General features: G+C 46.0%; 1 protein-coding gene and 1 long non-coding RNA gene across 4 annotated transcripts; one reads left to right on the top strand and one right to left on the bottom strand.

Moving 5' to 3' along the window:
* Positions 1–17486: 17486 nt before the first annotated feature.
* On the top strand, positions 17487–31572 carry LOC147979687 (uncharacterized). Of its 3 annotated transcripts, none has more exons than XR_015618923.1 (4): positions 17487–17858; positions 19105–19176; positions 30016–30089; positions 31318–31572. It is a non-coding gene; the product is annotated as an uncharacterized LOC147979687 (long non-coding RNA). The 3 variants fall into 3 exon arrangements; XR_015618922.1 differs by lacking the exons at positions 30016–30089; positions 31318–31572 and adding exons at positions 22488–22561; positions 23790–24044; XR_015618921.1 differs by lacking the exons at positions 30016–30089; positions 31318–31572 and adding an exon at positions 23790–24044 and having other exon boundaries at positions 17490–17858.
* Positions 31573–46751: 15179 nt separating this feature from the next.
* Positions 46752–50203, bottom strand: LOC125546829 (histone-lysine N-methyltransferase). The gene is made up of 7 exons (XM_048710947.2): positions 50043–50203; positions 49864–49925; positions 49659–49742; positions 49211–49265; positions 47428–47563; positions 47225–47275; positions 46752–47134 (listed from the first exon to the last, which is right to left on the bottom strand). Exons 1-7 carry the CDS (start codon positions 50116–50118, stop codon positions 47035–47037), a joined length of 564 nt encoding a protein of 187 aa, XP_048566904.2. The 5' UTR covers positions 50119–50203; the 3' UTR covers positions 46752–47034.
* Between the last annotated feature and the right edge of the window lie 21886 nt (positions 50204–72089).

Genomic DNA, 72089 nt, shown 5'->3' with positions numbered 1-72089 from the left:
TGGGCCATAAATAATGTTGCCATGTTTCTAAGGTCCGAACAAGAGCATATAATTCTTTATCATAAGTAGAATAGTTCAGACTAGGCCCACTCAATTTTTCAGAAAAGTATGCAACAGGTTTTCCATCTTGTAATAACACACCTCCTAATCCAATTCCACTAGCATCACATTCAAGCTCAAAAGTCTTATTGAAATTAGGAAGTTGGAGTAAAGGAGCATGTGTCAACTTATCTTTCAATACTGTGAAGGCTTCTTCCTGTGCGGTACCCCAAACAAAAGGTACATCCTTCTTTGTAAGCTCGTTGAGAGGTGCAGCAATGGTGCTGAAATCTCTCACAAAACGCCTATAAAAACCAGCGAGGCCAAGGAAACTCCTCACTTGTGTGACCGTTTTGGGCTGCGGCCAACTCTCAATAGCTTCAATCTTGGCTTTATCAACTTCAATTCCCTGTGGAGTAACAACATAGCCAAGAAAAGATACTCGGTCGGTGCAAAAGGTGCACTTTCCAAGGTTACCAAACAAACGTGCATCACGTAGAGCAATAAAAACAGCACATAAATGTTCCAAATGTTCCTCCAAAGATTTGCTATAAATCAATATGTCATCAAAGTAAACTACCACAAATCGTCCAATGAAAACACGTAAAACTTCGTTCATTAACCTCATGAAAGTACTAGGTGCATTAGTTAACCCAAAAGGCATGACTAACCACTCATATAATCCAAACTTAGTTTTAAATGCTGTTTTCCATTCATCTCCCAATTTCATACGAATTTGATGGTAACCACTACGCAAATCAACTTTGGAGAATATTGTAGAGCCACTCAATTCATCAAGCATATCATCTAGCCTAGGAATAGGATGACGATAACGAATAGTAATATTATTAATGCCTCTACAATCAACGCACATACGCGACGTACCATCCTTTTTCGGCACTAAAATGATAGGAACAGCACAAGGACTAAGGGATTCGCGTATATAACCTTTGTCGAGTAGTTCTTGTACTTGACACATAATCTCCTTCGTCTCCTCTGGATTGGTACGGTGTGGTGCCCGGTTGGGTAATGATGCACCGGGAATTAAGTCAATTTGATGCTCAATCCCGCGAATAGGTGGTAATCCCGGTGGCACGTCTTGTGGAAAGACGTCGGCGAACTCCTGCAAAATGTTAGTGACAGCAGGAGGCAAAGAGGAAGGCACGTCCTCGTATGAAAATAATGCCTCTTTGCACACAAAAGCATAGCAAACAGATTTGCTAAAATCTAGATCATCAATATCAGATTTGGTGGCAAGTAAACATGCACTTTTCAATTTAATTTCAGAAGCAACACTAGATTGTTTATTATTATTAGGCTGCATTTGTTGCTCAAATTCTTTTGCCACAATCTGATTTTCACTCTTAGTTTTCTCCTGTTTTGCTTTATTAGCTCTATTAATATCATCTTTCAAAATGGAATCAGGAGTCATAGGAAGCAAAGTAATATTTTTATCCTTATGAACAAGAGTATACTGATTGTTTCTACCATGGTGAATAGAATTTTTATCAAATTGCCATGGTCTACCAAGTAATAAGGAACATGCTTGCATCGGTACCACATCACAATCAACATAATCAGCATATGTAGAGATACTAAAATGCACACGAACAGTACGTGTTACCTTAACCTTGCCGCTGTTGTTGAACCATTGGATGTAGTAAGGATGTGGATGTGGTCTTGTGGTGAGAGATAGCTTCTCCACCATCTCGATGCTAGCCAAGTTGTTGCAACTCCCTCCATCTATGATCACGCGAACAGAACGTTCCTTCACAACTCCCTTTGTATGGAACAAATTATGCCTCTGATTTTGCTCAGCTTGTGTAACCTGCACACTCAAAACACGTTGAGCAACTAAACATTCATACCTGTCAGCATCTTCAGGAGCCATGTATTGCGTCTCATGATCAGAATCGTCTCCACCGTGTTCGTCACGTGTAATAAGAGCCAATGTCTCCTCATCATAGTCACTAGCGGACTCATACCCACCATCCTCAGTAACAATCATCACACGCTTAGATGGGCATTCTCTTGCATAATGACCTCCACCCTTGCAACGTCGACAAATAATATCATGTGTTTGCCCTGTTGATGCCATGGATGAAGAAGAGCTCTTTGCAGGCCCAGAAGGTGTGCTCTTGGCAGATAGTGGTGATTGTGCCTGCTTTATTGTATCACGGTTGGAGGTGGTAGCCGACGGAGGCGCCGGTGAAGCAGAACGTGTGGAAGTAGATGATGCACGTGGTGTCCATGAAGAAGGTCGACCTGCAGAAAAGTTAGTCCGCGCCAATGCCTGTCGATCCTGCACTTCACGTTCAGCTTTACAAGCAAGATGGAATAAACGAGTGATATTAGTATACTCCTTATACTCTAGAATCGTCTGAATCTCTCTATTTAATCCACCCATAAAACGTGCAAGCATAGCTTCATTCTCCTCAACAATACCACATCTAATCATGCCAGTTTGTAATTCCTGATAATATTCTTCTACAGAATTTTTTCCCTGTCTTAAGCGCTGCAATTTTTGAAGTAATTCACGTTGATAATATGGTGGAACCCAACGAGTACGCATAGCAGTTTTCAAAGCAGCCCAAGTAGCAGGAATGGGATATAATCTACAATGCTCAGACCACCAAACACATGCAAAACTAGTGAATGCACAAACAGCAGCAGGAACACGTCTCTCCTCGGGATATTGTAAACATGTAAATCGTTGTTCAGTTTCTAACTCCCAAGTAAGATATATATCAGGAACATATCTACCCTCAAATGGTGGAATATTCAATTTTAGTTTAGGGAGATGGTCATGATCTCGTACCTGAGGGTGAGCCCTACCATTGCCATTATTTGCATGTGGACGACCTGATGGTTGTTGTGCTGGTGGTGGCACGTAGTTCTGATTTTGATCAACCTCATCCTCGTAATCGCTAGCAAAATCATCCTCCTCCGCATCAGCAGCAGGAGCCACAGAAGTAGCAACAGCAGCACCAACAGTTTGGCCAGGTGCAAGAGGGAGACGGCTCGCTCGGCGGAGGGCTGTTTCACGATGTGCAGGTAGTCGTCGTTGTTGTTGTTGTAGAGGTGCGTTAGGTGCAGCCGGTGGTGGTGGTGGAAGACGCGCGAGCAATTCATTAAACCTGTTATCGAGCTTTGTTTCGAACGTCTTCTCCATGTCATCTATCTTCTCCATGGCCTCTTCAAATCTGTTTAGCACATCCTGCACCTGTCCATTCATCATTTGCTGAAATTTATCATGCAACTCCTGATTCGTCATGTTCTCCCAGTCAGTCTCGTCGGCTTGTGATCCTGCCATGGTTAGCAACAATAGAAAACACACAAGAATATGATCCTACAGAATACTAACAAGAGGTGGTGGTGGCGGGTGTCACAAATCCGTCAAGCAAATCTCAAATTCTTACCAGTTCTTACCCAGCAGCAGGCGGTGATCGGCAACCGTTGTAGTCAAAACTCTCAAAAGCTTGGATAGAGCGATTGCCAGGGAGAGTCAAACGCACGACGTAGAGGTATGTGGAGCTGGGAAGGCTTATAGTATGGTAGCAAAAAGGGTCAGCAATAATCAATTCAGAGATGCAAAGTTGAATAAACGCTCAACGACGGTACTGTGCTGGTCCTAGGCTAGACCGTGCTAGAGACGCGAGCCTAGAACACTAACAACATCACGGCGCTGCACGTAAATAAGGGAAAAGCACACTCTGGAACTTTTTTTTTCGCTTTTTTTTTGCGCTCCTTTTTTTTTGCGCTCTTTTTTTTTGCGAAAAATCACTATAATGGCGAGTGTCTCAAAACTCTTCCCTCGTCAAACTGATAGGATGGGCACGAAATTTTTTTTTTCCACTTTTTTTTTCGGAAATCAGGGCAGCGACGACGAAAAAGTGCGACAAAAAATCACTATGATGGCACGTGGCTCAAAAGACTCAGAAAAGCCTAAAAGTAGGATAGGGAAAAAATATTTTTGCCCGTGAAAATTTTGGCCTAAAAACTGCCCGGGCGTCTCCAGACTCTTTTTTTTTTCGAGACCTACGCAGGCAAGGAAACACGAATCGGAATTGAGATTGATCTCAAAAACAAACCTAATATGAGAAGAACTCGGATTGGTGGTGGATATATGGTTGTGGTATATGGCAGCGGTGGTGGTATATGGTAGCGGTGGTGGTATATGGATAGAGATTGATGGTGGTATATGGATACGGATTAGTAGTGGTATATGGATAAGGATTCAGAGCGGTGGCGGATAAGCAAAAGTGGTAGATGGGCGATGATGATGGTGTGGCGGCGGCGTGACAACTTATGACCAGAACTCGAAACTCTAAAAGACTAGACTCTAAGACCAGCAACTTGACACGACGATGCAACCGCAAATTCAACAAAGCAAAAACCCTAAAAAGATTATGCAAAGGCTCAGATTGGTTCGGATATGATGAACTAACCCTAATTTTTTTTGTGTGGCTTTTTCGTGGACTGTAGGTATGAAGAACAGACTCGATCTAATCTACGAAAAACTGTAAAATCTCACCGAGCAACCTGGAAATCTGATACCACTTGATAGAGGCAAAGGTGTCCCGATGTTTCGATGAGATGGTGGCTATCGTTTTCTGTGGGAGTCGACCTTGACGATCCGACTACGAACGTGCGAGACGTCGCGCCTTAGCAATCGCTAAACCAACTTCCGAGGGGTTATTGACCACGCCGGAGCACGATCAACCTGACCACGAGGGCCTGTTTCCTGCGAGCAAACGAAGAACAAGCAAGAAACTGAGATTGCAATCTGGATATTGCGAATATAAGATGAAAGCTTTATTGATCAAGGTGGGGTTCTGTGACGTCTTGGTCTGGTCGTTGGACACAAACGAAGTACGCGAAGTTGCAGCTATGGCGAACTTTTAGTCTAAACAAAACCCAAAATCTAAACGACGCCCTAAGGGCTGTATATATGGAGGAAGAGAGGGGAATTTCGTGGCCCTTGAGGGTGGGGTCCGAATCCAACCCTAACTCTTGTTTCCCCACACATACGGACTCTAAAAATAGCCTATACTTAAGTATTTCGAAATTACATGGGCCTGGCCCATTAATAAGGTGACGCAGCACCTAGAATAGCCTATGGACGAATATTATGAAGTGGCATCTTGTATATTTCGTCCATGGCTTCATGCACTCCTTATGGCGGCTTCAAAGTCCTGAAATCATCAGTTGTAACTCCGTTCTTGATCCCCTTGCGCATGCCATCAACTTCATGCGTGTTCTTGCTCCAATGTTCATCCTTCTCCAAGCTAGGCCCTTCATTTGAAAGCAAAACAAATGTATCCAATTTAGGCAGCATCATAATCTCATGAACATTAGAATCATTACCAAGAAACGAAAGTACCTGGTAATTTAATTGGCGTGCGCGAGCTCTAGTAATTGGTCCAGTATATGTAACAGTAGGGGCTGTGGGTGTAACAATGGTATTGATGTCCTCATCAGGGAAGCTTCAAGGTGGCCACGAGGTAGGGAGGCGCGCGTACCCCCCTGGGCGTGCCCCCCACCCTCGTGGGCCCCTCGTGGCTCCCGTGACTGAGTTCTTTCGCATATATATGTCCATATACCCTAAAAACATCGGGGAGCAGAATAGATCGGGAGTTCCGCCGCCGCAAGCCTCTGTAGCCACAAAAAACCAATCGGGACCCTGTTCCAGCACCCTGCCGGAGGGGGAATCCCTCATCGGTGGCCATCTTCATCATCCCGGCGCTCTCCATGACGAGGAGGGAGTAGTTCACCCTCGGGGCTAAGGGTATGTACCAGTAGCTATGTGTTTGATCTCTCTCTCTCGTGTTCTTGAGGTGGTACGATCTTGATGTATCGCGAGCTTTGCTATTATAGTTGGACCTTATGATGTTTCTCCCCCTCTACTCTCTTGTTATGGATTGAGTTTTCCCTTTGAAGTTATCTTATCGGATTGAGTCTTTAAGGATTTGAGAACACTTGATGTATGTCTTGCATGTGCTTATCTATGGTGACAATGGGATATCACGTGATCCACTTGATGTATGTTTTGGTGATCAACTTGCGAGTTCCGTGAACTTATGCATAGGGGTTGGCACACGTTTTTGTCTTGACTCTCTGGTAGAAACTTTAGGGCACTCTTTGAAGTTCTTTGTGTTGGTTGAATAGATGAATCTGAGGTTGTGTGATGCATATCTTATAATCATACCCACGGATACTTGAGGTGACATTGGAGTATCTAAGTGACATTAGGGTTTTGGTTGATTTGTATCTTAAGGTGTTATTCTAGTACGAACTCTATGATAGATCGAACGGAAAGAATAGCTTCATGTTATTTTACTACGGACTCTTGAATGGATCGATCAGAAAGGATAACTTTGAGGTGGTTTCATACCCTACCATAATCTCTTCGTTTGTTCTCCGCTATTAGTGACTTTGGAGTGACTCTTTATTGCATGTTGAGGGATAGTTATATGATCCAATTATGTTATTATTGTTGAGAGAACTTGCACTCGTGAAAGTATGAACCCTAGGCCTTGTTTCCTAGCACTGCAATACCGTTTACGCTCACTTTTATCATTAGTTACCTTGCTGTTTTTATATTTTCAGATTACAAATACTCATATCTATCATCCATATTGCACTTGTATCACCATCTCTTCGCCGAACTAGTGCACCTATACAATTTACCATTGTATTGGGTGTGTTGGGGACACAAGAGACTCTTTGTTATTTGGTTGCAGGGTTGTTTGAGAGAGACCATCTTCAACCTATGCCTCCCACGGATTGATAAACCTTAGGTCATCCACTTGAGGGAAGTTTGCTACTGTCCTACAAACCTCTGCACTTGGAGGCCCAACAACGTCTACAAGAAGAAGGTTGCGTAGTAGACATCAAGCAGCTATGTACTCCGCTTCACATGTAGATCCTGCCACAACGCTCTGCTTGGAACTGCACCAACTGACAGCTCCACCATTCAATATAAATACGTATCTGGTTTGTGACTTAGAGTCATCCGGATATGTGTCAAAGCTTGAATCGACGTAACTATTTATGACAAGCTCTTTGTTACCTCTATAAACAAGAAACATATCCTTAGTACTTTTCAGGTATTTCAGGATGTTCTTGACCGCTGTCTAGTGATCCACTCCTGGATTACTTTGGTACCTCCCTGCTAAACTTATAGCAAGGCACACATCAGGTCTGGTACACAGCATTGCATACATGATAGAACCTATGGCTGAGGCATATGTAATGACTTTCATTTTCTCTCTGTCTTCTGCAGTGGTCGGGCATTGAGGCTGAATCAACTTCACACCTTGTAACACAAGCAAGAACCCTTTCTTTGACTGATCCATTTTTGAACTTCTTCAAAAGTTTATCAAGGTATGTGCTTTGTGAAAGTCCAATTAAGCACCTTGATCTATCACTGTAGATCTTGATGCCCAATATATAAGCAGCTTCACCAACGTCTTTCATTGAAAAATTCTTATTCAAGTATCCTTTTATGCTATCCAGAAATTCTATATTATTTCCAATCAACAATATCTCATCTACATATAATATTAGAAATGCTACAGAGCTCCCACTCACTTTCTTGTAAATACAGGCTTCTCCAAAAGTCTGTATAAAACCATATGCTTTGATCACGCTATCAAAGCGTATATTCCAACTCCGAGAGGCTTGCACCAGTCCATAAATGGATCGTTGGAGCTTGCACACTTTGTTAGAACCTTTAGGGATCGACAAAACCTGTTGGTTGCATCATATACAACTCTTCCTTAAGATATCCATTAAGGAATGTAGTTTTGACATCCATTTGCCAAATTTCATAATCTTAAAATGCGGCAATTGCTAACATGGTTCAGACAGACTTAAGCATCACTGCAGGCGAGAAGGTCTCATCGTAGTCAACTCCTTGAACTTGTCAAAAACCTTTCGCAACAAGTCGAGCTTTGTAGACAGTAACATTATCGTCAGCGTCAGTCTTCTTCTTAAAGATCCATTTATTCTCTATAGCTTGCCGATCATCGGGCAAGTCAACCAAAGTCCACACTTTGTTCTCATACATGGATCTCATCTCAGATTTCATGGCCTCAAGCCATTTCATGGAATTCGGGCTCATCATCGCTTCCTCATAGTTCATAGGTTCGTCGTGGTCAAGTAACATGACCTCCAGAATAGGATTACCATACCACTCTGGTGCGGATCGTACTCTGGTTGACCTACGAGCTTCAGTAGTAACTTGATCTGAAGTTTCATGATCATCATCATTAAATTCCTCACTGATTGGTGTAGAAATCAATGGAACTAATTTCTTTGATGAACTACTTTCCAATTCGGGAGCAGGTACAATTACCTCATCAAGTTCTACTTTTCTCCCACTCACTTCTTTCGAGAGAAACTCCTTCTCTAGAAAGGATCCATTCTTAGCAACGAATATCTTGCCTTTGGATCTGTGATGGAAGGTGTACACAACAGTCTCCTTTGGGTATCCTATGAAGACACATTTCTCCAATTTGGATTTGAGCTTATCAGGTTGAAGTTTTTTCACATAAGCATCGCAGCCCCAAACTTTAAGAAACGACAGCTTAGGTTTCTTGCCAAACCACTGTTCATATGGTGTCGTCTCAATGGATTTTGATGGTGCCCTATTTAACGTGAATGCAGTCGTCTCTAAAGCATAACCCTAAAATGATAGCGGTAAATCAATAAGAGACATCATAGATCGCACCATATCTAATAAAGTACGGCTACAATGTTCGGACACACCATTACGCTGTGGTGTTCCAGGTGGCGTGAGTTGTGAAACTATTCCACATTGTTTCAAATGAACACCAAACTCATAAATCAAATATTCACCTCCATGATCAGATCGTAGAAACTTTATTTTCTTGCTACAATGATTTTCCACTTCACTTTGAAATTCTTTGAACTTTTCAAATGTTTCAGACTTATGTTTCATTAAGTAGATATACCAATATCTGCTCAAATCATCTGTGAAGGTCAGAAAATAATGATACCCGCCGCGAGACACAACACTCATCGGACCGCATACATCAGTACGTATTATTTCCAATAAATCAGTCGCTCGCTCCATTGTTCCGGAGAATGGAGTTTTATTCATCTTGCCCATGAGGCATGGTTCGCAAGCATCAAGTGATTCATAATCAAGTGATTCGAAAAGCCCATCAGCATGGAGTTTCTTCATGCACTTTACACTAATATGACCTAAATGGCAGTGCCACAAATAAGTTGCACTATCATTATTAACCTTGCATCTTTTGGCTTCAATATTATGAATATGTGTATCACTACAATCGAGATTCAACAAAAATAGACCACTCATCAAGGGTGCATGACCATAAAAGATATTACTCACATAAATAGAACAACCATTATTCTCCGATTTAAATGAATAACCGTCTCGCATCAAACAAGATCCAGATATAATGTTCATGCTCAACGCTAGCACCAAATAACAATTATTTAGGTCTAAAACTAATCCTGACGGTAGATGTAGAGGTAGCGTGCCGACGACGATCACATCGACTTTGGAACCATTTCCCAAGCGCATCGTCACCTCGTCCTTAGTTAATCTTCGTTTAACCGGAAGCCCCTGTTTTGAGTTGCAAATATGAGCAACAGAACCAGTATAAAATACCCAGGCGCTACTACAAGCATTAGTAAGGTACACATCAATAACATGTATATCAAATGTACCTTTCACTTTGCCATCCTTCTTATCCGCCAAATACTTGGGGCAGTTTCGCTTCCAGTGACCAGTCCCTTTGAAGTAGAAGCACTCAGTCTCAAGCTTAAGTCCAGACTTGGGCTTCTTCACTTGAGCAGCAACTTGCTTGCTGTTTTTCTTGACGTTTCCCTTCTTCCCTTTGCCCTTTTTCTTGAAACTAGTGGTCTTGTTAACCATCAACACTTGATGCTCCTTCTTGATTTCTACCTCCGCAGCCTTTAGCATCGCGAAGAGCTCGGGAATTGTCTTACCCATCCCTTGCATATTATAGTTTATCACGAAGCTTTTGTAGCTTGGTGGCAGTGATTGAAGAACTCTGTCAATGACACTATCATCAGGAAGATTAACTCCCAGTTGAGTCAAGTGGTTGTGGTACCCAGACATTCTGAGTATATGTTCACTGACAGAACTATTCTCCTCCATTTTGCAGCTATAGAACTTATTGGATACTTCATATCTCTCAATTCGGGCATTTGCTTGAAATATTAACTTCAACTCCTAGAACATCTCATATGCTCCATGACGTTCAAAATGTCTTTGAAGTCTCGATTCTAAGCCGTAAGCATGGCACACTGAACTATCGAGTAGTCATCAGCTTTGCTCTGCCAGACGTTCACAATGTCCGGAGTTGCTCCTGTAGCGGGTCTTGCACCTAGCGGTGCTTCCAGGACGTAATTCTTCTGTTCAGCAATGAGGATAATCCTCAAGTTACAGACCCAGTCCGTGTAGTTGCTACCATCATCTTTCAACTTAGCTTTCTCTAGGAACGCATTAAAATTCAAGGGAACGGTAGCACGGGCCATTGATCTACAACAACATAGACATGCAAATACTATCAGGTACTAAGTTCATGATAAATTAAAGTTCAGTTAATCATATTACTTAAGAACTCCCACTTAGATAGACATCCCTCTAGTCATCTAAATGATCACGTGATCCATATCAACTAAACCATGTCTGATCATCACGTGAGATGGAGTAGTTTCAATGGTGAACATCACTATGTTGATCATATCTACTATATGATTCACGTTCGACCTTTCGGTCTTAGTGTTCCGAGGCCATATTTGCATATGCTAGGCTCGTCAAGTTTAACCCGGGTATTCTGCACGTGCAAAACTGGCTTGCACCCATTGTATGTGAACGTAGAGCTTATCACACTCGATCATCACGTGGTGTCTCGGCACGATGAACTATAGCAACGATGCATACTCAGGGAGAACACTTGTACCTTGAAATTTAGTGAGGGGTCATCTTATAATGCTACCGCCGTACTAAGCAAAATAAGATGCATAAAGGATAAATATCTCATGCAATCAAAATATGTGACATGATATGGTCATCATCATCTTGTGCCTTTGATCTCCATCTCCAAAGCACCATCATGATCTCCATCGTCACCGGCTTGACACCTTGATCTCCATCGTAGAATCGTTGTCATCTCGCCAACTATTGCTTCCATGACTACCGCTACCGATTAGTGATAAAGTAAAGCAATTACATGGCGATTGCATTTCATACAATAAAGCGACAACCATAAGGCTCCTGCCAGTTGCCGATAACTTTTACAAAACATGATCATCTCATACAACCATTTATCTCTCATCACGTCTTGACAATATGACATCACAACATGCCTTGCAAAAACAAGTTAGACGTCCTCTACTTTGTTGTTGCAAGTTTTACGTGGCTGCTACGGGCTTCTAGCAAGAACCGTTCTTACCTACGCATCAAAACCACAACGATTTTTCATCAAGTGTGTTGTTTTATCCTTCAACAAGGATCAGCCGTAGTCAAACTCGATTCAACTAAAGTTGGAGAAACAGACACCCGCCAGCCACCTGTGTGCAAAGCACGTCGGTAGAACCAGTCTCATGAATGCGGTCATGTAATGTCAGTCCGGGCCGCTTCATCCAACAATACCTCCGAATCAAAGTAAGACGTTGGTGGTAAACAGTATGACTATTATTGCCCACAACTCTTTGTGTTCTACTCGTGCATGTAACATCTACGCATAGACCAGGCTCGGATGCCACTGTTGGGGAACATAGTATTTCAAAAAAATTCCTACGATCACGCAAGATCTATCTAGGAGATGCATAGCAACGAGACGGGAGAGTGTGTCCACGTACCCTCGTAGATCGACAGCGGAAGCGTTTAGTAACGCGGTTGATGTAGTCGAACGTCTTCACGATCCAACCAATCTGAGTACCAAAAGTACGGCACCTCCGTGTTCTGCACACGTTCAGCATGATGACGTCCCTCGAGATCTTGATCCAGTTGAGGACGAGGGAGAGTTCCGTCAGCACGACGGCATGGCGACAGTGATGATGAAGTTACCGCCGCAGGGCTTCACCTAAGCACTACGACGATATGACCGAGCTGGTAAACTATGGAGGGGGCACCGCACACGGCTAAGAGATGTTTATTGTGCCTTTGGGGTGCCCCCCCCCCCCCCGCCTCCGTATATAAAGGGGGGAGGAGGAGGTGCCCGGCCTAAGGGGGTGCGCCATAAGGGGGGTCCTACTTGGAATCCTAGTCCATGTAGGATTGCCCCCCTTCCTTCCACCGGAGATGGAAAAGGGGAAGGGAGAGAGAGGGAGAAGGAAAGAGGGGGGCCGGCCCCCTCCCCTAGTCCAATTCAGTTTGGTTAAGGGGGGCACCCCTCTCATGTGGCCTTTCTCCTCTCCTCCAATAAGGCCCAATAAGCCCAATACTTCTCCCGGGGGGTTCCGGTAACCTCCCGGTACTCCGGAAAAATGCCCGAACCACTCGGAACCATTCCGATGTCCAAATGCAACCTTCCAATATATGAATCTTTACCTATCGACCATTTAGAGACTCCTCATCATGTCTGTGATCTCATCCGGGACTCCTAACAAACTTCGGTCATCAAATCACATAACTCATAATACAAATCGTCATCGAACGTTAAGCGTGCGGACCCTACGGGTTTGAGAACTATGTATACATGACCGAGACACATCTCTGGTCAATAACCAATAGCGGAACCTGAATGCTCATATTGGCTCCTACATATTCTACGAAGATCTTTATCGGTCAAACCGCATAAGACCATATGTCATTCCCTTTGTCATCGGTATGTTACTTGCCCAGGATTCGATCATCGGTATCATCATACCTAGTTCAATCTTGTTAACGGCAAGTCTCTTTACTCGTTCTGTAATGCATCATCCCGCAACTAACTCATTAGTCACATTGCTTGCAAGGCTTATAGTGATCTGCATTACCGAGAGGGCCCAGAGATACCTCTCCGATACACAGTGAAAAATCCTAATCTTGATCTATGCCAACTCAACAAACACCATCGAAGACACCTGTAGAGCATCTTTATAATCACCCAGTTACGTTGTGACGTTTGATAGCACACAAAGTGTTCCTCCGGTATTCGGGAGTTGCATAATCTCATAGTCAGAGGAACATGTATAAGTCATGAAGAAAGCAATAGCAATAAAACTAAACGATCATAATGCTAAGCTAATGGATGGGTCTTGTCCGTCACATCATTCTCTAATGATGTGATCCCGTTCATCAAATGACAACACGTGTCTATGGTTAGGAAACTTAATCATCTTTGATTAACGAGCTAGTCAAGTAGAGGCATACTAGGGACACTATGTTTGTCTATGTATTCACAAATGTACTAAGTTTTCCGTTAATACAATTCTAGCATGAATAATAAACATTTATCATGATACAAGGAAATATAAATAACAACTTTGTTATTGCATCTATGGCATATTTCTTTCAGGATGAACCCTAGCAGTCCGTTGTTTCCGCCGCCATTGCCAAAATCCTAGTGATGCAAACCAAACGAAATCAAATCAAATGGTTCTAGAGATAGGGCAGAGAGAGAGAGAGATTTACATGTTACCTAACCACCAGAACCCACCGAAATCTGAGGGCAACGAACGACGACAGAAAGGTGATCAAGAGAGGAATAGAGAGAGCGAGGGAAGAGAGAGAGGGACCGGCGACACACACACACACACGGAGAGAGAGAACAAGGTGAGGCGAGGGAGCCGTTGCCCTTGGTTTTGACCCCCACTGCCTCCTAAGAATTCATGGGCTTTGTCCAATACGCAAAGAAAGTAAATATTATCAGAAACAAATCAATTTTTTACTTTAATAAAAGCAATACAATATTTGTACTTTACTAAAATAAATAAAGGATCCAAAATAATAATAGTACTTTAATAACAAAATACTAAATACTCAAAACAATATTTTAAATTTAATAAAAACAATTAAAATACTAAATGTATTTTTAAAAATATCAGTATTTCTATTTAAAATAATATAAATTTAATAAAAGTAAACTACAATATAGTGTAAAAATGATCACTGCCTAACAATTTAAAAGGGAAAAAATTGAAGTCTCAAAGTATAATATAAGAATGTTCACATTGACAAAATAATATGATGTTGTTCCATGTTAATAAATTAAGAATAATAACTATAAATAAAAGTAATTCCAAACATTATACCCCACATCATATAGTGTTGACGCGGCAAGACATGCCACAACTAACATAATAGTGCTGGTGTTTCATGTTATACCATGCCAGCACTATATTACGCCTTGTATAAACTGTCGGTCCTATATACGTGTGACGTTCAACTATTTTCCAACGCCATCAACATGTCCCTAGTAATGTCGTGCCAAATAAGTCAATGCCAGCACTATTTGGAAAAAGTAGTGCCGACGTTGATTGAAAATGGCGTGCCTCCAACGAAAGTTTTGGCTAGCCATTTTTTCACTAGTGTCCCCCGGCCCCCCGCCATAGTTGCCGCATCCGTCTTCCGGCCGCCTCCTCGTTGTCCAACCCGGCCGCCCAAACCCCGACCACCCCTCCCCGCCATAGCCGCCTGGGCCTTGTTTTTACCAGCATTTGTGGCTTTTGTCACTGCCTCTGGTACCAGGGAATCTACAGCCAGCGACGATGCCCATCGACGCCAACCCCTTTCGCCTGGCACTACAAGGTCGTCTGCCACCGGCGGTCAACACTTCTACAGGCCTGCTACCTGTGTGGGGAGGACGAGGTGCTCTTCACTGACCTCTTGTCCACCACATCCACAAGGTGTTTGACACTTTGCTTGCAAGGTACTATGGATAGTAGGAACGAGTTCTTTTTCAACAATTTCATTTGTTCTCTAAACGATTCATCGTCGGATGACCAAGAGATTGTGGTGGCTGAGTTGGTCGTCAATGACCACATTTCTAGGCAGCGGCCTCGGTTCAGGGGGATCAATCTCGGGCCATGCTCCGGCCTTGAACTGCAATAGGGAGAGGGGTCACACCCTGCTCTATGTCGATTACTTTGAGGATTCCCCGCTCTTCAAACCGCATCTATTCCGCCACCGATGGCGAGACATGTGTTTAATCGTATTTGGGAGGGAGTGGTAGCATATGACCCATACTTTCAGTGCAAGGGGGATGCCCTTGGCAAGGTTAGCTTCTCCTCTTATCAGAAATCTACTGCGGCTATTCGTATGCTAGCATATGGAATTCCGGGTGATCTTGTGGATGAGTACGTACGTATGAGTGAGTCCACATGTGTAACACCCCCAGTGTCATGCTACAATGACCTCACACTAATGGTGCCATGTCATCAAGTTTAACCATGCCAAATTGCCACTTAATAAAAATCAAAGCCAATTTCAACTTAAAATAAAGTCAAATAAATTATTTCTTCAAACAGTAAAATAAAAATGTCCACAATATTCTATAAATTCCCCTAATCATAGTCATGTTGAACCCAACATTATTTGACCTAACAATTAATCCGTAGAAATTTATAAAGTGGTCCAACAACAAATAAAGTAGCCTTTTCAAAATAAGAAAATATTTATTTAAGCCCAACCGACCTCAAACTTTGTGGACAACTCCTGAGTATTGACTTGTATTTGTGTGATAAATTTTGTAACTAAATAAATTCATTTGATAGCGAAAGAAAATAGAATGCAGAATAGAAAAAAGAAGAAGAAAAAGAAAAGAAAGAAACTACTGCTGGACTGGGACATGAGTGCACAGTGCACATCCGGCCCAGCCCAACCGCGCCTCTCCTTCCTCCTGTTCACAGGAGACCGTGGCGGGTAATTCCTAAACGGCGCCCGTTGCGCCCGTTTCTTCTATTTCGACAAACGGGCGCACACCCTCTCTCCGCGATGGGCCGGTCCCTTTTCATGTTTTTTCGTTTTCCGAACTTGCTGCAAAAAAAGGGCATGACGGGGAATCGAACCCGCGCCGTGGGGTTCTTTACAGAACGCGCTAACCAAAACAGGCAAGCCACCTTCTGTGATTATCTAATTCCTCTTTCCTCGTTACTTCTTAAGTGTTTTTCTTTTTCTTTTTTTCTGTTGTTCTTTCTGTTGTTCTTTCTTTTTTCCTTTTTCTGTCTTTTTCAAAATCGACGAACTTTTTTTCAATTTTATGAACTTTCTTTCGAATTCGATGAAGTTTTCTTCAAAATTGATGAACTTTTTTCATATTCGGTGAACTTTTTGCAAAATCGATGAACTTTTCTCACCAAATTCCATGAACATTTTCCACAATCGATGAACTTTTTTTGAAAACCAATGAACTTTTTAAAACTCAATGAACTATTTTCGATATCCAAAATATGTTCAGATTTTTTGAAATTCAGTTTTCTTCAAAATTGATGAACTTTTTTCATATTCGGTGAACTTTTTGCAAAATCGATGAACTTTTCTCACCAAATTCCATGAACTTTTTCCACAATCGATGAACTTTTTTTCAAATTCAATGAATTTTTTTTTGAAAACCAGTGAACTTATTAAAACTCGATGAACTATTTTCGAATTGGATGAACTATTTTCAATATCCAAAATATGTTCAGATTTTTCGAAATTCATTTGACTTTTCAGAAAATGTTTTTCCAAAATCCAAATTTTGTTCATGTTTTCTAATTTTGTTCACGTTTCAAAAATTGTTCTGAATTCCAATTTTTTGTTAACCGTATTGAAGAAATATGTTCACCATACATTGAAAAAATGTTCAGTTTGTATAAAAAATGTTCATCATGTATAGAAATTTTGTTCAGCATGCATTCAAAAGGAGTTCATCGTATTTAAAAAAAGTTCTACGTGTATTTGAATATTGTTCACCATACATTGAAAAAATGTTCAGGGTGTATAAAAAATGTTCATCGTGTAGAGAAATTTTGTTCAGCATGTATTCAAAAAAAAGTTCAGTGTATTTTAAAAAAATGTTCTGTGTTTCTTTGAATAATGTTCACCCTATACTAAGAAAATGTTCAATGTGTATTCAGAACTATTTTTGAATACGCGGACTTTTTTGCATGCTCAAAAACTCCATCTGTAATATTTGAACATATTTTCAATAATTGAAATGTATAAATGCCAGAGTATTGTGCAATAAATAGCGCGTCTATTTTCTGTTTATTTAAACGTTCGCGGTGTGAATATCCGGTAGCAGTTAGCTAGTGTAGTGGCTAGCATCACCGTGTGGAAGCGGGAGGGCGCGAGGTCGAATCCCGGTCGGGATGTATTTTTGGCTGTCATTTCTCGCGTTGCTTTGTTGCGTGATCGTGGGCCGGCCCATCCAACCGCTGCTGCGGGCGCCAGATCCCTTGCGCGGCGCTGAAGGCGCCCTATAGGAGGTCCCAGCGTGGCGCTCATCCAGCCGCCATGGCTACGCGTCGTCCATCGCGCGGCTACCCTAGGTGGATAAGAACATCCCCAATAGCCTCCTTTTCCCTCTGGAACCCTAGACCTTCATTTGCACTCCCTCTCGCTCGCCCCATTCATCTTCATCGAAGCTACCATAGTCGTCACCATGGACGACCTCCTCCACATGGCCACCGAGCTCCTAGTCGCCTGATATCATGTCTGCGAGATTCGACATCATCATCCACGTCGCCCATGCCTACTGGATTGGACCAGGACTCCGCATCAACAACGCTAGCGTCGATCCCCGCCATCGGCCGTCGCCTCTGTTCCTCGTCGGTTGCCGCTGGTCGGGGCCGCCTCCGACCTCCCAACCATGTCCACAAGCACCCGTGTGAGCCCCTATACCGATTCCCCCTTTTGCCTCTTCGATTCGATGTCGTAGGACGTTGTCGCCATCGGTTCCGAAGCTCCGCACGCCCGCACACCCTTTTTCCGCACCACGAGCCGCAGGCCACGCCCGCCTACGCGTGCTGCGCTCCCTGACGCTCGCGCTCGTCATGGCCCCACTGCTCGTCGCGCACCGCTCACCCTCTCCGCTGCCCTCACGCCCTGGCCACCACTGGCCCGCACCCACGCGCGCCGTCACCCCCGCTCGCTCCGCCTTCAGCCGCCCGCGCCCGCCTCGCCCGACGCTCACCCTCGCCGCCGCATGCTGCTTCTGCATCACACCGATGCGTGCTGCTCTCGCTCGTCAACGCCGGGCCGCTGCCGCCTAGCCCCCGCAACGTCCACGCCCTGCTTGCCTGCCGTCGTGGCCTCGCTGCTGCTCGCCGCCATCGAACCGTCGTTGCACACCGTCCCCACGCGTCTGCGTCCGTCTTTGGGCGGCGGCGCCCGCCTCCGCGGCACACCTGCGCCCTGTCGCCCAGCTCGCCCCGCCGCGCCATGCCTCTGCTGAGGGCGTGCGCACACCCGGTCGTGGTTCGGCCACTTCCGCCTGGGCCGGTCCGATTTCGGTTAAGGCCTAACCCCCCTCTTTAATTTAATCACCAACTCCCCACTAACCCCCTGACTAACGGGCCCCACATCTAACTAAAACTGTTAATTTAGTTCTTATTAAAATGTGACACTTACAGGTGGGCCCCACAAATAGTGTAGTTGACCAATCAACCCTTTGACTGGGTCAACTGGCCCCCCGGGCCCCCACCAGTCAGCCACTGGTTGTGTACACTTCTAGGTACACGTAGAATTTCCCTATTATTTTACAAAATTAAATTAAATCCAACAAAATTTTAAAATTGTTTAAAACTTTGAAAAAACATACAAAATAAACCGTAACTCAGATGAAAAAGATTTATACATGAAAGTTGCTTAGAACGACGAAATGAATCCGAATATGTAGTCCGTTTGTCCACCACACGTCCCTAGCATAGGGAACATGCAACAATCCACCTCCGGTTCACCTGTCCGAAAACGTCAAATACCGGGAATACTTTCCCGGATGTTTTCCCCCTTCGCCAGTAGCACCTAGTACCACGTTAGGTCACCCCTAGCACCGCGTATTGCCATGTTATGCTTTGTGATACTTTGATTGCTCTATTATTTATTGTGTTCCCCCTGTTACTTCCTTCCGGTAGACCCCGAGACTGCTGCCGATACCCCTGTGGTCGACTACATCGACGACGACCCCTCCTTGCCAAAGCAACCAGGCAAGCCCTCCCCCCCCTTGATCACCAGATATCGCCTATTCTTCTCTCTACTGCTTGCATTAGAGTAGTGTAACATGTTACTGCTTTCGGTTAATCCTATTCTGCTGCATAGCCTATCATTGTTGCTACAATTGTTGATACTTTTACCTGCAATCCTAAATGCTTAGTATAAGATGCTAGTTTATCATCAGTGACCTTACACTCTTGTCCGTCCGCCATACTATACTACTGGGCCGTGATCACTTCGGGAGGTGATCACGGGTACATATACTATATATTTTTACATACTTATGTTACAGTTCGGAGATGGGGGCTGAAGGGGCAGGTGGTTCCATCCAGGTAGTGATGGGCCTAGGTTCCCGACAGCCCCCTGATGGTTACTTTGTGGCGGAGCGACAGGGCAGGTTGAGACCACCTAGGAGAGAGGTGGGCCTGGCCCTGGTCGGCGTCCGCAGTTACTTCAAAATAACACGCTTAACAAGATCTTGGTATTTGATCTGAGTCTAGCCACCAGCCTATACGCACTAACCAACTACGCGGGAACAGTTATGGGCACTCGACGTCGTGGCATCAGCCGAAGCCTTCTTGACGTCAGCGACTGAGCAGCGCGCGTCGGGTTGCACCGCGTAACGCAACTTCCTTTGTAATGGAGGTTGCTAGGTCTGCTCCCTGGCCGCGTACGCAACGTCCAGGTGTGCAATGGGCGATGGGCCCAGACCCCTGCGTGCATAGGAGTTAGACCGGCCTATCGACCTCTCTGTTGTGCCTAGGTAGGGCTGCGATGTGTTGATCTTCCGAGGCCGGGCATAACCCATGAAAGTGTGTCCGGCCAAAGGGGATCGAGCATGTTGGAAAATGTGGTGCACCCCTGCAGGGAAGTTTATGTAACGCCCCAAGACCGGAGTTTCAGACGCCTTCCATGTTTTTTCGAGTTTCGTCGTGTGAGTTATTGGTTTGTTGCACTCATCTTTGCATTTGTGCATTGCATCATGTCATCATGCCATCATGTCATTTTTTAACTTAACTAAATAAATGGCATGGATCTTCGATCCATTTAAATCGAGGGAAGGGTGACTTCTCTTTATAACACATCCTCTCGATATTAGGGAGCTATAGTAAATATTTCTTTAATTTGGAATTCACCTTAATACACTTGCATATTAAATCCCTTGGCATTTTTCTTCTTCAAGTGTTGACTCTCTAATCTTGCCATTTATTCTTTCATCATTTTCCGGAGCTCTACCAAAATTCTCAACATTTTTTGGATACTCCTAAAACCTCGTCCTAGTTCAAACCCATTTGAATTAAATTCAAATGAGCTTGAATTTACATCTTTCAATCTTGGTCTTTTCTATTTTCTCGGAATGAGCACATTTTTACGAGTCCGTGAAAATTGTCCTTGTGCCCAAATTCCTTCTCCAACCTTTTCTTTCTCTTATTTCTTTCTTTGCTATTTGCTGTTTTTGGCAAATAAAAAGAAGTTAGAGAGAAAGGGGAGAGAGAGCTTAGCCCAGCAGGCCAATCAGGTCCACGCAGCCTTTTGGCCAAGGCCCAGCCGGCCCCTGCCTACCTAACCCTAGCACTCTCGCATCGCTACCCCCTCGCTCCCTTCCCCCGTTCCCTCTGGCGCCGCCAGGGACAGCGCGCCCGCTCTCGGTCCCCCTCCTCTATTCCCAATTGATCCCCTCATCTCTCCCTCTCGACCAGGCCCCGCCACCAGGAACAACTGCTCCGTCCCCTGCTCCTTGTCATCCTCGCCGCAAGACTGCTCCACCGCCTGCTCGCCCTGGCCTCCTGCCACGGAGCTGCCACTGCCGGCGTCCACCTCCTCGCCCATGCCTCCCCATCGCTCTTCCTTCACGTGAACGCCTGCAGGAGCGCCAACGCCACCAGGCCGCCGTCTCGCGCTCAAGCTCCTCCGCCCCTGGGCTCCGCTCGCGTCGCCGTTTACCCGGATCCGACGCCGGCCGACCAGGATCCGCTCATCTTCGCCGTTATCGGTGCTGTAGGAACCATGCTTCAAGGCCCCGTCGCCAATCTGGCCTTGCACATCTTGTTTGACCCAAGGAGACCCACACCGCCGGCAAGACCAAGGATGCCCGAACGAGTGCTGACCGAAACGCCTAAGTACCACTACTTCCATGACGACTGTTGTTCGCCAAGTACACCTTCGGACGCCAAGTTCCTCTTCAAAACGTACGACTACTCGGCGTTGCGTCAAGTACCCCGATGGCCGAAGCCCTCGGCTCCGTCAAGTTCGTCTACGAACCGAGAACAACTGCCGTCTCCGAAGAACCGTGTAACGGAACCATCAAGTTCGACTATGACTCGTGTATGACTACGCGGGATTCCTCAGATGCCAAGTTCAATGATGCATCAAGTTCCTCGCCGTGACCTCGAACATCTATGGAAACTCGCGCAACGATAAACATGTACCACTACCGTCGCCGAGATCGCGAGAACCTCTACCGTCGACCCTAGAGCATGCGAGAACGACTACTTCCACTACGAACGTCCTGAAAACGTCTACTTCCCCTACACCACATCGAACTTGAACCGCTCCGATAACGCATGCTCCGAAGGTATAACCCCGAGACGACCGCCCGTGAACGAATGCATGTGTGATGTATGAGATGCTCGTGCTTGCTCCGTGCTCGAATTGTCGGTGCATGTTGCCCCTCTTTTGCCTTGTCACCGTCGTCGACCCGTGGGAACCCGGTAACCGGGATCACCCCACCATCATTTGCACGCTCCCGCCACACTTTCTTTTGCACCGACGTCTCAATGAGTTGTCAGAACCGGAACGTTGCCATGGCACTATTTCGTTATCGTCACCGTGGCACCCATTTTGTTTCCGCCACGATGACAAATGCTTCTTTATGCTCTTATCAATATTTTCATAAAAACTTGCATAAAACTTGCACATGTCATCCACATCATGATAACAACTTCAAGAATGGTTAAAATTGTTGTTTGCTTTAAATTGCTAAATACACATGAGGATTTACCGGAATTGTTGTTTGATGTTTCCGGCCTCATTTAAAATGCCTAACTGTGTATTCTACTCATGTTTCACCTCTTGCCATGTTTAACAACCTTTAATATTGTTGAGTACCTAACCGGGAGTGAACTAAATAATTGTTGTGGTGTTTCGTCAATATGCAACTCGTTGCCATGTTGATGTGATGGTTGTGCATCATGCCATGTTGATGTGATGGTTGTGCATCATGCCATGTTGATGTGATGGTTGTTTATTATGGTGTTTGCTTCTTTCCGGGTTGCTTCCCTCATTAGCTTCGGTTCCGTTCCAGAGTTGTGAGGATCCGTTTGACTACGTCTGTTTGTCTTCTTCATGGACTCATTCTTCTTCCTTGCGGGATCTCAGGCAAGATGACCATACCCTCGAAATCACTTCTATCTTTGCTTGCTAGTTGCTCGATCTATTGCTATGCCGCGATACCTACCACTTGCTATATCATGCCTCCCATGTTGCCATGTCAAGCCTCTAACCCACCTTTCCTAGCAAACCGTTGTTTGGCTATGTTACCGCTTTGCTCAGCCCCTCTTATAGCGTTGTTAGTTGCAGGTGAAGATGAAGTTTGTTCCTTGTTGGAACATGGATATTGTTGGTATATCATTATTATATCTTATTTACTTTAATGCACCTATATACTTGGTAAAGGGTGGAAGGCTCGGCCTTATGCCTGGTGTTTTGTTCCACTCTTGCCGCCCTAGTTTCCGTCATACCGGTGTTATGTTCCTTGATTTGTCATTCCATACGCGGTTGGGTTATAATGGGAACCCCTTGACAGTTCGCCTTGAATAAAACTCATCCAGCAAGGCCCAACCTTGGTTTTACCATTTGCCACCTAAGCCTTTTTCCCCTGGGTTCTGCAGACTCAAGGGTCATCTTTATTTTAACCCCCGGGCCAGTGCTCCTCTGAGTGTTGGTCCAACTTGTCAGCCGCCGGTGGCCACCAGGGGCAACTCTGGGTTGGCCTACCGGAAGTTTGGACAATCTGGTGTGCCCTAAGAATGAGATATGTGCAACTCCTATCAGGATTTTTCGGCACATCCGGGTGGCTTTGCTGGTCTTGTTTTACCATTGTCGAAATATCTTGTAACCGGGATTCCGAGTCTGGTCGGGTCATCCTGGGAGAAGGAATATCCTTCGCTGACCGTGAGAGCTTGTGATGGGATAAGTTGGGACACCCCTGCGGGGTTTTGAACTTTCAAAAGTCGTGCCCGCGGTTATGGGCAGATGGGAATTTGTTAATGTCCGGTTGTAGAGAACTTGACACTTAACTTAATTAAAATGCATCAACCGCGTGTGTAGCCGTGATGGTCTCTTCTCGGCGGAGCCCGGGAAGTGAACACGGTTCTTGTGTTATGTTTGACGTAAGTAGTTTCAGGACCACTTCTCGATCACTTCTAGTTCACGACCGTTGCATTGCTTCTCTTCTCGCTCTTATTTGTGTATGTTAGCCACCATATATGCTAGTGCTTGCTGCTGCTCCACCTCATTACCCCTTTCCTACCCATAAGCTTAAATAGTCTTGATCTCGCGGGTGTGAGATTGCTGAGTCCTCATGGCTCACAGATACTTCAAACAGTTGCAGGTGCCGATGATAACCGTGCAGGTGACGCAACCAAGCTCAAGGAGGAGCTCGATGAAGATCGTGTTCGTTGTGTTGTTTCGTTTCCAGTCGATCAGTGGAGGAGCCCAGTTGGGGCGATCAGGGATCCATTGCATTAGGGGTGGTCTTTTTTTATTTGGTTCTGTAGTCGGACCTTGATTGTATCTGGTTGATGTAATGCTATATTTATGTATTGTGTGAAGTGGCGATTGTAAGCCAAGTCTTTATCTCTTTCTTATTCAGTACACGGGATGTGTAAAGATTACCCCTCTTGCGACATGCCTACTATGCGGTTATGCCTCTAAGTCGTGCTCCAACACGTGGGAGATATAGCCGCATCGTGGGTGTTACAAGTTGGTAATCAAAGCCTTCCCCGACTTAGGAGCCTCCTGCTTGATTGAATCGCTGGCGTTGTTGAGTCTAGAAAAATGTTTTGAGTCTTATAGGATTATATATATCGGAGAGTAGGATTCTTTTTACTCCTCAGTCCCTTCGTCGCTCTGGTGAGGCCTCCTGACGTAGAGTTTTGACTCTTCTCTTCTCAAATTTCATGATTTTTTTAGGATCACGCGGGTATCTTGGAATCGTTCCGATGGTTTTGTGACAAGAACATTATTCTTGGTGCCTCCTGACATTCAGGTGTTGTGGCAGTGTCCCGGGGAGTTGAGCTCCGAGGTGTTGTCGTCACAATTTTATCGTTGCAGTTCTGGAATACCTGAGTTCGCCGACATCGAAAATCTCCTTTATGCAGTTGTTGGTGAGATAACCTCGACGCCACCTAGTACTAGGGCGGGAGTTCGGGAGTACTGCCATAACTCGTATAACAGATGCTTTTCGAAGGTTGAGGTAAATGATTTCCGAAGGTTTCTTGGTTATGTGTTGAAGGATGGATACAGCTGGATGTAGGATTTGCTAGTTTTGGGTGAGATATTATGCTTCCCCTGTATCCCCAACACCCGATTGCATAACCAGAAAGTTTCGGGAATTTATAAGTGGGAATTCAAGTATCACGTAGGAATTCTTTCCAACAGACACATCATACGATATGGGATCTATCATATGTTTGTTTCCGGCTTATTTTGCAAGCCAATCCTTTGTTTTTTTTGTTTTGTTGTGGTATTCGAGTTGCTTCAATGTCAAGTGTTGATTCCATGCCTTTCCTAAATGGTGTTCTCATACTTCTATGTAAATACCAATCCTTCTTGATCATCGAGGTTGTCATGTCAATCCTTTCCAACCGGTGTGCTCCTCTTCAGGTGGATCCAATCTTTTCAACATTCGCAAGATCAACTATAAGTATTCTCAATGGTATTTGTTTCATTCATCCCAAGTTGTCTTTGTTTTTCCCGCCCTCCCACCTTTTTTTCTTCAAGGATTCAGATTTCTTAATGAAGTATCCATCTTATTGATGGGAAGTATCTCCATTCTTTTTCGTCAATGTTTTTATCCGGTGATTCTCAGGAAGATAATGACGGAGCTTCAAGTCCATCATTCTTCATTATTTTTCTTCTCCGGTGGATTCAATTCAAGTTTTGTTGATCATATCTTTTCCTCATTTCAAATGCTTTTCCATGCCGTTGCACCTCTTAATTTCTCACCTCTCGCTATTCATTTGTTCCGGAGTGTTGTAGATATCTCAAAGATTCGTTTTTCCACTCTGCATCCGTTCAACCTATTACGAGGGTGTTATCTCATTCAAGCCATTTAATTCAACCGGCGCAATATATCTTTTAAATCGTTCAATGGTGTTTATTTTGAGTTGGCCCTAACCCACAGGTCTTTTCCCAGGATCTTACTTGACTCTTCTAATTTTACCGGAGCTATTCTCAAATCTTTCAAAGTTTGATGTAAGAATGTTTTGCCATCAGTCAAATGTCTTTCACCAAGATCTTTCTAATTCTTTTCATCGTTGGTTCAACCTTTCTAATTTTCATTTCGGAGTGCCTCAACAATTCATGGTGGTGTATATCATCATCATTCAAAACATTTGAAGACAGAAGAGTTTTTCCTCCAAATCTTATATGTTCTCTCAAAGACGCGAAGTTCAAGCTTCATGCCATCCTCTCATAATTGTTTTTGATTGTAAGAATTCTTTTCACCTATGCGGAGCAATTCAAGATTCTTTTCAATTTGATTCTCCGAAGGCCACCATTTCGGGTTTATTCATCCTCAGCTTTCAGCTATTGTTCTTCAAATCTTACCGGTGTATCATTCAAATATCCTCTAATCAGTTCATGATCTCTTCGTTCTCATGTATCTAAATCCCAGCAAGTATCTTCATTCGTTTTGCAATTCTTCCTGGTAAATTTGTGCTTTTGCTATTTTCATGTTCAATTCTTACGGTGGTTCTTCCAAGATTCTTCTTCCTTCGTTTATCATATCAATGCATTCATGCTTTCCAAATTCTATCGACGGATCGTTGAAGACCTTCTCAAGTTGCGCTATATCTATCTTCATCCTTGCTATGAGAATAAGTAGTGTGCCAAATCCGTTGATCGTCATCAATTTAATTGGTGAAGGATATGCATAACATAATTCTTATTCTTGTTTCATCCAAGTGATCTAATTCCTTATTTCGGAGGTTCATCAAAATTCTTGATTTCAGTTCTTCTTCTTTCTTTCCAGAGTTCCAAGTTTTTCTCAGTTATATCATTTCAAAACTTCTTCTAATCAATGCAAGGCTTCTCCCGGAGTTCTTTTCAACTTTCCCTTTCGTTTGATTATTCTTTGATTACCGGAGTTCTTCATGGAGGCTCTACATGATGGTTCATCAAGGATTTAATTCCTTCTCGAAGTGTTCATTGAGATTCTTTTCAGAGGAGCTCAAGTTTTCTTCATCTTGCAAATCCGGAGTGCAATTGTTCTCCCTTATCTTTTGAGGTGGTAATATATCATTCTTCTTTCACAAGAATGAGGTATTTAAACCCATCACTTTCTTCCATGGAGTTATCTTGGTATAAATTTCACCTAAAGCCTTCCATTGGGAATGTTGCTCTTTGTGGTGATTATCTATGATCCAAGTTTTATCCTTATCACCTTGGTGCAAGAAGATTTCTATCTTTTTCTAGCTCCCAATCAAATCTTTTCCGTGAGTGGCAAGTTGTCACCTCATAATTTTGAGATGTTTTCCATAAGCCCACTACAAGCTTACTCTTTTTGTTGTTTTTTTTTCCAACAACTCCGTTTGACACTTCTCCTAAAGATGCTTTTCAAGCTCATTTGAGGTAGAAGATGTTGTTTTCTCCTCCGTTCATTCCATTCCATTATCTCATTTCTTCCGGAGGCTTTGTGATGTTGATCTTTTCAATCATCATCTCGAATGGTGAGGATTGTGTTCATTTCGTGCCTATCCATTCAACCGGAGTAACGAGTTCTTCATTCAAATTCTCTTATCTTATCAAGTTTTGCCTCCATTCTCAATCGGAGTGCTGCCCAAATTGTATCAATCTTATTGCTTCTCTATCTAGTTTTAACCGGAGTGTTTTCAATATTTATTTTATCACTAAACCTCTTGGTTCTCGTCGTATCCCATGTTCCTCTTTTCTAACGGAGTGCTTTCAACTTCGTTCATCTTCGTTGTATTCTTTCTTTAATTTTGCTCAACCTGGCAAGGTTCTTTGGTTTCACTCATTTGTCAAAGAAGCAACTTAGTTTTACCTCTTATCTTTCTCTTCCGTTTTCTCTTCGGTGCCATCCTAGATCTCGGGACGAGATCCTCTCGTAGTGGTGGAGTGTTGTAACGCCCCAAGACCGGAGTTTCAGACGCCTTCCATGTTTTTTCAAGTTTCGTCGTGTGAGTTGTTGGTTTGTTGCATTCATCTTTGCATTTGTGCATTGCATCATGTCATCATGCCATCATGTCATTTTTTAACTTAACTAAATAAATGGCATGGATCTTCGATCCATTTAAATCGAGGGAAGGGTGACTTCTCTTTATAACACATCCTCTCGATATTAGGGAGCTATAGTAAATATTTCTTTAATTTGGAATTCACCTTAATACACTTGCATATTAAATCCCTTGGCATTTTTCTTCTTCAAGTGTTGACTCTCTAATCTTGCCATTTATTCTTTCATCATTTTCCGGAGCTCTACCAAAATTCTCAACATTTTTTGGATACTCCTAAAACCTCGTCCTAGTTCAAACCCATTTGAATTAAATTCAAATGAGCTTGAATTTACATCTTTCAATCTTGGTCTTTTCTATTTTCTCGGAATGAGCACATTTTTACGAGTCCGTGAAAATTGTCCTTGTGCCCAAATTCCTTCTCCAACCTTTTCTTTCTCTTATTTCTTTCTTTGCTATTTGCTGTTTTTGGCAAATAAAAAGAAGTTAGAGAGAAAGGGGAGAGAGAGCTTAGCCCAGCAGGCCAATCAGGTCCACGCAGCCTTTTGGCCAAGGCCCAGCCGGCCCCTGCCTACCTAACCCTAGCACTCTCGCATCGCTACCCCCTCGCTCCCTTCCCCCGTTCCCTCTGGCGCCGCCAGGGACAGCGCGCCCGCTCTCGGTCCCCCTCCTCTATTCCCAATTGATCCCCTCATCTCTCCCTCTCGACCAGGCCCCGCCACCAGGAACAACTGCTCCGCCCCCTGCTCCCTGTCATCCTCGCCGCAAGACTGCTCCACCGCCTGCTCGCCCTGGCCTCCTGCCACGGAGCTGCCACTGCCGGCGTCCACCTCCTCGCCCATGCCTCCCCATCGCTCTTCCTTCACGTGAACGCCTGCAGGAGCGCCAACGCCACCAGGCCGCCGTCTCGCGCTCAAGCTCCTCCGCCCCTGGGCTCCGCTCGCGTCGCCGTTTACCCGGATCCGACGCTGGCCGACCAGGATCCGCTCATCTTCGCCGTTATCGGTGCTGTAGGAACCATGCTTCAAGGCCCCGTCGCCAATCTGGCCTTGCACATCTTGTTTGACCCAAGGAGACCCACACCGCCGGCAAGACCAAGGATGCCCGAACGAGTGCTGACCGAAACGCCTAAGTACCACTACTTCCATGACGACTGTTGTTCGCCAAGTACACCTTCGGACGCCAAGTTCCTCTTCAAAACGTACGACTACTCGGCGTTGCGTCAAGTACCCCGATGGCCGAAGCCCTCGGCTCCGTCAAGTTCGTCTACGAACCGAGAACAACTGCCGTCTCCGAAGAACCGTGTAACGGAACCATCAAGTTCGACTATGACTCGTGTATGACTACGCGGGATTCCTCAGATGCCAAGTTCAATGATGCATCAAGTTCCTCGCCGTGACCTCGAACATCTATGGAAACTCGCGCAACGATAAACATGTACCACTACCGTCGCCGAGATCGCGAGAACCTCTACCGTCGACCCTAGAGCATGCGAGAACGACTACTTCCACTACGAACGTCCTGAAAACGTCTACTTCCCCTACACCACATCGAACTTGAACCGCTCCGATAACGCATGCTCCGAAGGTATAACCCCGAGATGACCGCCCGTGAACGAATGCATGTGTGATGTATGAGATGCTCGTGCTTGCTCCGTGCTCGAATTGTCGGTGCATGTTGCCCCTCTTTTGCCTTGTCACCGTCGTCGACCCGTGGGAACCCGGTAACCGGGATCACCCCACCATCATTTGCACGCTCCCGCCACACTTTCTTTTGCACCGACGTCTCAATGAGTTGTCAGAACCGGAACGTTGCCATGGCACTATTTCGTTATCGTCACCGTGGCACCCATTTTGTTTCCGCCACGATGACAAATGCTTCTTTATGCTCTTATCAATATTTTCATAAAAACTTGCATAAAACTTGCACATGTCATCCGCATCATGATAACAACTTCAAGAATGGTTAAAATTGTTGTTTGCTTTAAATTGCTAAATACACATGAGGATTTACCGGAATTGTTGTTTGATGTTTCCGGCCTCATTTAAAATGCCTAACTGTGTATTCTACTCATGTTTCACCTCTTGCCATGTTTAACAACCTTTAATATTGTTGAGTACCTAACCGGGAGTGAACTAAATAATTGTTGTGGTGTTTCGTCAATATGCAACTCGTTGCATATTGAGCTCCACTTAACTTGTAGTTTTGCTTGTGCATATTGCCATGCCATGCCTCATTAAACCGGACATGCATCATACTTGGTTGTGCATCATGCCATGTTGATGTGATGGTTGTTTATTATGGTGTTTGCTTCTTTCCGGGTTGCTTCCCTCATTAGCTTCGGTTCCGTTCCAGAGTTGTGAGGATCCGTTCGACTACGTCTGTTTGTCTTCTTCATGGACTCATTCTTCTTCCTTGCGGGATCTCAGGCAAGATGACCATACCCTCGAAATCACTTCTATCTTTGCTTGCTAGTTGCTCGATCTATTGCTATGCCGCGATACCTACCACTTGCTATATCATGCCTCCCATGTTGCCATGTCAAGCCTCTAACCCACCTTTCCTAGCAAACCGTTGTTTGGCTATGTTACCGCTTTGCTCAGCCCCTCTTATAGCGTTGTTAGTTGCAGGTGAAGATGAAGTTTGTTCCTTGTTGGAACATGGATATTGTTGGTATATCATTATTATATCTTATTTACTTTAATGCACCTATATACTTGGTAAAGGGTGGAAGGCTCGGCCTTATGCCTGGTGTTTTGTTCCACTCTTGCCGCCCTAGTTTCCGTCATACCGGTGTTATGTTCCTTGATTTGTCATTCCATACGCGGTTGGGTTATAATGGGAACCCCTTGACAGTTCGCCTTGAATAAAACTCATCCAGCAAGGCCCAACCTTGGTTTTACCATTTGCCACCTAAGCCTTTTTCCCCTGGGTTCTGCAGACTCAAGGGTCATCTTTATTTTAACCCCCGGGCCAGTGCTCCTCTGAGTGTTGGTCCAACTTGTCAGCCGCCGGTGGCCACCAGGGGCAACTCTGGGTTGGCCTACCGGAAGTTTGGACAATCTGGTGTGCCCTAAGAATGAGATATGTGCAACTCCTATCAGGATTTGTCGGCACATCCGGGTGGCTTTGCTGGTCTTGTTTTACCATTGTCGAAATATCTTGTAACCGGGATTCCGAGTCTGGTCGGGTCATCCTGGGAGAAGGAATATCCTTCGCTGACCGTGAGAGCTTGTGATGGGATAAGTTGGGACACCCCTGCGGGGTTTTGAACTTTCAAAAGTCGTGCCCGCGGTTATGGGCAGATGAGAATTTGTTAATGTCCGGTTGTAGAGAACTTGACACTTAACTTAATTAAAATGCATCAACCGCGTGTGTAGCCGTGATGGTCTCTTCTCGGCGGAGCCCGGGAAGTGAACACGGTTCTTGTGTTATGTTTGACGTAAGTAGTTTCAGGATCACTTCTCGATCACTTCTAGTTCACGACCGTTGCATTACTTCTCTTCTCGCTCTTATTTGCGTATGTTAGCCACCATATATGCTAGTGCTTGCTGCAGCTCCACCTCATTACCCATTTCCTACCCATAAGCTTAAATAGTCTTGATCTTGCGGGTGTGAGATTGCTGAGTCCTCGTGGCTCACAGATACTTCAAACAGTTGCAGGTGCCGATGATAACCGTGCAGGTGACGCAACCGAGCTCAAGGAGGAGCTCGATGAAGATCATGTTCGTTCTGTTGTTTCGTTTCCAGTCGATCAGTAGAGGAGCCCAGTTGGGGCGATCGGGGAACCATTGCATTAGGGGTGGTATTTTTTTATTTGGTTCTGTAGTCGGACCTTGATTGTTTCTGGTTGATGTAATGCTATATTTATGTATTGTGTGAAGTGGCGATTGTAAGCCAAGTCTTTATCTCTTTCTTATTCAGTACACGGGATGTGTAAAGATTACCCCTCTTGCGACATGCCTACTATGCGGCTATGCCTCTAAGTCATGCTCCGACACGTGGGAGATATAGCCGCATCGTGGGTGTTACAGTTTATCTATTCGAATAGCCGTGTACCTCAGTAAAAGGATGACCTGGAGTTGTACCTCGACCTTATGACAACTAGAACCGGATACTTAATAAAACACACCCTTCCAAGTGCCGGATACAACCCGGTGATCGCTCTCTCACAGGGAGACTAGGAGAGGATCGCCGGGTAGGTTTATGCTATGCGATGATACTTGGTTAACTTAGCATCTACTCTCTTCTACTGCTTTAAGATGGAGGCTGCCAGAAGCGTAGTCTTCGATAGGACTAGCTATCCCCCTCTTATTCTAGCATTCTGCAGTTCAGTCCACATATACTACCCCTTTCATTGATACCAATGTATATGTAGTGTAGTTCCTTGCTTGCGAGTACTTTGGATGAGTACTCACGGTTGCTTTGCTCCCCCCTTTTCCCCCTTTCTATACCTGATTGTTGTGACCAGATGTTGCAGCCCAGCAGCCAGACACCACCGACGACGGCTCCTACTACACTGGAGGTGCCTACTACTACGTGCAGACCACCGACGACGACCAGGAGTAGTTTAGGAGGATCCCAGGCAGGAGCCCTGTGCCTCTTTCGATTTGTATCCTAGTTTGTGCTAGCCATCTTATAACAACTTGTTTAACTTATGTCTGTACTCAGATATTGTTGCTTCCACTGACTCTTGTGCCTTTGAGCATTTGTATTCGAGATTCACGAGCCACCTTCCAAGAGATAATCAATTCTGGTATCAGACACAATACTTATTCTCGCTGCTCTGAACCCATTTTACGTCATGTTTTTAGGCATCGAACGACTGCCTGCCTGCTCGAAACTTCTCATGATACCTTCTTACTTTGCTCTCGATATCTTCTAAAGTTAAAATTCGAGAGTTACTTTCTGCCACCTTCCCCGCTGATATCTACCAGATAGTCAACCTTGAAGAGGCCCGTTCTCCCGGAATACCCCCCTTATTCTTTCGTAAGTACGACGGAGTTCTCGCAGAAAGGAAGATGACTTCATCATGATGGCCTGAAGCAAAGTAATGTAGACATCAATGCCATCGGTCAACCACTTCATTAAGGGCAATCAGGACCGAGAAGACTCGTTAGAATTTCGCAACCAGAACCCCCCCTCTCTTACTCCCCCTCTTAAATCTCGGGACGAGATTTCTTGTAGTGGAGGAGATTTGTAACACCCTTAGTGTCATGCTACAGTGACCTCACACTAATGGTGCCATGTCATCAAGTTTAACCATGCCAAATTGCAACTTAATAAAAATCAAAGCCAATTTCAATTTAAAATTAAGTCAAATAAATTATTTCTTCAAATAGTAAAAGAAAAATGTCCACAATGTTCTATAAATTCCCCTGATCATAGTCATGTTGAAACCAACATTATTTGACCTAACAATTAATCCCTAGAAATTTATAAAGTGGTCCAACAACAAATAAAGTAGCCTTTTCAAAATAAGAAAATATTTATTTAAGCCCAACTGACCTCAAACGTTTTGGACAACTCCTGAGTATTGACTTGTATTTGTGTGCTAAATTTTGTAACTAAATAAATTCATTTGATAGCAAAAGAAAATAGAATGCAGAATACAAAAAAAGAAGAAAATAAAAAGGAAAGAAAGAAACTACTGGTGGACTGGGACATGAGTGCACAGTGCACAGCCGGCCCAGCCCAACTGCGCCTCTCCTTCCTCCTGTTCACAGGAGACCGTGGCACTCATCCGGCCGCCATGGTCGCAGATGGCCATGCGCCGTCCATCGCGCGGCTCCCCTACGTGAATAAGAACATCCCCAATAGCCTCCCTCTCCCTCTGGAACCCTAGACCCCCATTTGCCCTCCCTCTCGCTTGCCCCCTTCGTCTTCATCGAAGCTACCATAGTTGTCACCATGGACGACCTCCTCCACATGGCCACCGAGCTCCTCGTTGCCTGATATCGCATCTACGAGCTTCGACGTCGTCGTCCACGTCGTCCGTGCCTACTGGATTGGACCGGGACTCCGCATCAACAACGCTAGCGTCGATCCCCGCCATCGGCCATCGCCTCTGTTCGTCGTCCGTTGCCGCTGGTCGGGGCCGCCTCCGACCTCCCAACCTCGTCCACAAGCACCCCGTGTGAGCCCCTATACCGATTCCCCCTTTTGCCTCTTCGATTCGATGTCGTAGGACGTTGTCGCCATCGGTTCCGAAGCTCCGCACGCCCGCACACCCTTTTTCCGCACCACGAGCCGCAGGCCACGCCCGCCTACGCGTGCTGCGCTCCCTGACGCTCGCGCTCGTCATGGCCCCACTGCTCGTCGCGCGCCGCTCACCCCCTCTGCTGCCCGTACCCCCTGGCCGCCACTGGCACGCGCCGACGCGTGCCGTCGCCCCCGCCCGCTCCGCCTTCAGCCGCCTGCGCCCGCCTCGCCCGACGCTCACCCTCGCCGCCGCCTGCTGCTTCTGCATCTCATCGATGCCTGCTGCTCTCGCTCGTCAATGCTGCGCCGCTGCCGCCTAGCCCCCGCACCGTCCACGCCCTGCTTGCCTGCCGTCGTGGCCTCGCTCCTGCTCGCCGCCATCGAACCGCCGCTGCACGCTGTCCCCACGCGTCTGCGTCCGTCTTCGGGCGGCAGCGCCCGCCTTCGCGGCGCCCCTGCGCCCTGCCGCACTGGGTGCGCCCTTCCTGCCACGCTAGGCCATGTTGTACCTCTGTTGAGGGCGTGCTCACGCCCCGCCGTGGCTTCGGCCACTTCCGCCTGGGACGGTCCGATTTCAGTTAAGGCCTAACCCCCCTCTTTAATTTAATCACTAACTCCCCACTAACCCCCTGACTAACGGGCCCCACATCTAACTAAAACTGTTAATTTAGTTCTTATTAAAATGTGACACTTACAGGTGAGCCCCACAAATAGTGTAGTTGACTAGTCAACCCTTTGTCTGGGTCAACTAGGCCCATGGGCCCCCACCAGTCAGCCACTGGTTGTGTACACTTCTAGGTACACGTAGAATTTCCCTATTATTTTACAAAATTAAATTAAATCCAACAAAATTCCAGAAATTGTTTAAAACTTTGAAAAATCATACAAAATAAACCGTAACCCGGATGAAAAAGATTTATACATGAAAGTTGCTCAGAATGACGAGACGAATCAGAATACGTAGTCCGTTCGTCCACCACACGTCCCTAGCATAGCGAACATGCAACAATTCACATTCGGTTCACCTGTCTGAAAACGTCAAACATCAGGAATATTTTCCCGGATGTTTTCCCCCTTCGCCAGTAGCACCTAGTACCATGTTAGGCCACCCCTAGCACCGCGTATTGCCATGTTATGCTTTGTGATACTTTGATTGCTCTATTATTTATTGTGTTCCCCTCCGTTACTTCTTTTCGGTAGACCCCGAGACTGCTGCCGATACCCCTGTGATTGACTACATCGACGACGACCCCTCCTTGTCAAAGCAACTAGGCAAGCCCCCCCCCCCTTGATCACTAGATATCGCCTATTCTTCTCTCTACTGCTTGCATTAGAGTAGTGTAGCATGTTACTGCTTTCGGTTAATCCTATTCTGCTGCATAGCCTGTCATTGTTGCTACAATTGTTGATACTTTTACCTGCAATCCTAAATGCTTAGTATAGGATGCTAGTTTATCATCAGTGACCTTACACTCTTGTCCGTCCGCCATGCTATACTACTGGGCCGTGATCACTTCGGGAGGTGATCACGGGTACATATACTATATATTTTTACATACTTATGTTACTGTTCATAGATGGGGGCTGAAGGGGCACGTGGTTCCATCCAGGTAGTGATGGGCCTGGGTTCCCGACAGCCCCCTGATGGTTACTTTGTGGCGGAGCGACAGGGCAGGTTGAGACCACCTAGGAGAGAGGTGGGCCTCGCCCTGGTCGGCGTCCGTGGTTACTTCAAAATAACGCGCTTAACGAGATCTTGGTATTTGATCTGAGTCTCGCCAGTGGCCTATATGCACTAACCAACTACGCGGGAATAGTTATGGGCACTCGACGTCGTGGTATCAACCGAAGCCTTCTTGACGCCAGCGACTGAGCGGCGCGCGCCGGGTTGGACCGCGTAGCGCAACTTCCTTTGTAATGGAGGTTGCTAGGTCTGCTCACCGGCCGCATATGCAACATGCAGGTGTGCAATGGGCGATGGGCCTAGACCCCTACGCACATATGAGTTAGACCGACGTGCTGACCTCTCTGTTGTGCCTAGGTAGGGTTGCGATGTGTTGATCTTCCGAGGCTGGGCATGACCCAGGAAAGTGTGTCCGGCCAAAGGGGATCGAGCGTGTTGGGAAATGTGGTGCACCTGTTGGTGTCAAAATCGGTGGATCTCGGGTAGGGGGTCCCGAACTGTGCGTCTGAGGCGGATGGTAACAAGAGGCAGGGGACACGATGTTTTACCCAGGTTCGGGCCCTCTTGATGGAGGTAAAACCCTACGTCCTGCTTGATTATTCTTGATAATATGAGTACTACAAGAGTTGATCTACCACGAGATCAGAGAGGCTAAACCCTAGAAGCTAGCCTATGGTATGATTGTATGTTGTCCTACGGACTAAAACCCTCCGGTTTATATAGAAATCGGAGGGGGCTAGGGTTACACAGAGTCGGTTACAAGGAAGGAGATCTACATATCCGTATTGCCAAGCTTGCCTTCCACGCCAAGGAGAGTCCCATCCGGACACGGGATGAAGTCTTCAATCTTGTATCTTCGTAGTCCGACAGTCCGGCCAAAGGATATAATCCGGCTATCCGGATACCCCCTAACCCAGGATTCCCTCAGTAGCCCCTGAACCAGGCTTCAATGACGATGAGTCCGGCGCGCAGATTGTCTTCGGCATTGCAAGGCGGGTTCCTCCTCCGAATACTTCATAGAAGAGTTTGAACACGAGGATCGTGTCCGGCTCTACAAAATAAGTTCCACATACCACCGTAGAGGGAATAATATTTACACAAATCTAATCTGCTGACACACCCCGTAGTGTGACATCACACCACAGCCAGGTCTTTATTCGAATCATTTTTCCTAACCTATCTCAGCGTGTTTCACGAGGCGGTTTCCTTGGCACGTCTTGTCAAAGCAAAGATCGTGTCCCCTTATTACGGGATTCCCATTAATACGGACGTGGGTAACCCAACCGTGCCTATTAGTAGGACCCCTAAATCTTAGGCAAGTCCCAAACGGCCACGAGGAGGACGCTTGATATTCACCCTCTTTATAAAGGGGGCAAGGCCTTTTCCTCTTGATCTTAACCGAATCCGCCTCTCGCATCGAGTTCCAACACCCAAAGCTCAGGTTTAGGCACCTCAGACCTTCAACTATGTCCGGATCCAACCTTCAAGGTCGGTGGATGCCTTCCTCCATTACGGAGGAAGACATCCAGAAATTGAGAGAGGCTAGATATCTGGCCGCCAAAATTTCGCATCGGCTGCCTGCCCGAGGGCAGGTCGTCCCTACTCCCGAACCCAATGAGAGCATCGTGTTTGTCTCCCACTTCCTCCGAGGACTAGGCCTCGCTCTGGATCCCTTTGTTAGGGGTCTTATGTTCTATTACGGGCTAGATTTTCACGATCTGGCCCCGGATTCCCTTCTTCACATCTTGACATTTATTGTCGTATGCGAGGCCTTCCTCCACATTACCCCTCACTTCGGCATGTGGCTCAAGACCTTCGATGTGAAGCCGAAGATGATCGAGGGGCAGCACGCAGCGTGCAGAGGCACTTCAATAAGCAAAATTGCTGACGCTCCCTGGCCTGAGGGTTACTTCCCAGAGGTGTCCGGATTGTGGCAGCTGGAGTGGTTCTACATCACAGCTCCCCGAAGTGCCAAGTGGGTAGCTGCCCCCGCCTTTCGCTTAGCCCCCCACCACAACTGATGTCATGGATCAGCAGGGGGCTGAGCTGGGGTCCAGCCAAGGACGTGCCAATACTGCAAAGCCGTATCCGAGATCTCTTCGAGAGAGATATCAGTCTGGTTATGGTAGTGCAAGTTATGCTAGTCCGTCAAGTCCAGCCTTGCAAATGCCGACCCCTTCGCATGTGGGAATTCAACCCAGAAGGACCGCGATCTATCCAACATTTCCTCGGCATGACGCACGAAGAGATGTACAAATTGTTCTTCGGACCACAAATAATGTGTCCGGACATCACTGAGGATGCAGGTCTGAGCTGCAATCACTCGGATACCCAAGTAAGTAGCCCAGCGTCCGAACACACTGTTCGTTTTATTCATAGCAACATTGCCCTAAAAAAGAAAAACCGCTCTTGGTCCAGGATTGGATAGTGAAGGCAAATTTGATCAGGTGTCCGGCCCCCTCCCTGAGACCTCACCAAATCCCGTGCTAACCAGGATGCTAGAGATCGCGCCTTATCAAGCGCCCTTGGGAGAAGATAAAGGGGGGAACAAGGAGGTTAGCGCCTCCGTGAAGGAGGTTAGCCGGGGAGGAGGGACTGAAACTTCCTCTCCCCAGGGAAGGAAGAGGACCGCCTCCGAGGACCCGGAGACAATGGTCTCCAAACGGGGGAAGAAATCTTCGCCGGAGGGTCCTGCCTCGGGGGCTACCCTAGCCGCACTATGCCCTCAAGGGGATCGGCCCTCCACCGAGCTGTAAGTAAAAGGGTACTTAATAATGAAAATATCTCGCTTTACTTCTGAGGAAAACAACCGAAGCATTTATCTTGAAGTTCAGATCTTAGCCCTTCTCAGCAGAGCTCGTCTTCAGGGGATCTTCTTCCAGAGATGATGGAGAGCGAAACGCCTCCCCCTGTCACACCACCTCACGAGGAGGGCGACCCCGAGGTGTCATCGCGGAGGATTTCTCCTGGTCCGGCAAGGCCAGAAGGTAATCCTATGGCCACCCGAAGTCCTCAGTATCCGGCTCTTGAACAGAGCAATCAAAAGAGTCCGGCACCATTTGGTGTGCGGTTGGACGTACTGAGGGATCTGCTAGAGCAAGCGGCTATCTCAGAAGAGCACCGCACGTTGATGGGTACGGTGATTGAAAGGATTTCGTCCACCGAAAGCGGGTTGCATGAAGCCTTTGTGAGTCTACTGACGGGTTTTGAGGTACGTGAAATGATGTACATTTTTGACAGTACCGCACGGTTTTAGATGTGCCCTGTGTAGATAGTAGCCCCTGAGACTCTGGTTGTCGTCGAAAAACGGCGGCAAACAGAGGATCATAGTCCCAGGTAATAACCAGACCGCCTTTATGTGTAGGTGGTTGAAGCTCCGGTGGCTAGCCAGACTGATGGGTTTGCCGAACTAAGGTGGCAGCTGGATGCGGCAGATGCCGACATCGTGCTTGTCAACAAGCGCTTGACAAGGCACAGGGTCAGTGATTTTTCTGGTGATCGTCACATAGTAAGAGCAGCATGATGCCAGTATCTTTAATATGTTGTGCCTGCAGATCGAGCTGCCGTCGTGGAGACCCTTCGGGCGGAATTTGCCCAAGCCAAGGAGCACGCAAGGAGCAGCAATGCGGCCGCTTTAAAGGCGGCCGAGGGTTTAAGGGCCAAACAGGCCTCACATTGCGAGAGCAAAGAAAAAATTGCCAAGATGGCCGTGGAGTTAAAAGATGCTGCTGACCGTTACCGGCTTCTTGAAGAGGAAAACCAGGCGAAGGTGACGGACCAGGAGAAGGCCCGGGTGGCTGCCAAGGAAGCCCGCTCCAAAATTAGAGCGACGAAGGAGGAGCTGAATCAAGCTGCGGATATCGTTTCTGGGAAGCCCTTCTTGTTACGGACTAAGTTTGGAGATCCAAAATATGCTCCTCTAGACCGGCTATGGAGTTCTGCAGACGAGTACATGGATTTGGCTGCAAGTGCTGCTGATGCGGCCAGGTACTTCAAGGATCAGAAGGGTCCTGAAGTGGAGAAGCTGTTCTGGTCACAGTTTCACGCTCCAGTCCGTCCGCTATTGCTGAATGAGCGATTAACCAGTTGGGCCGACCTCCATAGATTATTCGGACTTGCCATGAGGTCCATAGTGGATCATCTGTGGCCAGGAGGGCCAAGGCCGAATAGCTACTTTAGCTTGGTGCAACAATTCCTTGGTGTTGTGCCACGCATCGATGCTGTAAAGAGGTCGGCGTGCATAGAGGGCTCGCGGATGGCCCTTGCCCGTGTCAAAACATACTGGGCGGAGATGGATGCCAGCACTGTTGCGGCACAGGGTTCGGCCATAGACCGAGTGGCTGCCGAGCACTACTTTGAAGAAGTTCTTGAAGGCGCTCGTTTGATAGAGGCTCAGTGCTCGAAGAATATTATGTTTAAGTGACATGTATTCCCATTGTAAGAACAATGTTTTATTGAATTTATCAAGGCTGTATTTATACTTTTTCCCGAAAGTGCTATGATGCCTCCTATGCGGCCGTTTATGTATATATGTATATAACCTGAAATATGGCAGTCGTTGGCTTCAGCCCCCACGCATATAATGCGGGGGTGTTCGCAGAAGACGCATGTTCACACTTGATCCAACGTCTTGGTCCATTAAGGAGGTGATAGCGCAGCGAACTAGGCAATCGGACTATAATGCTTTAACACTTTCACTTAGCCAGAGGAGTTTGACAGTGGGGCTACTATATAGCCCCTGGTGGCTCCGCGCTCATCCGGATTCAGGGCACGTACATGCCTGGCCGGGAAATGGCCCTTCGTTAAGGCGTAGGAATCCCGAAGATTCCGCTAGGTCATCGAGTGGTTGACCAGTCTCATGCTATATCATGACAGTCAGTTTTTGGCTTTCTCTACTGAGGTGCTCGTCCGGATGAACCAGGGCACAATCATAGTAGTTCTCCTAGTGCCGCCTTAGCCGATAGAGCGGAACGTAAGGCAGCAAAACACAGGAGCCGGGAAAACCCAACATTTTACCAAAGACATGATTCAGAGCTGATGCATATACGGCCAAACTCGCGACGCCGAACACTCCCTAGGGTATTCGGTCTTTATGTTGTAAACCGGGTCGAAACAGTGCCCTTTGAATAAGCCCATGGTGTCCAGGTACGTGCAGTATTCTGACGTGGCCACATGCCAATACGTCAGCATCCTTCTCAATTGTACTGAGAATCCAAGGGATGTGTATCAACAAGAGACAGTAAAAAAGGTTTACACAGGGTCTTAATCTAAAAAGAATCCTTGGAACGGGTCCCTGCTGCACGTCTGCGCCTGTGTCTCCGTTGTGCCGTATTCTGGACGGGTGTAGCACGATGGTCATCTGAAAAAGAAAGGAACTTAATTGAAAAGTTATCGTGCAAAAGGTAGGTTATACTAAATAAACCATGTACAGTTCAAAATGAGTAAAGTTGAGCCTAATTGTCACGTGTTTGCGCGCGTTGAGACCCTTGTATTGTAATAGGGGTATAGCCATCAAACCTGTATCAATTACATATAGCTGCGCCGGACTCGTCCAACCGCGTCCGTGGTCTTAACGACCTGTTAGATGCTTTAGTTGGTGAGGCCGTTTAGTGTGCGGCTGCCAAGGCAGCCGCACGGTCTTCCGCGCGCAAGGAGCACTCAATATTTCCATTTACTGTAATGATGCCACATGGACCGGGCATCTTAAGCATGAGAGAAGCGTAATGCGGTATTGCGTTAAAGCGAGTGAAAGCTTCGTGTCCGAGTAGTGCTTGATAATCACTTTGGAACGGAGCGATGTGGAACATTAAATTTTCGCTGCGGAAGTTATCGGGAAAGCCGAATATAACCTCTAGTAGCAGGGAGCCCGTGCAATGGGTCTCTGGGCCTGGCGTTACTCCTTTAAAGGTAGTATTGCTGCGGCTAATTTTTGTTGGGTCTATCCCCATTTTGCGGACTGTGTCCTGATATATCATGTTTAAACTGCTGCTGCCATCCATCAGGACTCGTGTGAAGTGGTATCCGTCAATTATTGGGTCTAATACCAAGGCAGCCCATCCTGCACGCCGGATACTTGCCGAGTAATCCCAATGGTCAAAGGTGATCGGTTGGGACGACCAGTGGCAGAACTCCGCGGTGATAGGCCCTGGGGCATGTGTCTGTAGGAGTGCCGCTTTGTTTCTCCCCTTTGTCACGTGTAACACATTTACTGTTTTGACTTCTGGTGGGAATTTCTTCTATTCCCCAGTGCTTTGCTTGCGAGGCTCGTCCTCGTCTTCGCTTGGTGTATCCTGCCCCTTATGTTCGGCGTTGAGCTTGGCGGACTGCTTGAAGACCCAATATTCTCTATGGGTATGATTTGCACGTTTATCGGGGGTGCTGTGGATCTGACATATTTTATCCAGAATCTTGTTTAGGCTGGACAGTTTATCTCTGTTGCCTTTGGAGGGCAGCTTTTGTTGACCTGGCCGAGAGCTTCTAAATCCGGCGTTTACCACCATGCTCTTCGGGATGTCTTCTTTATTCCGACGCTTGTTTTTGCTGCATCGTGGTTTCCCGTTTCCGTCCCTGACTTCGGATGTACTTGGGTCGCTGGTGCTGCATCGGGCTAACGAGCTATCCTCGCCCGCGCAAAAGCGGGTCATGAGGCTTGTTAATGCTGCCATTGTTCTCGGCTTTTCTTAGCCGAGGTGTCTGGCAAGCCATTCGTCTCGAACGCTGTGCTTAAAAGCTGCTAAGGCTTCGGCGTCCAGGCAGTCGACTATTTGGTTCTTTTTAGTGAGAAACCTGTTCCAAAGCTTTCGGGCTGACTCTCCGGGCTGTTGAGTTATATGACTCAAATCGTCTGCATCCGGTGGTCGGACATAGGTCCCTTGAAAATTTGCCCGAAAAGCGTCTTCAAGCTCTTCCCAGCTTCCAATGGAGTTTTCGGGGAGGCTTTTAAGCTAGTGCCGAGCTGGCCCTTTGAGCTTGAGGGGTAAGTACTTGATGGCGTGGAGATCGTCTCCTCGAGCCATATGGATATGGAGGATGTAGTCCTCAATCCAGACCCCAGGGTCTGTCGTTCCGTCGTATGCCTCTATGTTTACGGGTTTGAATCTCTCTGGAAATTCGTGGTCCAGCACCTCATCGGTGAAACATAGGGGGTGTGCGGCACCCCTGTATTTGGGTGTACCGTGGTGTTGGGATGTTTGTTGTGTTGCATTGCATGCTGGAGGGCGCTTGCGTGGCCCGTAGATGGATCTGGTTGCGCCGTCCTTTTGATGCGAGCCCTCACGCGGACCGCGTACTGGCTTATGTGCAGCGTCATTTGCTGCTCTATGTTGGCCATGAGGTCGTCTATCCGACCGGATGGTCGTTTTGTTTTTTGATTGCGGGGATCTAAGGCCTCCTCATCGAATTCAGGTAGCAACTTTCGCTTCGGGTAGCTCTTGGTGTGGCGATTACCGCCGTACTTCGCTGCAGTGTTGAGTACTTCACTCCATCTGATTCTGAGTGTGTCTTGTGCAGCCCTGAGCCTTTGCTTCTGCTTTTTCAGACTCCTCGCAGTGGCAACAAGCCTTTGATGGATATTCTGTTGCTCCGGTGCCTGTCCGATGTGATGTTATTCGGACTGTTATCTTCGATGGAGTCGGGTTGTTCGGTTTGATTCTCCGTGTTGCCGTTGTCGGACGATGGTTCAATGCTGTGTTTGTCGTCCACTGGCTCGCCTTGCTCTATCGTTGGGTTTATAGGATCGCTACTTCTGCCGAGGCGGGATTTGGAGCGGCGCTTACGCCACCGCTTTGACTGCTTCTCGAGGGAACAACCCTTCGCTGCGTCCTTCTGTTCTTCGTCGTCGTTTTCTTTGGGTGTGTCCACCATGTATACATCATATGATGAAGTGGGCATCCAATGCCCTGTGGGCAGTGGTTCCTGTTTGTCTCCTGCATCGCCGTCCATACCGTCGATGCCTTCGGAGTCGAAGTCGAGCATGTCGGTCAAATCGTCAACAGTGGCTACTAAGTGGGTGGTGGGTGGGCGACGAATTTCTTCGTCATCCGCATCCCAATTCTGCCGGACATAGTTCGGCCAGGGCTCTCCTGACAGAGAGAGAGAGATCTTAATGATTTCGGTATGTCGTCGAAAGGCGAGTGCTGAAAGATATCCGCGGAGGTGAACTCCAAGATCGGCGCCAAGCCGGATTCGATGGGCACGGGCGCAGGTGGTTCGGAGTCCGTGGCCGGGGAAGAATCCGGCAGTTTGGCGTCACGGCTCTCGTGAAGGGTAAGGTCGATACTCGGCTCGATCGCCGATGAGAGTGCGGCCTCCGTGGTGGGGTCTATCCACCCGTCACTGGATGGCGCAATTGGCTCTGATTTGAGGGTTGGAGCGGTCGCCGGTGCGATCTCCCGAACACTGTCCGATGGTGGAGCTAAGTCATGCTCATCATGACCATGTGGCGCACTCGGCAAGGGCTTGAATCCTTCGAAGATCAAGTCTCCGTGGATGTCGACTGTGTAGTTCAAGTTTCCAAATCAAACCTGATAGCCAGGGGCGTAGCTCTCGATCTGCTCCAGATGGCCAAGCGAGTTGGCCCGCAGTGCGGAGCCGCCGAATACAAAGATCTGTCCGGGGAGAAAAGTCTCACCCTGGACTGCATCGCTATCGATGATCGAAGGAGCCATCAAGCCTAATGATGACGACACAGAGGAACTCTCAATGAAAGCACCAATGTCGGTGTCAAAACCGGCGGATCTCGGGTAGGGGGTCCCGAATTGTGCGTCTGAGGCGGATGGTAACAGGAGGCAGGGGACGCGATGTTTTACCCAGGTTCGGGCCCTCTTGATGGAGGTAAAACCCTACGTCCTGCTTGATTATTCTTGATAATATGAGTACTATAAGAGTTGATCTACCACGAGATCAGAGAGGCTAAACCCTAGAAGCTAGCCTATGGTATGATTGTATGTTGTCCTACGGACTAAAACCCTCCGGTTTATATAGACATCGGAGGGGGCTAGGGTTATACAGAGTCGGTTACAAGAAAGGAGATCTACATATCCGTATTGCCAAGCTTGCCTTCCACGCCAAGGAGAGTCCCATTCGGACACGGGACGAAGTCTTCAATCTTGTATCTTCATAGTCCGACAGTCCGGCCAAAGGATATAATCCGGCTGTCCGGATACCCCCTAATCCAGGACTCCCTCAGCACCCCTGCAGGGAAGTTTATCTATTTGAATAGTCGCGTCCCTCGGTAAAAGGACAACCCGGAGTTGTACCTCGACCTTATGACAACTAGAACCGGATACCTAATAAAACACACCCTTCCAAGTGCTAGATACAACCCGGTGATCGCTCTCTCACAGGGCGGCGAGGAGAGGATCGCCGGGTAGGTTTATGCTATGCGATGATACTTGGTTAACTTACCATCTACTCTCTTCTATTGCTTCAAGATGGAGGCTACCAAAAGCGTAGTCTTCGATAGGACTAGCTATCCCCCTCTTATTCTGGCATTCTGCAGTTCAGTCCACATATACTACCCCTTTCATTGATACCAATGCATATGTAGTGTAGTTCCTTGCTTGCGAGTACTTTGGATGAGTACTCACGGTTGCCTTGCTCCCCCCTTTCCCCCCTTTCTATACCTGGTTGTTGCGACCAGATGTTACAGCCCAGCAGCCAGACGCCACCGACGACGACTCCTACTACACTGGAGGTGCCTACTACTACGTGCAGACCACCGACGACGACCAGGAGTAGTTTAGGAGGATCCCAGGCAGGAGGCATGTGCCTCTTTCGATATATATCCCAGTTTGTGCTAGCCATCTTATGGCAACTTGTTTAACTTATGTCTGTACTCAGATATTGTTGCTTCCGCTGACTCTTGTGCCTTCGAGCATTTGTATTCGAGTCTTCGAGGCCCATGGCTTGTAATATAAAGATTGTATTATTTTAATTTGTGTCTAGAGTTGTGTTGTGATATCTTCCCGTGAGTCCCTGATCTTGATCGTACACATTTGCGTGTATGATTAGTGTACGGTCAAATCGGGGGCGTCACAACATTGTCTCAAATCAATGTACAATTTCTGCAAGGCCGTGGTAGCAGTGTTTGCCCCTGAGTACCTGAGAGAGCCAAATGACGCAAATACAACCCGGTTGTTGGCGAGCAATGCAGATAAATGCTTTCCGGGAATGCTTGGGAGCATAGATTGTATGCATTGGAAGTGGAAGAACTAACAAGGGGCATGTCAAAGGTTGAACTGTCATACTAGAAGCCATGGCTTCACAAGATATTTAGATATGACACTCTTTCTTCGGCATGGCTGGTTCTTACAATGACATCAATGTGCTTCAGTGTTCTCCAGTGTTTGCAAGGCTTTGTGAAGGCCACTACCCAAAGGTTGAATTTGAGATCAATGACCACCATTACAACAAGGAAGACTACCTACCTGGCGGTATTTATCCTTAGTGGTCAACTCTTGCAAAGACAATATAAAGAGAGGAGACAGAGATTTGTCCAGCAACAAGAGACTACTAGGAAGGATGTGGGGCGTACTTTTGTTGTGCTTCAATATCGATGTGGTATCATTTGACACCCTGCACTGACATAGAGCACCGAGAAGTTTTGGGAGGTGATAACTACTTGTGTGATCATACACAACATGATCGTTGAGGATGAGTGTGATGACTACATCTATGGCTACGACTAAGGGTTTGAATATCAGGATGAAAATGTTATGCCTAAGCATCAAGAACCAACAATGTTTGAAGAGTTCATCCAATTCCATCACGAAATCCATGATTGGCATACTTATTTCCAACTCCAAAACGTCTTGGTTGAGCACACCGAGCACATGTGAAATCACATTGATAACCAGTAGATATATTGGTTCATTTTCTTTCCATGCATTCAAGACAATTTCGATTGGGCTGTAAAACTATTTGATTGCGTTTTTATTCAAATGTGAAACTATTTGCAATGTTTAATTTATTTGTGTCAAACTATTTGCAATGTGCAATGTTCGGTTCAAAAAGTGTCTACATTTGGCCTCCGGTCAGCCGTGGCAGACCAGATGCGTCATCCGTGTTGGGCACACTGCCAAGAACACAGCCGGACGCCGCCCATTTGCCCAACACAAACGGATAAAATTCAGACAAAACAGATGTCCATTTAAGGTCGCCCGTTGGATTTGGTCTAAGTTAGGTAAGAGTGATCAACAAGCAGCCATTGAAAAGTAGATGATTCGTATCAGTTTTCCTTCCTGTTAGGCGACCAGGGATAATTCATACGCAGAGCTGACGCAACTAGACTAGTATACTATTGTTTTTTTGCGGGGAAACTAGACTAGTACTCCCTACTAATTTTGACTTGATGTTGAAGAAGAAGAAGAAAATTTTGACTTGACGTTCTGAAGTCGAGAACGAGAGGTCGCAAGTAGAAACGAATGATGCGGTATCCCATGTACACAGTGCAGGCAAGTGCATGACCCAGACGGGAAGTATGCTTAGCATCACAGGGACTTGAAGTTGTACATGTAGCCCCTCAAGGTGCTGATATCTTGCATCGACTTCATTAGCATATGGTCCACATAGAGGCTCAATGCAGAAGCACTGCCAAACAAGACATGTAACAGGCGAGAATGTTGTCACTCGTGAATTCTCCGCAGAAAAGCAGGTCAAAGGAGGAGAAAGTAAACATACATCAAAGGGCCAAGCGGGAGCCACACTACATCCCATCGGATCCTTGGTAACCTGCAGGGGAGAAGAAACAAACATATGACTGAATAATAAGCTCTATGTGCTGTCGGTCAGTATCGGTCATGGCTGGAGCAGCATTAGCCTCATATGCTACGTTCTGACATAACAAGGATATACGAATTGTTTGTAGGATAACAATAACATACTTCAAGAGGTAGTATGTCCAGAAGATGGCAACCGCCATGCCAACATAGAATGAATACCACATCCACTTCTTTGAGGAGTTGGATGCTTGTAGTAGCCCCTTAACTGCGAATAAGCATGCAAGGGCAGCTATCCAATCTGCATTACTCACAATCATACATCATTGAAACGAAGAGAGGTTAAATTACTTATGTGTACATTAGGCTGGTCATAGCAGAGAGTAACATATGTGTGGTACTTATCATGCAAACTTTCATTTATTTAGATCTAGACTCATTTTGTCTTGGGGTGTGTTATGTTACGGTAACATATTAATGTTGCCACAAACACCTCCTCATTAAGCAAACTTGCCTTGGGATGCGCTATATTACTAGCTAAGTTACTCCCACTATGAGGTTGGTTGTAATGGGAGTGTCATAGCTAGTATCATGCATGCCAACTAGGCAGTTTTGATGAGGTGACACATAATTAAATGAAAAAAGAGACGGTTGAGTATCATATCATGATACCGTATCATAATAAATGCTATGCTAGTATGTGTCATGCATGTCACTAAATAAAGTACTACTCCCTCTGTTTCTAAATATAAGTCTTTTTAGAGATTCTAATGTGGACTACATACGGAGCAAAATGAGTGAATCTACACTCTAAAACATGTCTATATACATCTGTATGTAGTTCTTATTGAAATCTCTAAACAGACTTATATTTAGGAACGGAGGGAGTATATGATACTAATGTATGGTACTATGCATTAGGGAGGTAGTATCATATGCATGATACTAATATATGTTACTCCCCATTAAGACCGGCCTGACCAGCTTTAGTAACATATTTTGTTCCAGATGTTTTGGAATAAAATACTACTCCCTCGGTCCCTCCGATTCAAATTAATTGTCGTTGCTTTAATACAACTTTAGTACAAAATTGTACTAAAGCAGCGACAATTAATACGGCTCAGAGGGAGCAGCAAATAAGCCTACATGAATGAATTAATCATAACGGTACTGCCAGGCGCACCAGATGTGATCTTTCCTGATATCAGCCTTTCACTTAAAAGGAACTTACACTACCAATGACAGAAGAAGAGGGATCTGTGTTTTAGATGAACTGGTGCTCACCTCAAACTCTCTCCCTGCCATGTTTGCAATGGATATTCTTATTATGGGGTGCTGGCACATTTGGATGCAGAGAAACTCCAAGATATTCAACGCCCAAACCCATCAATTCAGTCTTGGAGGTTTTTAATCAGATATGACTTACAACTTGTACAGATAAGAGTCAAGAGCAAGTACAAGGAAGGTTTCAGTCATCGGATAGTCACATTTGATTTAGAACAATTGTTACATATGGATTTCCCTAGAGCTGGAAACTTTCATGAACTTTTTTTGTTGCTGTTAGCTTTGTACATATTTTTGATTTAAATGAAAATTACCGTACAGCAACTGTACTACGGTTTTCAGATTTAAAAAATGAGCTTACTAAAACCTCAATGGAAAAGTAAAAAAACATTTGAGGGGTGTTAACTGTAGATTGGTGGCAATAACAAGGGAAGCCCCTGGTGATGCAGGGACCTGATATAGGACATATATAATTCAGTCGCTTTCACAAAAGTAAGATGCAATGTTATTACCTTGAGCGAGTATGAACTCTCAGTGTTTAAAGGTTGAATAATGCAACATGCAGACACTGTGTAAGCTGTTGTGAATTTTGTATGCAGAACAATGCCTTGCAACGATGACTTGTTTATGCTACCAGCTGTAAATATTCAGTAACCACTGTTACCTGCAACAATGACCATCGGCGAAGGCAAATCTTCCATAAAGTAAGCATGGTATCGCTGTTCATTTGCGCAGAATGAGTCAGACAACAATACATAAAGACATGATCGTTCCGAAATAAATTCACCAATACATGCAACATACACCATGATTTCGGGGATTATGATGGTTAAGCACTGTTGTACTAGTGAATGTTTTCAGAGTGTAGATAAAATTACAGAGCACTAATACATGTGCTATTAAAGAAAACTCCGTTATTTCAATGGACAAAATCCAACTAGTAGCTGCGACCAAACCCCAATCCACACAAAACTGACTTACGACGTATACTGCCAAATGCCAATGCTGAGCTCTACACCAGTTGAAAGTGGCATTGAACATTGGATGAAATCATCACTGATAAAAAGTGAAGACCGTGTAAAGAATTAAGATAATAGCCTCAAGCAACTAACCAGCTCCCAGGGAGACCAGGCATGGTGGAAGCTGGAGTAGACGAGGAAGACCGTGTAGCTCAGGAGGAATCCCGCAAAGACGTGCTGCCCAATCAAGAAGCAACGGCCTAGTGTGAGAACCAAATCAAACTGAATAGAACCATTCCCCATGGCAAGACCTCCAAACCCTAAGTCGAACGAGTCGGTAATTGGCGGCGATACTTACCCTCCAACGGCGGCTTTGGTGCACCTGCTTCTGCTCCAGGGAACGGACCAGCTCCTCCTGCTCTGCGCGCAGATCACAAGGACGACAACAAATGCGAAAAGGGGTTCAGGAAATCGGGGATGGCTGGAATCCAAGCACAAGGGTGGGAGGAAAGGAGGTGCGCGCACGATGGTACATGCCTTGGGTGTCCATGGGGACGAGATCGTCGGCGTCGTCGCTGCCGTCGCGCCGCTTCCACCATCTCCTCGTAGTCATCGCCGTCCGTCCTCCGGCCTGAAATCTATGCAGAGTTCCGGCGCACTGTTTCAGTTTGGAATGCAAAGCAGAACGAGATCTTCTGACGTAGAACAAAACTACTGCAGAGAGGGACGTCCAACACGGATCACCGTCCGTGCAGCATCCAATGGCAACGGCTAAACACCGGCAGAACATAGCAAATCCATCGGCCCATGAGCATGATGCGGCCCAGTCCAATGAGATGGTGCGAGGACGACAAAAACGCACGAGGTCGACGGAACATAATATTTTTGAACAACGCTAATGCCCATACATGTGGTATGAGCCAAACCCGCTCACACACCCTATAACACACAAACTGCGTCATTTTATCGCATGTATATATGTATGATTTTTTTTTGGATTTTTAGTTTTTAAAATAATTTATGTCTTAAATGAAAAATCCGATTGAAGATCCATTTTCACCATTAAATCCCTCGCAACGAGATATTCGAAACTAGATCTCATATCAACATATTTTGATGAATTTTTTTAGGTTTAAAAGTTGCTATGTTTATTGCACATGAATTGTCATGATGTTTACTAAAATTGTTATGATATGTTTCAGCTATTTTCTTCTACATTTAAAAGTAAATTTGACATTTATAAAACAAGGAATTAAGAAACTAGACTTTTCATGAACCATAAACTAAAATCGCCATGATACATGGACTTAAAATTGCCGTGGTTCATACAAAAATAATGTTTATGGTCAAAGTATTGGACTTGCCATTATCGAAATACTAAAATTGTCATGCTCTACAAATTGAAATTGCCACATAGCAACTTTAGCTTAAGCACTATGACAATTATAGTGTAAACATCATGGCAACTTTTGGGCAAAAAAGAAATTCGTCGAAACATATCAACATGAGGTCTAGTTTTGAAAATCTCGTCGAGACGGATTTAATAGTAAAAACGAATTTTTAATTTGATTTTTTAATTAGAAGATAAAACATTTTTAAGCCAAAAATCTAAAAGATTCCTGCTGATGTCATATGTTTACATGTGGCAAAATAAGTGGTAAAGAAAGCATGTGGGCGATGTACAAAATGTCACACGTGTGGGCGTTAGTTTTTTCCATATATTTTTAACAAAATCCAAACACAAATGTTCATATACACACGCATACACTCATCCCTATAAATACACACGCACACCATATCCTCATGAGCACTGTTAGAATAAATTCGAGGAATCGTCGATCATCCGAGGACTAAGCAATCATACGAGCACGATACTGAGATTTGTTAACGAGGTTCATCGATATGGCTACATTCTCGGGGACTGACTATGGACGCTCCCCCACGATACTGCTACAATACCGCACCCGGTCGCCCTGGATGCCGGCACATGCCGCCTACTTCCCCTGCGTTCCGGCGCTATTATGTTGGCATATGTTACATCATGTGTCTATCCCTGCTATATATAAGAGGCCTAGGATACAAGTGTCCTACTTGGACACGACTCCATATCCTATCTAACACAATCAACTACAAGTTCAACTATAACTTACCTTGTACACTATATTCGACATTACTCTAATAAATTCCACCTTGGCAAATATTCTTCATCATTTTGAATTTGTCAATGCGTCAAATTTCCATGTACATTGGATTTGAGCTTATTCCATGAGCACCGCTCCTACTCCAAGACTCCATGTGACTCTATCTGCAACTTCTAGTCCCTTCTTTTCTTGACCACAGTCAATGCTCCAGCGAAATTAAGTTCCACATTACTCTAGTCTACGCTCCTAACTTCCAGAGCATCAGTCCAAGGCCATCACACACTGATTACTGACCTGCGTGAAAGTGAACAACTCACATATTGTGCATCGCACATAAGAGTTACCTGAACTCAACATCACCACTCATTTCTTGACCGTCTGTCTGAAACTTGAAGGAATTTCACCATTGCTTGTAATCACCCCGAGTCAAATTCGTAGTTGTCTCACCACATGTATGACCACAAGAGCCTCGGCCCCTCTCCATATCCCGTGCATACCGCACGCCTCGCCGCTATTACCGCGTCGAGCTTCTGCTGTCCCGGTCGAGTCTCAAGGGTCGCGAACCCACACCACTCAACCCTCACCGCAGAGTACCATCGACCATCACCGATCGATGACGAGTTTCACGCTTCCATCAGACCACTGCGCCCCAGTCCGAACTGCATGTCACTCACTTTTTTCCCACGGCTGAATAGGCTTCGACTCTTTGTGCACTAACGCCATAGCCCCTCAATCCAGCTCCACCTTCAACGTGACTCCATGGTGGTTGTACGTGCCACCCCGCGCCTCGTTGACTCCAAGCTCTCATGTGCGCACCGTTTTGAATCAACCCCGCGTCAGTCTTGTCAAAGCCACACAAGTCCTCAGGCATGCGCCACGTGTTTCCACGCCCCAAAAGTTGGTCACCATTAACATCACGCTCCTATGTCGTAATTGCCGATCCCACCACCGTCTTTTGTACCAACCGACTTGCGTCTATCCGTTAGACCCATCTAGTCCAACCCAGCCGAACTTTCCTGACTGCAACCATCTACAACTCCTCACAGTCCTCATCGTCCATCTGGCTTGACATCCCGCAACGCCTTCAAGCATCCTTGTTGTGCCAACAAAAATTTTATTTTTGTCTGCCATAACCCAAAGTTTTCAGTTTTATCGAACATCTCCACCTCAAACCTGGTACCCGTTGGCTCCACGGTTCTTTGTACAACCGACCTGTGAAAAAATACCAAGCACTCTTTCCGTGATCCCCAAGTACACCAAGTATACTAGTTGCAAATCCAACAGAACAACTTCTAGTCTTCACGGGGAGTAGCTCTCTTGCACAACTTCAGATGCTAGCTTTGCTTCGTCAATGTCCTTGCATTATGATGTACCAATAGTATTGTCCTTGCCTTAATGTTGCACGTCTGCGGCCCAGACGTGAGGGACTCAGTCCCTTTTTATCTCAAACAAATCCTCGCTTCAGCATGTGTGCACGTAGCCTCATGCACCTAGCAGCCTCCACATTAGCCGGCCATGGCCCAGCAAGCGGCCACCTGCCCAGCCTCGTCCGAGTGGGTGATACGTCTCCAACGTATCTATAATTTTTGATTGCTACATGCTATTATATTATCTATTTTGGATGTTAATGGGCTTTATTTTACACTTATATATCATTTTTGGGACTAACCTATTAACCGGAGGCCCAGCCCAAATTGCTATTTTTTTTGCCTATTTTAGTGTTTCGCCGAAAAGGAATATCAAACGGAATGAAACCTTCGGGAGCGTTATTTTTGGAACAAACGTGATCCAGAAGACTTGGAGTAGGCGTCAAGAAACAATCGAGGAGGCCACAAGGCAGGGGGGCGCGCCCACCCCCCTGGGCGCGCCCTCCACCCTCGTGGGCCCCTCGTTGCTCCACCGACTTACTTCTTCCTCATGTATATATCTACGTACCCCGCAAACATCCAGGAGCACCACGAAAACCTAATTCCACCGCCGCAACCTTCTGTACCCAAGAGATCCCATCTTGGGGCCTTTTACGGAGCTTCGCCGGAGGGGGCATTGATCATGGAGGGCCTCTACATCAACTCCATGGCCTCTCCGGTGATGTGTGAGTAGTTTACTTCAGACCTTCGGGTCCATAGCTAGTAGCTAGATGGCTTCCTCTCTCTCTCTCTCTTTGGATCTCAATACAAAGTTCTCCCCGATTCTCTTGGAGATCTATTCGATGTAATCTTCTTTGGTGGTGTGTTTGTCGAGATCCGATGTATTGTGGGTTTATGATCAAGTTTATCTATGAACAATATTTGAATCTTCTCTGAATTCTTTTATGTATGATTGGTTTATCTTTGCAAGTCTCTTCGAATTATCAGTTTGGTTTGGCCCACTAGATTGATCTTTCTTGCAATGGGAGAAGTGCTTAGCTTTGGGTTCAATCTTGCGGTGCTCGATCCCGGTGACAGAAAGGGAAACGACACGTATTGTATTGTTGCCATCGAGGATAAAAAGATGGGGTTTACATCATATTGCATGAGTTTATCCCTCTACATCATGTCATCTTGCTTAAGATAGTAGTAGATGCAGGCAGGAGTCGGTCTACTTGTCACGAACGTGATGCCTATATACATGATCATGCCTAGATATTCTCATAATTATTCGCTTTTCTATCAATTGCTTGACAGTAATTTGTTCACCCACCGTAATACTTATGCTCTTGAGAGAAGCCACTAGTGAAACCTATGGCCCCCGGGTCTATTCTCCATCATACAAGTTTCCAATCTATTTTATTTTGCAATCTTTAATTTCAATCTATATCATAAAAATACCAAAAATATTTATCTTATTATTATTATCTCTATCAGATCTCACTCTTGCAAGTGGCCCTGAAGGGATTGACAACCCCTTTTATCGTGTTGGTTGCGAGGTTCTTATTTGTTTGTGTAGGTACGAGGTGATTTGCGCGTGGTCTCCTACTGGATTGATACCTTGGTTCTCAAAAACTGAGGGAAATACTTATGCTACTTTGCTGCATCACCCTTTCCTCTTTAAGGGAAAACCAACGCAGTGCTCAAGAGGTAGCAGTGGGCCTTGGACCGTATCGCCTCGCACCGCCTCGCCTGGACGCAACCTCTGTTGTTGCTTGCTCCGCGTGGACGTCCGCGTGTACCACGCACCGATCGAATCGATTTGATCTCACCAGGAATTCAGCTGCTACACGTCCCGCCGCCGCCGCTTCATGCACGCGATGTTGCCTGTACGCTCGCCCGACCGATCTACTGATCACCGTACGTCTCGACTCTCGACTGCTTGCATATTCGCACATGTGTCTTCCATTGATATGCCTTTTCCAATCTTGCTGAGAACCACGCTGCAGTCGGCTGCATCTCGACTCGATACTTCCTCTGGATCAACGATCCATAGCCTCCTTGAAACCTTGCTCATGATACCACTTGTTAGAATAAATCCGATGCATCATCGGTCATGTGGGAACCAAGCAATCACACGAGAACGACACCGAGATTTGTTAACGAGGTTCACTGATATGGCTACATCCCCGGGGCCTGACTATGGGCGTTCCTCCCCATTATACCGTTACAATACCGCCCTTGGTCGCCCTGGACGCCGGCACATGCCACCGGCTTCCCCTGCGTTCTGGTGCTATTATGTTGGCATATGTTACATCGTGTGTCTATGTAACACCCGGATAACTAAGCTACAGTAATCCCACGTTAACGATGCCACGTCACCTCCCTTACTGTTGCTAATCTCGCATTGGACGAAAACTGTTCAAATTCAAATTTGAATTTTTGTCAAACATCAAAAAATTTCAAACACTAAAACTAAAATGTTCAGAGGGTGTCAATTAATGCCTAGGTATTATGGTGAAGGAACCACGCTTTTACGGAATGCCTAAATATTTTAAAATGAATTAAATCAGAAAATAAAATAAATAAAAAGGTAAAAGAAAAAAAACAAAAACAAAAGGAAACTCCCCCCCTCACTGGGCTTCGGCCCAGCAGGCCGCCTAGCCGTCCCAACCGGCCACCTACCCCACTCCCACTTGACCCCCACGCCCCCAAAACCCTAACCCACGCACCCACTCCCCCCCCACGATGCGCCCCCTCCCCCGATCCGATCTAGATCGGGGCACGAACCCCCCCCCCCCCCCCCGCCCCGCTCGACGCTGTGCGCCGCACTACCGCCGCCCGAGGACCTCGTCGAAGGCCACCTCGCCGAACCTTCTCCGTCGGACTGCCTCCCCGTCATCGTTCGCTGTCGTCCCCGTCCTCCTCCCCGCGCCCCACTACCCGTGCCCTACAACCACCGTGAGCACCGCATCCGCCCTACCTCTCTCCCCTCAACTGCGGTCGCCCGCAGCCGCGCGGCCACGCCGACCACCGTTGCCCCGGCGTGCCTGCCCCGCGCTGCTCCCCTTGCTAGCCGCCGCCCAGCCCACCTGTGGCCGTGCCTCGCTGCTCCCGTCGCCGACCATCGCCCAACCTCGCCCCGCCTCGCGCCGCAGCTGCTGCTCCCTGCGTGTGCCCGCTGCGCACCCGCGCGTGCCGCGCTGCTCCCCTCGCCGCCTGCGCCGCGCAGCCGTCGCAACCCCTACTTTTCCGCACCCCGTTCCGCTCACCGCTCCGCGTCGGTGCTGTCGAGCCGTGGCCTCCCGCCGGTGGCCTCGCCCCACTTAACCGCCCCCCCCCACGCGTGACATGGCCACACCAGCCTCCCTCGCCGCACTCCGCCCGGCCCCGCCCGCGCCGCGGCCACCCTGCTCGCCGGCGCTCCGCTCGGGCGACGCCGCGCACGGTGCTCGCGCCCATTAGGTGCCCACGACCGCCCGCTAGCACGCCCGACCCGCAAGGCCCCTGTGCCACTGACCTAGGGGCCCCATGCCCCAGAACGATTTTTTTAAAAGGAATTAAAAAAATAAAAAAATAATTAATTAATTGTGTTTAATAAACCTAATTAATTAACTAACCTAGCTAATCTGTTAATTAAACTAATTAACTTGGTTAATTAGTTAACAAGCAATGATGTGTGGGACCTATACGTCAGATTGACCCAGTCAACGCCTTGTTGAGTGCTGACATCATGATGACATCAGCATACACTATTCTGGATAATGTTGATTTAAAATAATTAAATAAATTCTAAAATGATTAAATTTTTTAAAATTAATATAAAATAAACCATAGCTCGGATGGAAAAACTTTATACAGGAAAGTTGCTCAGAACGACGAGACAAATTCAAATACGCAGCCTGTTCGTCCGCCACACATCCGTAGCATAGCGAACACGCAACTTTCCCCCTCCGAGTCATCTGTCCGAAAACGCGAAACACCGGGATACTTTCCAGGATGTTTCCCCACTTCGCCGGTATCATCTCCTACCGCGTTAGGGCACTCCTAGCACCGTTGCTTGTCATGTCATGCATCGATATGCATCTGTTTTCATTGTATTCATTGTTTCTTCCCCCTCTTCTCTCCGGTAGACTACGAGACTGACGCCGCTGCTGGTGCCCCGATCGACTACGTTGTTGACGACCCCTACTTGCCAGAGTAACCAGGCAAGTCCCCCCTGATCACCAGATATCGCCTATTCTTGTCTCTATTGCTTGCATTAGAGCAGTGTAGCATGTTACTACTTTCCATTACTCCTATCCTGATGCATAGCCTGTCTTTGCTACTACTATTGTTACCTTTACCTGCAATCCTAAATGCTTAGTATAGGATGCTAGTATTCCATCAGTGGCCCTACATTCTTGTCCGTCTGCCATGCTATACTATTGGGCCGTGATCACGCGGAAGGTGATCACGGGTATATACTTATATACATAATATGTGATACTTGTGGTGACTAAAGTCGGGTCGGCTCGTAGAGTACCCGCGAGTGATTCACGGATTGGGCCTGAAGGACGTTTGTCCCGACGGCCCTCTGAGTGGATCTTTGTGGTGGAGTGACATGGTAGGTTGAGACCACCTAGGAGAGAGGTGGGCCTGGCCCTGGGCGGTGTCTGTGGTTAATTCAATTAACACGCTTAATGAGATCTTGGTATTTGATCTGAGTCTGGCCACTGGCCTATACACATTAACCAACTAAGTGGGAACAGTTATGCGCACTCGACGTCGTGGTATCAGCCGAAGCCTTCTTGACATCAGCGACTGAGCAGTGCGCGCCGGATTGGGCTGGAACGCCTGCTCTTGTATTAGGGAGGCTAGGTCTGCTTCCGGCCGCGTTCGCAACGTGCAGATGTGTAATGGGTGATGGGCCCAGACCCCTGCGCCATAGGATTTAGACCGGCGTGCTGCCCTCTCTATTGTGCCTAGGTGGGGCTGTGACGTGTTGATCGTCCGAGGCCGGGCATGACCCAGGAAAGTGTGTCCGGCCAAAGGGGATCGAGCGTGTTGGGAAATGTGATGCACCCCTGCAGGGAAGTTTATCTATTCGAATAGCCATGTCCCTCAGTAAAAGGACGACCCGGAGTTGTACCTTGACCTTATGACAAATAGAACCGGATACTTAATAAAACACACCCTTTCAAGTGCCAGATACAACCCGATGATCGCTCTCTCACAGGGTGATGAGGGGAGGATCGCCGGGTAGGATTATGCTATGCGATGATACTTGGTTAACTTACCATCTACTCTCTTCTACTGCTTCAAGATGGAGGCTGCCAGAAGCATAGTCTTTGATAGGACTAGCTATCCCCCTCTTATTCTGGCATTCTGCAGTTCAGTCCAATTATACTACCCCTTTCATTGATACCAATGCATATGTAGTGTAGCTCCTTTCTTGCGAGTACTTTGGATGAGTACTCACGGTTGCATTGCTTCCCTCTTTTCCCCCTTTCTATACCTGGTTGTTGCGACCAGACGTTGGAGCTCAGGAGCCAGATGCCACCGTCGATGATGACTCCTACTACACTGGAGGTGCCTACTACTACGTGCAGGCCACCGACGACGACCAGGAGTAGTTTAGGAGGATCCCAGGCAGGAGGCCTGCGCCTCTTTCGATCTGTATCCTAGTTTGTGCTAGCCATCTTATGGCAACTTGTTTAACTTATGTCTGTACTCATATATTGTTGCTTCCGTTGACTCGTCTATGATCGAGCTCTTGTATTCGAGCCCTCGAGGCCCCTGGCTTGTAATATGATGCTTGTATGACTTATTTTATTTGTAGGGTTGTGTTCTGATATCTTCTCGTGAGTCCCTGATCTTGACCGTACACGTTTGTGCGTATGATTAGTGTACGATTGAATCGGGGGCGTCACAAGTTGGTATCAGAGCCGACTTGTAACATCCCAAATTTTCAATTTGGAATGTTATACATTAGATCATCAATGCATATCATATTTTATTTTGCTTTTGGTCTTGATCCTAGAAAATTCTACGCAACTCAAGGACCCACGGAGAGAGTTGGGGATTTCGTTATTTTCATATTTGAGTTTTCTCAAATTTTGAGAATAGGATCATTTGATTTTAATTATTTTATTATCAATTATTTCTATTACAAAAATATGAGAGAGGGAATAAAATGACTTTCCCAAAATAAAGAAATATTGAGGATTTAATAATAAAATCAAATAAGATTTTGTTTCGGAGTTTTTCGTTATTTTATTTGAATTTAGGAAAAATGTGCGTTTTTCAAAATTGCATTTAGGCCCCAAATAAATGTTCACCTTGTGCGGCTTGATTTTAGAAGCCCGGGAAAATATATTTCAGGATTTTTGGAGTCCGTTTAGTATTTCTTTTTATTTTTCTTCTGCGCGTAATTATTTAAAAAACAATCGCACCGACCTACGGGCCGTGTCCGACCGGGACTCCGGCCCGACTAGCCTTTATAAGCCGGCCCACCCCCGGGCCGAAACCCTAGCCCCGAGCCGCCCCAGCCCCAGCCCCGCCCGAGCCGCCGCCGCCGCCCGCTCGCGCCGCCACCGCCGCGCCTCGCCGCCGCCGCCTCGCTGGACGTCGCCGCCTCGCCGACCCGCTGCCCGAGGTCACCTCGAAATCAGTGCCACCATTTTTTTTGAAAAACCATTCGGTTTTTTCGTTGGTTTTTTTAAGTTTCGGTTTTTTTAAATAGATCGGTTTTTTTTCCGATTTATTTATTTAGCGAGCGTTCGTCCGTTCGTTCGTTCTAGCGAACGTTCGTCGTTTTTTCTTTTTCTCGGATTAAATCCTTGATTTTCTGATCGCGATTTCTGATCCGATTTTCGTTTTAGTATAACTTTCCGCTCGTTTATCGGAATCAGGCGATTCAAGCGCCTGGAGTTTCGTCTCGAAACCCTCTATCCGTTTAACCAACTTAAACAAGTTTTTGCTACTGTAAAATTTGACTTAGATCCATATTAGTAGAACGAAGTTGTTTTCATTTGCCGTTTGACTTTCGTTGCTTCGTTTGATTTGATTCTTTTTGCAAACTGGAGTTCTTAAGTTGAACTCTCTGGTTAGGTCTCTTATTTGACTTTTACCTGTGCATTAGATGAGTGCTTATTGTATGCTTGTTTGTTTGTCTGCGATAGAATACCCGGAGTGCGCCGCCTGCTACTTCGAATCGCTAGGTTTCGCGGATCATCAGCAAGGCAAGTAACACTTTGATCATACCCTTTTCCTACTACCCAATTTTATTGCATTAGATCAATCCTCAAACATTGCATGATTAGGATCTAATTAAATTGTGGGATGGGAAGTAGTTGAGGTAGCACCTATTACCTGTTATATTATCAAACCTTTGGGAGTTACTTCTACGTTTGCCTATTATGCCATGCTATGCTAGTAGACGTGGATTGGGTGAGTGATATCCATGACAGATGTGAGTTTGTTAATTAATGGTTTATCTAAGGTGGCAACTTAAACACACATCTGGGTGGACTGAGGTACTTGGGTATTCCAGGATTGCCTGTTTTTCTTTATGGACCGCCACCCAGGCCCAAAGGGATCATGAGATTTTTCATACTATAAACTTCCGTGTGCAGCCACAAGCTATTATGGGCTCTAGCATAGTTGATTAAGTCGTGCGAACTCTTACAGGGTAGACTAGCAAATGTAGGGGAAAGTAGGTGTAACAGTCTATCCATCGTAAGGTGCTAGTGCTTCTGAAAGACTATGTCTCGGTCATCCGTTTCTCAAACACCATGTAGTGCGAGAAACCAAACGGAGGCGATCGAGTCTTGTGGGGAAAAGTGCGCAAACCTCTGCAAAGTGTAATAAACTAATCATGATTAGCCGTGTCCCCGGTTATGGACATCTTGAGTATCTAGTACTTGGATTATCATGTGAATCTCAACATGTTACTCTAAAAATTAATTTTATTGGGTTTTGTTTAATGATGATGCTTAATTGGAATTGAGGATGCTGTCAACCATTCTCAATGTTTAACAACCACCATGATAGTTAAATAAATTTATTCCTTTGCATTAGGGAAAAACTGGCTTTACGCAAAACTGTAACCATAGAGCTTTTCACCAGCCAAATATGCATATAGTATAGCTGTTTCATTCCATTACTCTCTATGTGTTACTTTGCCAGCATATTCCATGTGCTAACCCGTTTCGGGCTGCAACGTTAATGTTGCAGACTTTTTAGACGATGATTAAGGAGTTTTTAGGTCGTGGTTCTATACTCAGTGATGCCGTTGGAGTTGATGGACTCACTTATCTTCCAAGCCTTCCGCTGTTATAGTTATTAGATGGCCTTAAGCCATATTTATTGTAATAAGTTCTCTATGGAGACACTCGATGTAATAAGTGTGTGATTGCTACTCTGTTATAAATCCTCCGAGTACTGTGTGGTGTCAGCATTACTGATCCAGGGATGACACCGGAGCACAGAGATTGGACCGTTTGAGGTCTGGTCGCTACAAAGATGGTATCAGAGCACACGCTGACTGTAGGACACGACCACTAAGCTAAAGACCTAGATCACTATTCACTCTCTTCTCTTCTAACCTCTCATCTTTTCTATTCTTTAGGATGGCAGATGCAAGGAACAAGTTCACGCAACCGGATGACTATACACCTTTTGGACGTCACTTGAAGGAAGTCACTAGATACCTGAACATAGGAGTACCAAGCTTCACCGGAACCTACAACGCCACTTTACCTGAAGAAGAGCGCTGGATGATTCAAGTTCAAGTTCCAGGAAGGACGTTCATGCCAGTCACTGAGTCCATAGAGTTTTCTTTTGATGCACCAACTTGGAGTCTAGGAAAGAGCATGGCAGCTCACATCGCCATGGGACGCATTGGAGAAGTCTACCACAATGATCTCAAGGATACTATCTACCAGATTTGTGGGCGCCGAGATGAACACTGGGAGATGATCAGCACCAGGAAGGATAGATCAGTTGTAGCTTTTATCCAGGAGTTAAACCAGCACATTCGACGACAGGAGAACCAGATGTGCGCCGACATGATAGACCTGAAGAAGGCAAGGACAAGAATCAAGGAACTGTAGGAAGAACTCAAGGCTACACGTTAAGATTATGAAGAAGAAATTGAAGTATTGGTGGAGAAGAATGATGATCTGATCAAGAAGATCGGGATATTTATGGGAGGCCCTACACCAGTAGATGAAGACAAAGAACCCAAGGAGATTCGCCCGGAAGACTACATCATCATCGATGACACCGACTTGGACCCAGATGACAGCGATGATGACTATGTTGATGAAGCCGGAGCAGATATCATGGAGTCTGCAACCGAGGAATATTTCTAGTAGACCACCTCATCAGTAGTAGTAGTCCACCATGTAAATACAGTAGTCCGAGCACTTTTGCGATAGTTAGATCGATTGTATGCCCTTGTTTGATTGAATGAAGTGAATTGTTTGCTTTTGCCTCATGTGCATATGGGTAGTGTTTTCTCTTTAGACCCCCTCTATTCTTAAATCTCATCTTTTCTAAACCCTCAGATGCCTCCGAGACGTGACCCCGGATTTACCTTTCCACCGGAGCTCACCCAGTTGATCCAGCAGCAGAACACATTAATGCAGTTGCTAGTCCAGAATCAGAATAAGGGGAACAACAACAACAACCCACCACCACCACCACCACATGTTGATCACTTAGCCCGTTTTCTTAGGCTGAATCCGCCGGTGTTCTCCAGTAGAACCAAGCCGATAGTAGCAGATGATTAGCTCCGCAAGACAGCTAGAGAGTTGACCACAGCAGGATGCACAGATGCGGAGAAGGTGAAGTTTGCCGCACATTAGCTTGAAGGACCCACAACATCATGGTGGGAGAATTTCACAGCCACTTTCCCTGTCGACACTATCACTTGGGACCAGTTTCAGCAGGCTTTTCGTACTGCCCATGTTTCAGCAGGAGCTATGGCCATGAAGAAGCGAGAGTTTTGCAACTTGCGCCAAGGAGGACGGACAGATGGCCAGTATGTGGAGGACTTTAGTAAATTAGCACGTTATGCCCCAGATGACGTTGCTACGGATGCAGCTAAGCAGGAGAAGTTTCTGGAAGGACTGAATGATGAGTTGAGCATGCAGTTGATGATAGCAACCTTCAACAACTACCAGGAGTTGGTAGACCGTGCTCTTATGATTGAAAGCAAGCAGCAGCAAATTGAGAACCGCAAGAGGAAGTATGGACAAGGGAAGTACAATTATGGAGCCCAGCAGAAGCTGCGTTTTACCCCTAGATCGGGAGGACATTTTCAGCATACCCATGGAGGAGGTAGCTCGCACAATCACAATGGCACCAAGAATGGTAATGGGAATGGATGCAGCAATGGCCAGAACCGTACCAACCCATCAACCCCAGCCAAGAAAGACCTGAGCCAAGTCACTTGCTTTAAGTGTCAGAAGACCGGACATTATGCCAATGAATGTCCTGAAGGCCAGAATGGCAATGGAAGTTCTGGGAAGAAGTTGAACCCTTTCAACAGGGGATAGGTGAACCACGTTAACGTGGAGGAGGTTGAAGAGCAGCCGGATGCCGTAATGGGTAAGTTTTTGGTTAAGTCATTTACTGAACTCGTTCTTTTTGATACTGGTGCATCGCATTCATACATATCAAGGGGGTTTGTGAACAAGTATAACCTGCCCACTAAGGTTCTTAGAACACCTATGCTAGTAAGCTCACCAGGAGCGGAGTATATGGCCAGTCAAGGATGTTTTCAAGTGCCATTAAGTATAGGAAGGCATATTTTCCCAACAGATTTAATCATTTTGGAATCACAAGGATTGGATGTAATTCTGGGTATGGATTGGCTGTCGATGTACGGAGGAAACATTGATTGCGCCAGTAAGACAATTTTGCTTACTACCCCAGAAGGGAGAAGGATCAAGTATGTATCCCGACATATGCCAAAAGGGACTCAAGTAAATTGTTTAACAGGAGTTGTGCAGGAGGAAGTACCAGTGGTAAGGGATTTCCCTGAAGTATTTCCAGAAGAGTTGCCAGGCATGCCACCAGATAGAGATATTGAGTTTTTGATTGAGCTATTGCCAGGCACAGGGCCAATATCAAAGAGACCATACAGGATGCCTGCAAAGGATTTGGTGGAGATTAAGAAGCAAATTAAGGAGTTACTGGATAAAGGATACATTCGCCCAAGTTCTTCGCCTTGGAGATCACCAGTACTCCTAGTGGATAAAAGGATGGATCGTTAAGGATGGTTGTTGATTATCGAGGATTGAATGAAGTAACCATCAAGAACAAGTACCCACTACCAATGATCAATGATCTGTTTGATCGATTGCAAGGAGCTAAGGTATTTTCCAAGATCGATCTGCGATCAGGATACCACCAGTTGAAGATTCGAGAACAGGATATACCTAAGACAGCTTTTACCACCAGGTATGGGCTGTACGAGTATACCGTTATGTCATTTGGTCTGACTAACGCACCTGCCTATTTTATGAACATGATGAACAAAGTGTTTATGGAGTTCTTGGATAAGTTCATCGTGGTGTTCATTGATGATATTCTGGTTTACTCAAAAAGTGAAGAGGAGCATGAGGAGCATTTGCGATTGGTACTTGAGAAGCTCAGAGAACATCAGTTGTATGCCAAGTTCAGCAAATGTGAGTTTTGGTTGAAGGAAGTAGGATTCCTCAGACACGTTATATCTGGAGAAGGTATATCAGTAGATCCCACTAAAGTTGATACCGTGACCAAGTGGGAGGCACCAACAACAGTTGGAGAGATCCGGAGTTTCCTTGGACTCGCAGGATACTACCGGAGATTCATTGAGAATTTCTCAAAGATTGCGAAGCCTATGACGGAGTTATTAAAGAAGGATACCAAGTTCATATGGACCGAGGAGTGTGAGGCTAGTTTCCAGGAGTTGAAGAAACGCTTGGTTACTTCACCAGTGTTGATTTTGCTAGACCAGACCAAGGATTATGAGGTGTACTGCGACGCTTCATGTCGAGGACTTGGAGCAGTGCTTATGCAGGAAGGGAGAGTTGTTTCATATGCCTCAAGACAACTGAAACCTCACGAGTTGAATTATGCTACGCATGATTTGGAGTTAGCAGCCATAGTGCATGCACTGAAGACTTGGAGACATTTCCTCATTGGAAATCATTGTGAGGTGTACACGGATCACAAGAGTTTGAAGTACATTTTCACGCAGAAGGAGTTGAACCTCAGACAAAGGAGATGGTTGGAGCTCATCAAGGATTATGATATGAGATTGCATTACCATCCCGGAAAGGCTAATGTAGTAGCTGACGCATTGAGCCGCAAAAGCCATGTCAATACACTAATGACGTGAGAAATGCCAAAGGAGTTAGCAGAAAATCTTCATGAACTATGTTTGGAAATAGTTCCGAGAGGCTATGTAGTAGCATTGGAGATTCAGTCAACTTTGATGGATAGAATCAGAGAAGCTCAGAAGACTGATAAGGAGATTGCCTCTATAAAGGAGAAAATGAGTGAAGGAAAGGCTAAAGGATTTCGTGAGGATGACCACGACACCCTATGGTTTGAAGACCGTGTTTATGTGCCCAATGACCCGGAGATCAGGATGTTGATTCTGCAAGAGGCACACGATTCACCATATTCGATTCACCCAGGAAATACCAAGATGTATTTGGATTTGAAGGATATTTTCTGGTGGACCGGAATGAAGAAGGATATTGCGGAGTATCTAGCAGTTTGTGATGTGTGTCAGAGAGTAAAGGCAGGGCATCAGAAGCCAGCAGGATTGTTACAACCATTGCCGATACCCGAATGGAAGTGGGATAAGTTAGGCATGGATTTTATTACGGGATTATCCAGGACTCATTCAGGCTATGACTCGATTTGGGTTATAGTCGATCGATTAACGAAAGTAGCTCATTTCATCCCGGTAAAGACCACTTACACCAGTGCTAAGTTGGCAAAGGTATACATGACCAGGATCGTATGTCTACATGGAGTTCCGAGGAGTATCGTATCAGATAGAGGAACCCAGTTTACCTCAAAGTTCTGGAAGCAGTTGCATGAAACTTTGGGTACCAGGCTAGAGTTTAGCACAGCTTTTCATCCACAGACAGATGGATAGACCGAGAGAGTCAATCAGATTTTGGAGGATATGCTGAGAGCTTGTGTGCTAGATTACGGATCTAGTTGGGACGACAATTTGTCATATGCAGAGTTCTCTTATAACAACAGTTACCAAACCAGTTTAAAGATGGTCCCTTTCGAAGCTTTGCACGGAAGGAGGTGCAGGACACCGTTGTCGTGGGACGAAGTTGGAGACCGCCAGTTGTTTGGACCTGACTTGATTAAGGAGTCTGAACAGAAGGTGAAATTGATTCGCGATAGGCTCAAGGTAGCTCAGTCCAGACAAAAGAGTTATGCAGATTCTAAACGCAAGGAGACTGTTTACGAAGTTGGAGATAGAGCTTATCTTTGAGTATCCCCACTTCGGGGAATAAAGCGTTTTGGTGTTAAAGGAAAGTTAGCGCCACGATTTGTAGGACCATATTGAGTTTTGGAGCGTATGGGAGAAGTGGCCTACAAGTTGGAATTGCCCGAAGGATTGTCAGGAGTTCATGATGTGTTCCACGTTTCTCAGTTGAAGAAGTGCCACGCGGAGATGGCTGACATACCCTTAAGATTCTCGAGTTTGCCAGCCGAGTCACTCGCAGCAAGGTTATCAAGTTTTGCAAAGTTCAGTGGAGCCACCACACGGAGGATGAAGCCACCTGGGAGCAAGAGGAAGATTTGCTCAAGGACCACCCTCACCTATTTTCTAGCCAACCCGAATCTTGAGGGCGAGATTCATCTTAAGGGGGTAGGTTCGTAACATCCCAAATTTTCAATTTGGAATGTTATACATTAGATTATCAATGCATATCATATTTTATTTTGCTTTTGGTCTTGATCCTAGAAAATTCTACGCAACTCAAGGACCCACGGAGAGAGTTGGGGATTTCGTTATTTTCATATTTGAGTTTTCTCAAATTTTGAGAATAGGATCATTTGATTTTAATTATTTTATCATCAATTATTTCTATTACAAAAATATAAGAGAGGGAATAAAATGACTTTCCCAAAATAAAGAAATATTGAGGATTTAATAATAAAATCAAATAAGATTTTGTTTCGGAGTTTTTCGTTATTTTATTTGAATTTAGGAAAAATGTGCGTTTTTCAAAATTGCATTTAGGCCCCAAATAAATGTTCATCTTGTGCGGCTTGATTTTAGAAGCCCGGGAAAATTTATTTCGGGATTTTTAGAGTCCGTTTAGTATTTTTTTAATTTTTCTTCTACGCGTACTTATTTAAAAAAAATCGCACCGACCTACGGGCCGTGTCCGACCGGGACTCCGGCCCGACTAGCCTTTATAAGCCGGCCCACCCCCGGGCCGAAACCCTAGCCCCGAGCCACCCTAGCCCCAGCCCCGCCCGAGCCGCCGCCGCCCGCACGCGCCGCCGCCGCGCCTCGCCGCCGCGCCGCCGCCCGTCGCCGCCGCCTCGCCGGACGCCGCCGCCCGAGGTCGCCTCAAAATCCGTGTCGCCGTTTTTTTGAAAAACCGTTCGGTTTTTCCATCGGTTTTTCATCGATTTTTTTAGTTTCGTTTTTTTAAATAGATCAGTTTTTTCCGATTTATTTATTTAGCGAGCGTTCGTCCGTTCATTCGTTCTAGCGAACGTTCATCATTTTTTCTTTTTCTCGGATTAAATCCGCGATTTTCTGATCGCGATTTTTGATCCGATTTTCGTTTTAGTATAACTTTTCGCTCGTTTATCGGAATCAGGAGATTCAAGCGCCTGGAGTTTCGTCTCGAAACCCTCTATCCGTTTAACCAACTTAAACAAGTTTTTGCTACTGTAAAATTTGACTTAGATCCAGATTAGTAGAATGAAGTTGTTTTCTTTCGCCGTTTGACTTTCGTTGCTTCATTCGATTTGATTCTTTTTGCAAACCGAAGTTCTTAAGTTGAACTTTCTGGTTAGATCTCTTATTTGACTTTTACCTGTGCATTAGATGAGTGCTTATTGTATGCTTGTTTGTTTGTCTGTGATAGAATACCCGGAGTGCGCCACCTGTTACTTCGAATCGCTAGGTTTCGCGAATCATCAGCAAGGCAAGTAACACTTTGATCATACCCTTTTCCTACTACCCAATTTTATTGCATTAGATCAATCCTCAAACATTGCATGATTAGGATCTAATTAAATTGTGGGATGGGAAGTAGTTGAGGTAGCACCTATTACCTATTATATTATCAAACCTTTGGGAGTTACTTCTACGTTTGCCTATTATGCCATGCTATGCTACTAGACGTGGATTGGGTGGGTGATATCCATGACAGAAGTGAGTTTGTTAATTAATGGTTTATCTAAGGTGGCAACTTAAACACACATCTGGGTGGACTGAGGTACTTGGGTATTCCAGGATTCCCTGTTTTTCTTTATGGACCGCCACCCAGGCCCAAAGGGATCATGAGATTTTTCATACTAGAACCTTCCGTGTGCAGCCACAAGCTATTATGGGATCTAGCATAGTTGATTAAGTCGTGCGAACTCTTACAGGGTAGACTAGCAAATGTAGGGGAAAGTAGGTGTAACGGTCTATCCATCGTAAGGTGCTAGCGCTTCTGAAAGACTATGTCTCGGTCATCCGTTTCTCAAACACCATTTAGTGCGAGAAACCAAACGGAGGCGATCGAGTCTTGTGGGGAAAAGTGCACAAACCTCTGCAAAGTGTAATAAACTAATCATGATTAGCCGTGTCCCCGGTTATGGACATCTTGAGTATCTAGTACTTGGATTATCATGTGAATCTCAACATGTTACTCTAAAAATTAATTTTATTGGGTTTTGTTTAATGATGATGCTTAATTGGGATTGAGGATGCTGTCAACCATTCTCAATGTTTAACAACCACCATGATAGTTAAATAAATTTATTTCTTTGCAGTAGGGAGAAATTGGCTTTACGCAAAACTATAACCATAGAGCTTTCCACCAGCCAAATATGCATATAGTATAGCTGTTTCATTCCATTACTCTCTATGTGTTACTTTGCCAGCATATTCCATGTGCTGACCCGTTTCGGGCTGCAACGTTAATGTTGTAGACTTTTCAGACGATGATTAAGGAGTTTTTAGGTCGTGGTTCTATACTCAGTGATGCTGTTGGAGTTGATGGACTCACTTATCTTCCAAGCCTTCCGCTGTTATAGTTATTAGATGACCTTAAGCCATATTTATTGTAATAAGTTCTCTATGGAGACACTCGATGTAATAAGTGTGTGATTGCTACTCTGTTATAAATCCTCCGAGTACTGTGTGGTGTCAGCATTACTGATCCAGGGATGACACCGGAGCACAGATATTGGGCCGTTTGAGGTCTGGTCGCTACACGACTGCATGTAGGAATCCCCCTTCCACACTCCTTGGCCGAAGTCGAGTCTAGACATTGCAAAACTTTTACTAACATGGTTGTGTGTCTTACGGGCCCACGTCACCATTTGGGTGGTATTAGGATCTTTTACTCCTCGATCTTTACTCTGGGACTCTGAACTCTCTTCTACTCGGGTTAAATGAATTTACTAACACTAACATTAGGATCCCGTGACCACATTCACCTCAAAGTTGGATAAGCCCTAGTTATTCCTTAGAGTAGTATTTTGAACAATACCCACACTGTCATTTGATTCCTTTGAAACATCTTTGTTTTCTGATGGAACCCACGAGGCAGGTCGTGCGCCACACGACGGCCATTGGTGTCCTAGGTTCACCTGCTGTGTTAGCTGAGCTGATGACCTATCTAGGTTATCGCTAGCACCCTAAGTACACTGTGTACAAGAAGTACCAGGACTTTAACCAGGAGCAGTACCGTGCCATCGTCCACCTCTACTCTCGGGAGTATGACTCCACTACTGTGCTGCACACTGCTCATGGTGTTGGAGTGACTATCGATATGGCAGTACACGATGCTGCTTATGCTGCTCTGACATGTCTTCGTGGAGAGTATCGGGAGTTGGACATCTCCCCTTTCAGGCACATTGCTATCGCATCCGATGTTGGTGCGGAGGGGTACTACACTACTGCCTACTCCACTGTCACCTCAGAGCCCTTCTACCATCAGAGCCTGGTTCTGCATGCTGGTGGGCTGGATAGAGCTAACCGAGCTCTTCACCACAAGTTGTACACCGCTCGTCAGCACCTTTACCGTGCTCTGATGCTGTTGCACCCCCTTGTACGATCTGGTGATCTGTCGCGATCTGTGATCTACCCAGCCAGGACCGTGATGCCCCAGGGTATCGGCTGGCCAGATGTGGGAGGCTACTCTCCCGTACTTGGTCCTCTTCTGCCACCTGAGCGCCGGTTTCTGCACCAGAGTATCCGCGGACCCCAGGCTACTGACGTGGAGGACTTCCCGTCGCGTCATTACTAGCTGTCAGGCTACACCTACCTCCATAGTTCCTCATGGGACTGATGTAGGCTTGCTTATTAGTATTAGATGCATTCGCCACGAGCCTGCATGCCGCCTATGATGTTTTTAGTCTATGTACTGAACTCTGTGTACCGAACTCTATGCATGATCCCTTTTGTAAGATATGCCAACTACTATGAAGTATCTATCATGCTCCTTTCTTTATGCATGTTTCATCATGAATGATTCTTGTCTTTGCAAATTTCCCAATGTTGAACTACCCCTGTTATATATTAGTAGGATGGTTAGACCAGGTGGTCGTGGTGGCAATCCCCCAGCACCGCCTGAGTACATGGATGGTATGATGCAACAGTTCGAGCTGAATCGCCAATTCATGGAAAATATTATGTCTCAGTTTCCTCGCCCCAATATGAACCAGCAGCCAGTCCAGGTGACTCTGCAGGATTTCATGCGCCTCAACCCAACTGTGTACCGCAGCTCAACTCAGCCTCTGGATGCTGATGACTGGCTCCGTGACATCACCTATGAGATGGAGTCTGCTAATGTAGCCCCTGCCAGCTATGTCACCTTTGCTTCCTTCTTCCTGAAAGGACCCGCAGCTCAATGGTGGGATAGCCACAGGCGTACTCTGCCGGTTGGAACAATCATCACCTGGCCAGACTTCCAAGCTGCTTTTCGTGCCCGCTTCATTCCTCAGGGAGTCATGGACCGGAAGAAGCGCGAGTTCCGCAACCTCACTCAAGGCAACAAAACCGTGGAAGCTTATCAACGGGAGTTTCTGGATTTATCCCGCTATGCTGAAGAAGACATTGCAACTGATGCACGTAGACAGGAGAAGTTCCATGATGGCCTTCAAGCTGACATCAAGCTCGCACTTCTAGTGCATGACTTTGCTGATTTTGCCACCTTGGTGAACAAGGCCATCAATGTTGAAACTGGCCTGCAGGAACACCAGAGCTCTCACAGGCGCAAACGTGACATGGGCTCATCTTCGGGCCCGTCCTCGCAGAAGCATAGGATATGGATTCCCAACAGCATGTACCAGCCAACTGCACCTGCTCCAAGGCAGTCCTATGTTGCACCTCGTCTGCCTCCTCCACCACCTAGGCAGCCAAGGCTTCCAGCACCACCACCCCGAGCTCCTGCTCCCACTCCCAATAATGGTCTGTACTTCAGGTGTGGACAACTAGGACACTGTGCTAGGGAATGCAACCAGAACCATCAACTAGCCCTTCCCGCAGCTGGCCATGGAAGCAACCAGCCCCGCAACAACAATGCCAAGTATTATGGTCTTGTTCATGCCAACCACGTTGATCTCAACGAAGTTTTAGACCATCCTGCTACTGTGATGGGTACACTCGTAAATTTTGTACCAGCATCCGTTTTATTTGATATAGGAGCATCACATTCGTTCATATCAGTTGAGTTTGCATTCATGCATGGCATTAAATACGAAGAGATGAACACTGCGATAGTGGTACACACCCCTGCGGGCCAATGTCAAACCTCTATGGTTAGTCACAACGTTCCCGTTGGAATCGAAGGACTGGAATTCCTTGTCTCTCCCATCATACTAAAGTCCTATAGCATTGATCTCATTCTGGG

This window comes from Triticum urartu, chromosome 3A (assembly GCF_056163025.1).
Source record: "Triticum urartu cultivar PI428250 chromosome 3A, HENAU_Tu73, whole genome shotgun sequence".
Classification (NCBI taxonomy): Eukaryota; Viridiplantae; Streptophyta; class Magnoliopsida; order Poales; family Poaceae; genus Triticum; species Triticum urartu.
The sequence above is the reverse complement of the archived record's forward strand: the minus strand, read 5'-3'. Positions and strand labels throughout refer to the sequence as shown.

What these genes read in the sequence shown, in the direction of transcription:
- LOC125546829 (XM_048710947.2), bottom strand. Translation starts at nt 50,118, where the DNA reads ATGACTACGAGGAGATGGTGGAAGCGGCGCGACGGCAGCGACGACGCC. An exon ending in GCCGATGGTCATTGTTGCAG is followed by an intron (nt 47,564 to 49,210) that starts GTAACAGTGGTT and finishes TGAGTAATGCAG; the next exon opens with ATTGGATAGCTGCCCTTGCA. An exon ending in CTCCCGCTTGGCCCTTTGAT is followed by an intron (nt 47,135 to 47,224) that starts GTATGTTTACTT and finishes CTTGTTTGGCAG; the next exon opens with TGCTTCTGCATTGAGCCTCT.